Source organism: Miscanthus floridulus, chromosome 11, assembly GCF_019320115.1.
Source record: "Miscanthus floridulus cultivar M001 chromosome 11, ASM1932011v1, whole genome shotgun sequence".
Taxonomy (NCBI): Eukaryota; Viridiplantae; Streptophyta; class Magnoliopsida; order Poales; family Poaceae; genus Miscanthus; species Miscanthus floridulus.
Window position 1 is genome coordinate 62,088,856 of NC_089590.1, and position 70,088 is coordinate 62,158,943.

Consider the following 70,088-nt stretch of genomic DNA (forward strand, 5'->3'; position numbering starts at 1 on the left):
GCTACCGATGACCTCAGCATAGCATCTACAAGAACCTACACTAGTAAGACTCCTAGGACAGGTATATTTATGCATGTGGTTTACATAAAATTTCTATAATGTAAATGCACAACAAACATTCATATATATATATATATATACGGTGAATTATAAAATAGAGGTTATGTATCGGGGCTTGCCTTGGACAGGCACGGTGTCAGCTGAGTCAGTCAGTGGCGGCTCTGATCTCCCCCTTGTACTCCTCGATGATCTCCTCGAACTCGTGATCGTCGATGGTCACAATCTCCGCCAACTCGTTCTCTACATGCATGCGATGATGATGCAACACTTAGCATTTAGGCAACAACAACTCTTAAACTAAGAATACACATACTAGGCTACTAAGCTAGCTCTAATGACTAAAATACTAAACTAACTATCATTTTCATCAAACAAGGTGTTGGGTTCAACTAACAACATTTAGCTTAGCAAACCAATGATATATCTTTATGTATATTGAAACAAAGAGCATTTAACTACCCTAATGCTTAGTCTATTCTAGAGCTACAAGAATTACAGTGAGCACATAATAATACAATGAAGCTACTATAAAAAATTTAGGACTAAAGCTATCACCAATTTACCACAAAAATTCCTACAATAATTAACTTAATATTATTAAGCATCCTCAAATGATTTAATAGCACCTAATGTCAACACATATAAGTATGAACTAAATACAGCAATAGATAGACCATAATTTTAGGAACCTAACCAAATTTATTTCACAATTTTTGGACACCTACATGCTTTTATATGATTTACCAAAGATTAGCTAAAAAATTAAATTAGAAAACCATTGCTAATTCCTTATGAAAAAGAAAACTAAATCTCCCGTGCGGCCCGCGCGCATGCAGCGGCCCGCTGGCACGGCCCGCGCGCGTTGGCGATTTTGCAAAAGAGACATCGAACTCCTCCCAATTTACAACTAACTACTAACACTATTTTCTTCTCTATCAGACCTTCTCACTTAACCACCTGGTTTCCTAGGAATTCCCCCGCGCACACTCCCGGCTAACCCGTGCCCGTGCGGCGCGGCGAGCGGTGGCATGGGGTGGCCACGCCGGCCACCAAAGACCCGCATTGGCTCGTCGATTAGGGCGACACTCAACTATGGTCCAACCACCTGCACCGAGCAGCAACGCGGGGCGGCGGGACGCACTGGAGCGAGCTACGGCGGCGCACTACCATCCATGATGCTGACGCGACTGCTCCGATGAACCAGGGCACCTAAGGACCGAACCGGCTAGCGAGTGAGCATCAGTATACTACCATAGACCTAGCTAAGGTGACGGTTGGAGAAGAGGGTGATGGAGAAGGGCTAGCCACATGTGGTCGAGCCATGTGGCGACGCACCGCGGCGACACGGTCGCGTCAGCGATGACAGGAAGGCGGTAGCGGTTCGGCTAAGGCACGCTGGGTGAAGAGGGAGTCAAGGCGATGCTAGTAGTGCAAGTGAATTGGTTCGGGATGGGCGGTAGGAGGGCTGCCCTCGAACATGGCCGAGCGTGGCCTTAATGGCACGGTGGCAGGAAAAACTCCAAATTGGAACCTGGCCTTGCACGGTTCAAGGCTGGGTGGGGTCGGGCAGTGAGAGGACGCGATGTTGAAACCATGGATGCACTGAATTGAATGGAGGTGATCGTTCGCTGGGTAATTTGATGGCGCGGCTCGACGACGACAGCAGAGGGAGAAAGAGAGAGAGAGAGAGAGAGAGAGATGAGGCGTGGCAGGTGGACTTAGCTCGGCCTTGCCTTGGTGGGATGTGGTCAGCATGATCGTGGAGGCCCATGCATAGGCGCTGAGGACAAGCACGCGTGTCCACAAGCAGCATGGCACGCGCGACCACAGCGCCATAAATGGCAAGGCGAATGCAAGCTCGACCACGTGCGCACGGCATCTAACTGGGCTAGCTGTGGGGTAAGGGTACAGCGGGCAGGCGCGGACACAAAGGCGAAGCGATGGCAACGACAGCGGCTGGATCACGGCATGAGGCGTGTCGGTAGTGCGTGGATGCGACGATGAGGTGATGGTGCCGGTAGTGGCTTCATCGCGGTGCGGCGTGGGGCGGGGCAGGCGGCAGCAATAGTGGCTCCGCGCGGCGGGGCCAATGGCAGCTAGGCCATAGCCAGGCTAGAGGCAACCATGGCTGGCCACGGGCGGCAGCGCGTGCACGCATGACTAGGCGGCGACGCCGAGTGCCCGAGCTGGGTGACCGCGTCCACCCGGTGAGTTAGGCCGAGAACGTGTCGTGCACGTATTTTAAAGCACCAATAACAACTAAACGGTTGCTTCTGGACCTAAACCTTCTTCACCATGCTCAAGATGGCATATGAGGCTACCGACCTGAGCTAAAACATGACACCACCTTCTATCACCAAATATTACATTGTCTTGCTGCTTATATATACTTAAATTCTTCTAAGTCCTTAAGCTGAATTTAATTCCAAGTTCTATTTTTAGGCTATTAGAAATGTTGGCTAGCAATATTATTTTTCCACAACAAGTATTTCATTGTTATCTACAAAGTTCATATTCCAAATTCTATTTAAGTGTCACATATATGTTCTATAGTATTTTTGTTCAATAAAAATAGGTTTTAAACCCTACTTGATATACATGAGTTGTGTAATACCTTCTCATTTAACATTTTTATTGATCATTTTAGGTTGCAATACTTCATCTATTCATTCCATCACATGCATTATCACGTAAACATGATGCTCATGACATGATTTAGTAATTTATTTAGAGCGTAACACCAAGGGTGTTACATCCGGTCGTCCCGAGAAGTGTGCAGTGAGGAGCCCAATGGCTCTATTCATGGGGGCTCTCTAGTTAAGCTCCAAGGCCGGCTCAAGCTCACTCTCTTAGCTATTTGTATTGACATAGCAACCTTGTGAGCTTAGTCAGAGTCCTCCCACTCATCTCCATCATTAATTTATCATCTTTGTGAGATTGGGAGAGAATCCAAGTGCATTGCTTGAGCGATTGCATCTAGAGACACTTGGTGTTCGTGTTTCGCTGCGGGATTCACTCGTTACTCTTGGTGGTTGCCGCCACCTAGATGGCTTGGTGCAACGAGGATCGTCGAGCGGAGGAAGGTGCTTATCTCCGGCTCCGATCATGGTGATTGTGAGGGGTTCTTGACCTTTCTCCGGCGGAGAGCCAAAAGGTATTATAGTGGATTGCTCGTGGCTTGTGTGATCCTTATCTTGTGTTGGTTGTGTGGCACCCTATTGAGGGTTTGGCGTGTGATGCCAGTTAGCGCGTGAACCTCCAAGTGAGTGAATCGTCACAACGAGGACAAGCTTGCCGACAAGTAAGTGAACTTCGGTAAAAAATCTTGTGTCATCATTGTCTTAGGATTTCTTGATTGATTGTGATTGATTGGCTCCATCATATTGTGATTGGCCCTATCCTCAACACGACGGTATAACTATCACATCCCCTCTCTTGTATTACATTCTTAGTGTAGCTAAGCTCTTTAGTGTAATTAGTTTTGAGAGCTAGCTTGTGTCGGGTCTAGTGGTTAGTGAAGATCTTTAGTTAGCCTTTGAGAGCTCACTAACTTAGTATAGTGACTTAGCAAATTGTGTGCTTAGTGATCATAGCCACTAGAATTATGGCAGGTGGCTTGCTTTTTTAGTAGGCTAACGCAACACTCGTATCACCGTTTAATTATCTAACATATTTGCTAAGTGTTGTTGTAGTAATTTTTAATATGATATTTACCCCATCTGTTCATTAGGACCTTTCAATATTAGACTAGTCTCAGTGGAAAGATCACGGTGGTTACACCTTAGGCTAGGAGTTTTATATAAGTTTCAGCTATACTTAATAGACTGTAATATATGATAATTTCTTAAGAAGAAAAACTAGATTTAATAGATGTCACGTAGATATTTTGTTAATGATATGATAATGTTTTAAAGATGACAGAAGAGTGAGTTTGATATACAAAACTCTCTTAGCTCGATTATCTCTATAAGGAGTAAAATTAAATGTTTATAAATTTATATAATGAAACTTTCTTAATAAATATTTACAAATCTATAGAATGAAACTTTCTATTAAAAATAAGTCATGAAATTAAGTTTATAAATTTAAAAATGAAACTTTCTTAATAAATATTTATAACTCTATTGAGGAATGTTTCATTCATATTTCGTTCGTTTCTATATTAAATAGAAGTCTTGAAAACAACACTATGCAATTCCTCACGTCTTATATACTAGAACTAATCACAAAATTAAAAAGAAAGAAAAAGGTGTTAAGAAGACCCTGAGAATTTTAAAAGGATGCAGAGCAGACCTCATGTGACAGTAATATAATATAATATATGATAAAAACAAAATGGAGACAAGTATCTTAAGATGAGCTGGAGCTTATTTTTTATAAAAATTAAAAATTGAAAAAAACATGGCCCATGCAGGTCTCGAACCTGCGACCTTCGCGTTATTAGCACGACGCTCTAACCAACTGAGCTAATAGGCCAATTTGATGTGCTTACGAGTATTTATTTGTAATATATAAAGTCCGGCAGAACCCAAACTGCGCCACCAGACAACCACCACGAAGCACACATCCATACACAGCTCGCGATCCAAAAACGAGTCATCAGCATCTGGGGAACCGGAAGGTGAACATAAACCGCGCACAAAGCAAGGTTGAGGCAGCTAAGAGAGCGATGCGGTCGTCCGGCGACAAAACAATGTCGAAGCAGCAAAGAGAGCGAGGTCCCGGTCCGGCGAACTCTGCATTAATTATTGATTGATGTGAGGCGTACACGGCTGCTTTGTTTTCTGACACCCCTCTCCATTGTCTTACATCCAGGGACGCCACACGTACAGACGGACCTGAGACTTCAGCTACTAGACAGACAGGTTCACTCCGCTTCCATTTCATTCACGCACCAGCCATCATCTTCGTCTAGGACATCTTGGCGTGCTGCGCGCGCTGCCTCTCGACGTACTCGAAGAGGCTGCCGTCGTACACGCGCCGCATGGCCTCCCGCGACAGGTACCCTTCGTCGTCCCGCGCCAGCACGTACAGGATCGTCCACTCCAGTTTCGCCGCAACCCTGTGACAGAGAGAGGAGATCGCATATGCATAGTAAGCCAGGGCCAGGCAGCCTGGATGGATCAGCGGAGGAGATTTGCAATCTGCATGCACTGGGGATGGACGTTGTTTTGTCGGTCAGTGTGCTCACCAGCCGAAGAGATCGAAGGCGTCGCGGAACCCCTCGGTCATCGACCACAGCTCCCTGTAGGTGAGCCTGTCCGGGGACGTGCGCGCGTACTTGCTGAACATGTTCTCGAAGTTCACCGGCATGAACCTGAACCAGAGGACGAATTCAGAATTTGGATCGGAACTCTAGATTGCGCTAGGACAGAGAGACATAATCAGCAGATCACTACCTGCCCTCGTTGTCATAGGTCCCAGAGTCACTGCCATGCTTGCTCTTGTGGATGTTGTGGACGTAGGTCGGGAACAGAGGGGACGGCAGCCACCCCTGCAACCACAAATACAGAGATGGAAAAACGTAACGTGTTCTTATTAACAGAACAAGCATTTTACGGCCCTAAAACCATCGATTGCATGCCTGAACCAAATTAAAGACGGCATGGATCGGAGCTGTACTCACAGGCAGTGTGGCATAGCTCATGGCCCCGTTCACGACAACAGCGATGAAGAACGACATGATCATGTTGAACCCAAGCGCACGGCATCCTGCATTGTTTGCATGCAGTGTATCTCGTCTCAGTGCAGAGATCCAATACATGAAATCCGCACAAGCCAGCAGTACCTACTGCATGCTACTGGAACTAACTAGAGCAGCCGGACGGAGGAGGAGATTGATGCAGCAATATAATTCGTAGGCATATATGCATACCGGAGTAAGTCTCCCAAGGGTAGATGATGCCGTTGTCGTCGCGGTCGAAGAAGGCGACGTGCTGCTGCAACACGCTCATGTGGTGGTGCCTGTGCTCGTCGCCCGTGGTGCCGTCGGGGTGGTAGATGTCCGGCGCCGCCAGAGCTCGCGCCAGATCTGCTCATCAGCAACACGCGTCAGTGGCAAATCGTGCGTACTTTGATAAGCCTCAGCGACGAAGCAAAAGTGCGCAAGACTCACATGGCTTGGGGACGTGCTCCTCGAGGTCGCCGCGGACGGGGCGCATGACGGTCACCGGCGCCTGCAGCGCAACGATGGTCTGGGAGTCCTTCGCCTCCACGGACGACAAGCCGTGATGATGCATGGCCCCGCCGGCCTTGTTGCCCGCGTCGCCCTTCCCTACGTCCCCAGCCTTGGCGCCGGCGGCGGCGTCGCCCTTCGCCACGTCGGCGCCGACCTTGGCGCCGGCGGCGTCGGCCTTCCCATCCGTCGTCGTCTTCGCCGCGCCGCGATCACCGTTGCGCGCCTGCTTGGCCGTCGTCGCTCCCTGCATCTCCGCTCCGCTACCGCGCGCCGTTCGAGTCTGTTGCCTGGCTAGCCTAACAGGATTGGAGAGATCTGTGGAGTTCGTCAAATTAAAGTGAGAAATCAAAGGCTAGCCGAGCTAGTTTCTGGTGTAGGCCGTGGCGCTGGCACGCACGGTCGACAGTGGACACATATATAAAGCGGCTCGGCGGTCGCGCGGGACGTGGCGCGGCAGCGGACGCGACGTGGGAGCGTGCATGGCTGCCGTCCCTGCTAGGCCGTAACGTGTCGCGGGACGCAGCAGGTAAATGTTTTCTTTGGCTTCCAGATGCTTGTTTTGGTGCCGAGGCACGACGTCGGAGGCACTCAGACCTTTGACTAAATATATTTAATAAAATATTAATATTTATAGTGCATAATTACTATTACTGGCAAAATTATTCGTACGAGGTTGCAACGGGACGTACGTCTTGCATGGTCATAGATAATTTATTGCTTAGAGATTTAACTATTACATCATCCATTTCAATTAGTCGTGTAATTTTACTCTATATCATAGTTGGACTCGTGCTACTCTTGTGTTTTGTTTTATAATAGCGACCTTGTGACCATAGCAGGCCTACATAGCTAGTGATATTATCTTGAAGCAAATAAACAAATTCTTGTAGACGTCTTTAAAATTAATAGCTATTGCTTATAATTAAATAAATTACCACATTTTTTTAAAAAAATAAATAAATAATTGTACGAAAGTAGGGCAGTGAATTTGAATAGTTTAGCACAAATATATAGTTTTTTTTTTGCTTCAACTGATGAAGCGGCTTCACTTATAGAGTTAGAAATTATTTTAGATAAGGGTTTAATAAAATAGCTTCTCTTGATTGTTGAACATGGTTAAAATGACTATAATATCCTCATTTTTATTTTTTTTCCTCTCTTTATTTCCTCGATTATTTTATCGTTTGCCTTTTCTCTTTCATCCTTATCTCCTTCACCGTACGCATCTCCTTCTTATCCCCTTCATAGCCCGAACGCAGTAGTTTCCGTCTCCCTTCCGCAGCCCGCAGTCGTCAGGACTTCCTCCACCCATGGTCGATCGAGCTCCGCCGGTTCCTCCCTCCTCCCTAGCCACGCTAGGCTACCAACCCCGCGCGGCCTTGCTCCTCAGCTTGTGCCCCAAGCCGGTGAGCCACGAGTGTGCCAGCGCTGGGGCACCATCGGCCATAGGGAGTCGGGGACGCCGGCTTCGGTAGCCTCGGGGGCGAGCGCGCCAGCCCCAAGGATGCCAGCCTGGGGGGCTGAGCGTGCCGGATGCGGGGACACCATCCAGGGGCGAGCACGTCGGCTGTGAGGCCATCGTTCCGTGCGGGAAGCGCCACCTCTCCCCGCCCGACGTTGCTGCCCTGCTTCAGCGTCTCTGAAAGCTCTAGTTTGGTTTTGGTGAATTGATGAAACCCTAAGTGCTAACCTAGTTTATCAAGTGATCATGAGATAGGTAGCATATTCCAAGTAGTGAAGCAAATGAAGATCATGACATGATGATGGCGATGCCATGGCGATGATCAAGTGCTTGGACTTGAGAAGAAGAAAGAGAAAAACAAAAGGCTCAAGACAAAGGTATAAGTGGTAGGAGCCATTTTTGTTTTGGTGATCGAGACACTTAATAAGTGTGATCACATTTAGAATTGATAGCCGTACTATTAAGAGGGGCGAAACTCGTATCGAAATACGGTTATCAAAGTGCCACTAGATGCTCTAACTCATTGCATATGCATTTAGGATCTAGTGGAGTGCTAATACCCTTGAAAATGTGTGAAAATATGCTAACACACATGTGCACAAGGTGATACACTTGGTGGTTGGCACATTTGAGCAAGGGTAAGAAACTTCACCGACGCCTTAAACAGAAAAGACAGGGTTTCGCAGGGTGTAACGGACGTGTCCGGTGGCTAAACCCAGGTGAACGTGGTCACTGTAAGTGACCGGACACTGGTATCGGAAGGACCGGAGCGTCCGGTCAGTGGCAGCAGTGAGTGTGCGGTTTCGGTCTCATGACTGGACGCTGGCGCGAAAAATGACCGGACGCTCAGGGCCTGAGTCCGGTCAGTATGATGTATGATGACATTGAGTGACCGAACGCCGGGTGAGTCCGGTCGTGCATGACCGGACGTGTCCGGTTGTGATTTTTCGCTTCTGGTACCTTACTGGAAACGACCGGACGCTAGTGTTGGTGCGTCCGGTCACTACTTAAATGTACTGATGACCGTTGAGATCAAGCGATCAGCGTTTGAAGTCGATGACACATGGCAAGCATCGGGCGACTGGACGCTGGGATCCTGCGTCCGGTCGATATGACCGAAGCGTCGGGTCACCCCAAGCAGTGCCCAGTGAAGGGGTACAACGGCTCTATTTTGTGGGGGCTTCTATTTAAGCCCCATGGCCGGCTCAAGCTCACCCGCTTGGCCATTTGTATTGACATAACAACCTTGTGAGCTTAGCCAAAGCCCTCCCACTCATCTCCATCATAGATTCAATATCTTTGTGAGATTGGGAGAGAATCTAAGTGCATTGCTTAAGTGTTTGCATCTAGAGGCACTTGATGTTCGTGTTTCGCTGCGGGATTCGCTTGTTACTCTTGGTGATTGTCGCCACCCAGACGGCTTGGAACAACGAGGATCGTCGAGCGGAGGTTGGTGATTGTCTCCGGCTCCGATCGTGGTGATTGTGAGGGGTTCTTGACCTTTCTCCATCGAGGAGCCAAAATGTACTCTAGTAAATTGCTCGTGGCTTGTGTGATCATCATCTTGTATTGGTTGTGCGGCACCCTGTTGAGGGTTTGACGTGTGATGTTAATTAGCGCGTGAACTTCCAAGTGAGTGAATCGCCACAACAAGGACTAGCTTGTCGGCAAGCAAGTGAACCTCGATAAAAATCATTGTGTTATCATTTGATTCCAAGGTGATTGGTCTTCATTGGTATTCATTCTTATGATTGATTGGTTCACTCCTTTACTCGGCGGTATAACCATCTTGCTCACTCTCTTTATATTACCGTAAACTAGTTATCAAGCTCTTTAGTGTAGCTATTTATGAGAGCTTGTTAGTTTGGTTAGTGTGGCTCTTTAGTTAGCCTTTGAGAGCACACTAACTTAGTATAAGTGACATAGTCATTGTGTGGTTAGAAACTATAGAAGCTAGAATTGTGGTAGGTGGCTTGCATTTTTAGTAGGCTAGCGCAACACTTGCTTCGCCTTATAATTGTCTAACCGGTTTGCTAAGTGTTATTGTAGAATTTTTAATAGGCTATTTACCCCCCTTAGCCATTAGGACCTTTCAGTCTCCCCACACCTCTCGACCTCAGGAACAACCACATCTAGCACACTAACGACCTCAAGCCGCTCGCCGATCTTGTTCGCCTTGTTTCGTTCGATCGACCTTACACTGCTTGCTGATCTTGTTCCAATTTATGTTCATGATCTTATATATCTTATATGTTTGTTATATCTTATATGTTTGTTGGTTTTCTACTTCTATTCGATTCTTTTTTCTATGTCCGTTGGCGTTCTACTTCTATTCGATTTTTTTTCTATGTCCGTTCATACTCGTCGGTCCGTTCACCTTGTTGAATAGCGGTCGTAGGAGGCCAAGGCTGTCTTGGAGTTGGAGGAGGATTACCGGACAAAAAAAAAACAGAATCCGAATAGAGATTAGAGTTGGACGAAAAAAACTGTGGTAGAAATTTTGTCTCTTTATTATTAGGTATAGATTAGAAATATAAATGTTGCAGATTCAAAAAATATATATAAATATTACACATATTTTATACAAATATAGTCAAAGTTGAGAAAGATTGACCAATACAATTCCTATAGCGACTCTTTTTAGGGATGGAAGGGGTACTTGCTTTGGTGCTAGCCTAACAGGTTAGTTAGCCCCGTCATCGCACTGAAGTGGATTGTTGTCTCTCTCCAGACTCCAGGTACTACTTACTTTGGACACAAATGACATCTACCTTTTTTTTAGAGTAAAGCTAAGGTCTTCTCTAAGAATGTTTCTGTTCAATCTAAGGATATCATCTGGTTTTCTTCATCAACCCTGGCAAGGTTAAGATTAGGACTAAGAATTTGGGGTTACCTGAATCAGATAGGTTTAGAAAGATTGCCAGGGGAGAAGACCGGCCTGACAGCAGTGACGGCTGGAGGGCGGGGGCGGAGGAAGGCGGTTAGACGGGGCATGATGGTGATAGCCCAGCGGCCTCCACCGGGTTAATTAGCGTGACGACGACGGTTAGATGTGGTGGGTGGTGGCGGGAGAGCTCGGACGAAGATAAATAAAATGTTGAGGAGGCACATCTAATGGAATTTAGAGCCATGCCATGGTGGGCGTGGGGGTAGCCACAACTGGGTGTGGAGGCAATGCCAACAAGGGCAAGTGCGAGCGGAGAATGAAAGATAATGTGGAGAGAAATGTTTAATCCGGACCCTTTATTTTATATCTAAGGGCTAAAACAATTGAGGTTGTTGTTAAACTACTTAGTCATTGGCTAGACGGACTCTTTTTTAAGGGACGAGGAATTAAATTAAAACTACACAATATATCTTCGAATTATATGTGAAAAAATACAATTAGAATTACACATGCCGACGAGCCTCTATTCTCCAAGCAGTAAGGAGGTGTTTGCGCTGTGTTGCAAGCACTTGTTTCAAGTGTTTCAAACATTTTAGAGTTATGTTGCAAGTGTTTCATACGGATGTTGTAAAAGTAGATCGGACTGTTGCAATGGTTGTACACGTGTGTTGTAAGCTCATGTTCTCAATGTTTCATCTATTTTTTACGTAGGTTGCAAGTGTGTTTATCTGGATGTTGCCTATGTTTTCACACATATGATGCAAGTATTTTATCTGGATGTTGCGTATGTTTACAATGGTTTCAAGTGTTTTTCAATTGTTTTTGCAAGTGTTTCAGACGCATGTTTCAAATGTTTCATTTTATTTGTTTTCAGACGTATATTGCAATTTATTGTATCTGGATGTTTCAAAACTAGATCGAGTGTTGCATCTCTCTTCTCGCCCTTTTGTTTGTCTCGCCTCGGTGTCAGGCGCAGGAAGGCGGAGGCGGTCCCCACTAGCGGGGGCGGGTCCCACATGCTTGGGGGCGGGCGCAGTAGGCGAGACGTGAGCGGGCACGCGAGGGGGGGGGGCAGCAGCGCGGGCGTCTGAATGTGAGGCTAGCGTCCGGACGTCCGGACGTCCGGGCGCTAGCCACACCCATGTTTTATTCAAGTCTTTTTCATCATCGGCATCTTAGTAAAGTCCTGTTAAACATCGAAACCAGAGTACAGTTTTCGGCGGATACAATTTTACTTGGAGTGACATCTGGATTAGTGCTCCTATGTCTTTGAATCATTTCTTTAATCAAGTTAAGTTCTTACTCTACTTTACTTAAATTTTCACTCACATTGAGTGTTCTATTTCTAACATGAATTTGGATTAGTAATCGATACTGTAAGTATGCTTCCAACTCTCCACAGCAAACTCCACCAGGAGACCAACGGCTGTTGTGACAACAAAATGCGGCACTCCGTCCAACGCCATTTTTAAGTGAGCATAACTCCCAACAAAGTTTCCCTCAAAAAAAAAAAAATCCCAACAAAGTGCAGCCACTGTCAAGAAAATCGAATATGAACCCCTGCAGAAATCGATGATTAAACAAAACATTTAGCTCCATTTAAGAAAGAGACGTTGGATAGTTTCATTGGGACCATAACAATCAACTCCAGAGAAACGGAAAGGGCAGAGCTGAAGTGCGCGGGCCCAGTGAATTGTTGAGAACTGGGCTCTGAATTCAGCGACACTGGCCCACTGAATACATTGGCCCTAATTTTCAAAAAAAAAAAAAATGCTCTTGCTCATGCCGGGCTACGGCTTTGACGAGACTGCAGAGCTGGAATGCGTGCGTCAGTTCTCAGGTCAGATGGTATCTATCTCCCAGGTCCCTGAGATACCCCCTCCTCTTCGTTTTCTTTTGTTTCCCTCCACTTTCTTTGACGAGATCTCTCTTCTTTGACCTGCAGGCTACAGCTCCGGCGTTTTCTTTATCCATCCATGCCCTCTTGCAGTCTTGTCTCTCCGCGTCGTCGCCCGCTAATCCATTGCTGTCGTACTCGCGGTCGCTTCATCGATGTCACAATCCGATCCTTGTTTGCTTGCGTTTGTTTTAGGCGAAACCAAGAGGGTACCGGCGTAGAAAATACAGCTGCTGCTCCGTGTGTGTCCCTCCCTATTTGCATCAATTCACTCGTACCCTGAATCGGTGAATCCAAGGAAAAAGTTGCGGCTTTCTCACCAATCCTTTTGCTTGCTGTGCAAAGGTCAGATTCTCTTAACAGATTTTGCCCATGAAGTTTCAGCTAGGTTTCTCTTGTACAATCTTTTGTCCATGATCGTTTTATGACTGTCCGTTTCCTTTCTTTTTTGTGCATGCGATCTAAAGACCCCTTGTCTCTCTCTCTCTTTTTTCATCCCACCCCGTTCTCATATAGGAGTATGCACAAGCACAATTCGAGCTCTGCTAGCTTGCCGTGTTCATTATTTACAGCATGGTTGTCATAGCCTTCTGATCAGCCTATGCAGTCCTAGCAAATTAGCCGATCTTTTTTTCCCCTTTTTCTGAATATATGGTACCGACAGTTATTGATTATCGTAGTCATCTACTATCCTCAATTTTGGTTGATGGATTTATAACAGCCACACAGGAATCAAAAGCTTTTTTCTTCACAAAATTCCTATGAAAGAATTATCTCTACAAATGTTTCTTCCCCTGTAACTTGAAGTTCTGAACATGTGAATTGCTCTTGCGTTACAGGTCCTCGTATCTCATCTCATGATATGAAGTTGCAGTCTTTGCCTGTTGTTACTGGAGCGCCTTGTTCAGCATCTATGGCACCATCTTCCAGTACCCTCTCCACGGTTATTACGCATGGACGTTTTACTTATTTGACACCATCAACCACGCATTCTCCCCTTTCTGGAATCCTGCCCTCCGACATGGTATCCTATTCTGGACTACCAGAACAACCTTCAGGTGGTAGTTTCTCTGGACTCTCTCCTGAAGCAAGCAATTGTGCAGACCCACTTGGTGATGGTGTACAGAATAACATTGGCATTTGTAATGTTGAGAGTCAGCAAATTGCTGGTTTTGTCAGAACCGTCAACGAATCTGACGATAGAGATGAATGGTTAACAAGCTTTGTGAATGCAGATTTGGATGATATTATTACCACTGATATAACTTCGAACTGTCACCAAATGGTAATTTACCTCAAAATCAGTAATGCTATATGTTTTCCTTGATCATGGAAACTAAAGCTTGCATTAGACATAGCCACATGGGATTTGCATGGTTATATGAGGCAACAAACCATATATTTCTAGACCTCTCCATGTTATGTTCATTTGGGATGCCTGAAGTTAGAGTTGATAGGTTTCTTTTTTCACAGGCTGAATCTGCACCTGTCCCCTCATATCCAAACTCTAAGTCATGGCAACATGATGAGCACATGGTACATCAATCGGTCTCAGTTCCTTCTGAACCTCAACAATTGTATCCAACTGTTCCTCCTGTGGCAACTACAAATGCTCATTGCCCCAAAAAGGCCAAGGCACGCATGCGATGGACTATGGAAATGCATGATCGCTTCGTAGATGCTGTCAATCAGCTTGGTGGCAGTGAAAGTAAAATTTCAACATTGTGATCACTATCATCGTCTAAAGTACTATTGGCTTTGTATTGTAATTATTATTGTCTTATTATTTTTGACCGAATGCAGGTGCTAAACCTAAAGCAATTCTTGATATCATGAATGTTGAAAGTCTGACTCGTGATCAGGTCAAAAGCCACTTGCAGGTATACTTTCCATTTTCCTTTTCCAGTAAAACTTTTGGTGACACAGACTTCGGTTTTATGGTTTGCTAATTAAACGTAACACTCCAAACAGAAGTACAAAATGGCTCAAGTTAAGCATCACCCATCTGAAGGTTAGCAATGGTGGCTGGAAGTTGGAACCATTACTTCCACTTGTTTGAATACACCTTTCATTGTTTCACCTCATTATTAGCACCGCATATTGGTTTTTGTATATGGTGCAAAATTCTTTTGTTTTCAAAGAAATGCATTTCCCGTATTCAAGTCACTTAATTTATCAAATTGTTGATTGCATTACAGTTCCAGGTACATCAGTGGAGACGACCACGTGTAACGAAGCAATACCTTCAGACATACAGAAGTGAGTCATTACGCATTAGTATTCCCATTTCCATGTGCAGACCTGTTTTAGCTTTACTGTTTCTTGCGCAAATAGGTTTTTAAATGTCAATGACGAAAACTAAAATTTTGCAAACTATCATTTGGCATGCTACTATGCCTCTACTCTTACCAATGGAATGACTGAACTCCACTGATTGTTCTGAACTTCTTCTGGCTGGTGTTTTCAGTAGCTGGATAGTCTCGTTCTTTCAGTATGCATAAACTTTTCATAATGTGTTCGAGATGAAAACACTTACTGTAATGTTACTTGCTTTACCCTGGAAGATTTCACTGCTCTCTATGTGACAATTTATAATTACATGGATAGTTAGTTCCATAAATAAAGAAAAACATGTATATGCAATTGACTACATTTCAATCTAAACTCTCATGTCTCTAGAAGACCAAATAATGTTCGAAACTTTGCCTCTGTATGATAATTCAAAGTTTATTTGGCAGACACATCCAAGAATATGCATTACAGGTGCAGGTAGAATTTCAGAAGAAGCTTCATGATATGGTAGAGAGGACACTACTGGAGGTACACTGCTTACCTTGAGTTTGCTTTGAATGTTAATCTCCCGTTACATTTTGGTATCTACATAATACAACTTGACCCTACTGGCTCCATAACAAAACGTGATGTTTTTTACTCTGAAAAGCAGCATGATCTTTTTTTTTTTGAAAGGAGATTTACTCTGCTTTTAAGAAAGCAATAAGAGTTTTACATACTGGTGTACCCAGTTTGCAAGAACGAAAAGAAAGATACAGACTGCCTCCTTGCAGGGAGATAACAGAACCTGAACACAAAAAGCAGCATGATCTCATAATCAACGCATAAAATTTGATCCTGCGCTTGCTGTGCCATAGATTCATAGAAGCCTACTCGAGAACCATGTGCTGAGTCTCCACGAGCTTGAACAGCGGCAGACGGACCGTCGCACGTTGCATCCTCTTCCCGGCCCAGCAGCGGCATGGTCAGCTGCTGCTCTGTCGGCGGGGGGTTCCAGAGGGGTGCGCGGCGAGCCAAGCAACACTGCAGCTCCGGATGATGAGGGCGGGCTGGCTAATCAGGCAACAGAGGCTGGCTCGCCTGGCAATGAGGCAGGAGCATGACTGTATGACCGACCGTCTGCTGATCAAGGCTTCAATGCCTGTTTCTAGATGGTGTTGCCTTTTTTTCGCGTGTAAATTACAGTAGGATGAGTGAAAACAGTGAGGACAGAAACGGCAAAGCTACGTGCCATCAGTTGGTAGTATATCTCCAGAACCCTGTGATAAAATCTGTGTGTGATGCTCTGCAGAATCACCTTTTGCAGTGCTGGAACTCCACTCCACATGTAAACTCTAGTCTACAAACTGTACCTTGAATGGCAATGTTGATGTTACTGTGTTCTGATGCTGAATACTCTGACTAGTCAATTGAGACAAAAAAAGGTCATAGTTTCAACTTGGAGCAAAATTCACCGTCGGTCCCTAGACTTGGTCGGCGGTGTCATCTAGGTCCTGAACTTCTAAAGTAATATCTGTGAGTCCCTAAACTTTGCGAGACGGTATCATTCAGGTCCCTGAATTTTCAATATGATCACCGCAGGTCCCTAAACTTAGCCGGCGATGTCATTCCGGTCCCTAAACTTTCAAAGTGATCACCGCAGGTCCCTAAACTTGGCAGGCGGTATTATCCCTATCCAAATGTGGTCTAACCTACTCTATAAGTTGGCGTAGCACGCTGACTGTACATTAGACGTGGATCCAACATGTGTCAATTAATCGATCATTATTTATATTATATTTATCATGTGCAAAAAATAAATTAAAGTATTAAAATAATTTACAACAACAAATATATTAGGTTTAAACTAAAATAGGAAAATACTAAAATTAATTTAATATTTATGTATAATTAATAGTATTAAAATAATATTAAAATTTCTATAGTATTAAAAGTTTTCTTTATTAAAAGTTACTTCTAATTTTAGTATTATTTTAAAAATTTTAATAGTAGTATTATAGAAGTAATTTTTCTCTATTATTAATACTATAATACTATACTACTTTTAATAGTTGTATTATAGTATTAGAACCTTTAATAATAGTATTATAGTATTAAAAGTTTTAATAATAATTGTTATAGTATTAATAAAAGAGAAAAGTTGCTTTTATAATACTTCTATTAAAAATTTTAAAATAATACTAAAATTAGAAGTAACTTTTATTAGAGAAAACTTTTAATACTATAGGTAACTTTTAATTTTATAACATTTGGACACGGATGACATCGCTTGTCAAGTTTAGGGGCATGCGGCGATCACCTTGAAAGTTTAGGGATCGGGATGACACCGCAAGCTAAGTTTAAGGACCTGCGGTGACCACCTCAGTGTTTTTCTCTCACAACAAATCAACATAAGCATCAGCATAAGTCAAATTTCAACGAAACGAACAAGGCCGGAATTTTGCTGTTTCAACTTGTGTAAAGTAGGATGCCAATCAGGGAAAGGCTACCAAGAGAGGTCAGTGAAAGTTGCAATGAAGCCTAAGGGGGTGTTTGGTTTCACGTACTAAAGTTTAGTCCCTGTCACATCGGACGTTAAATATTAATTAAGAGAACTAAATATGTGTTAATTATAAAACTAATTACACAGACGGGGACTAATTTATGAGATGAATCTATTAAGTCTAATTAATTCATCATTAGTATATATTTACTGTAGCTCTACCTTGCCAACTCATAAACTAATTAGGCTTAATAGATCCGTCTCGTAAATTAGTCTCAATCTGTGCAGTTAGTTTTATAATTAATCTATATTTAATACTCCAAATTAATTTCTAAACATTCAATATAACATGGACTAAAATTTAGTCTGTGGAACCGAACGCCAGTACGTGGAACCAAACGCCCCCTGCCCCTATATTTAATACTCCAAATTAATTTCTAAACATTCAATATAACATGGACTAAAATTTAGTCTGTGGAACCGAACGCCAGTACGTGGAACCAAACGCCCCCTGCCCCCTGGCTGATTGGTTTCACTCCTATGCTACACGCACGCCGCAAGCTACACTTGTCTGTTTCAAGCAGAGTAGCAGACGATGACAGGACAACTGCATAGCATAGGAGTATGACCTACTCCGGTCTTCACTCTTCAGCTATGAACTTGACAGCAATTTGGGAGTTGGGACAACCAATTTTTTGGGCAATAAATCCAGGGAGGGGTATCAATACAGTTTTTGGTTAGTGTCCCGAGACCATACTTCACACAAAACTGTACATATCTTTTCAAGTTCATCTCCTGTTAGCTTATTCGAGCAAAGGAAACACAGGATGTCTGTGCCCTAAATGCATAAGCTGCAATTATCAGGATGTGAAATTTGCATCTCCTGTTCATTTGCCAATGGTTTGTGGTTCAGTGCTTTTGTACCTAGAAGTTTTAGGGTCTGTTGGGAACAGATGAATGAAAACACATATGAATGAGAGAAAACAAAGGAATATGAAAAGAATGGAGGTGTAAAACAGAGAATTGGAGAATACAGGAATTTTGTAGAAATGAGTGTTTGGAACATAGGAATGCTAATAGCATAGGAATCTATTGGTTTGTGGTAAACTCAATTGTTTAGACTAAACATGGGCTAAATACTCTTTTACAAAGCTGATATATATGAGTCAGTAAAATTTACGTGTCTTGGATGAGCCCGTATGGATGCGCATGCAGGTACGAACTAGTAAACTTTACTTCAACAGTAGTGACTAATGATTGTTCATTACTCGAGCTTCAGAAAAGAAAAAACATAGAACACACCTTGAATTAGCACGTGAGTGTGCGCGCCAGAGTCACAGGAAAAATTCCCATGAGCTCAGACCTCAATTTTCCATTCGTCCAAAAACGCAGATTTTATCACCTTTCCTTTGGAACGGTTTCTATCCCTTCCTTTGTTCCAAACGCAAGCCTATAGAAACTTGGTTCCTTTGTTCTTCCTGTGTTTTTTCTGTGATCCAAACAGGGTCTTATTTTATCTTAATTAATGTAGTGAAGTGCATAATGTATCTTCATCACCAAATCTCCTTACAACTAAAAAAACAAAGAGATATTTTTTTTGTGCGACATTTGTTTTGGTTCGTCCGTCTACCCACACCTGCGTTCCCGCACCCATCGCTCCCTCGGTCTGCCTTCCCCCGCCGACAGCGCCATTATAGCCAGGCACCCCCGCCTTCAGTCCTCTCTCCCGGGACAAAACGTCGGACCCCCGCGCCGCCCCAGCCTCCCTCCGCACCGCACCGTCCGTCCAGCATCCCCCTCTACCGGAGCCCAGGGAGCGGAGGCGGGCCGACGGGCGGCCATGGACGTCGACTGCATCTCGCTGCCCGACGCCACCGCTGCAGCTGCCCGGCCCTGGATCCGCGGTGCGCCCCCGCCTTCGGTCCTCTCTCCAGGGACAAAGCGCCGGACCCCCGAGCCGCCCCAGCCTCCCTTCGCACCGCACTGTCCGTCCAACGTCCCCCTATACTGGAGCCCAGGGAGCGGAGGCAGGCCAGCGGGTGGCCATGGACGTCGACTGCGTCTCGCTGCCTGCCACCGCCGCCTGGCCCTGGCCCAAGACCGCCACCAATGGCGGCGTCCACGAGCTGCTCGAGTGCCCCGTCTGCACCAACTCCATGTTCCCGGCGATCCACCAGGTCGCCCCCGCGCTCCCCTCTCCTTATTCTTCGTTTCCTTCATTAATTGATCCATTTGCCCTGGCTGCCTGCTCTGCTTGAATGGATCGATTGTCTTCTTTGATTTCGAATGGGGAATTCCCCTTCGCCTGTAGTAGTAGCATAATGCGTGGGGATTTGACTTTACGAGATGGTAATTTCGACGACCATCGTCCTCCATTCCTCCAGCACAAAATTTATTGAATTAACTTAACAATCATCTGTATTTGTGCTACCGTCATTTAGCATTTTTTTAGCACTCCCAACATGCTAGCTACGTCTCAGCCTAAATACACACGGACATGAACAAGAAAACTCAACTTTCTGATGACAATTCGTTGGGTTAACCATTTAGTTTGCACAAAAATAGAGTTCAAGAGAATTTATTTAGCAGGTCACGACTCACGGCTGCTAAATTGTCCTGGGATTTTTGCCCCCTGAGTCCTAACTCCTAACCTTCAGAAGTTTGGTGCCCTACAACCTTGTTTTGATTTGATTTGTGGTTGTAACTTGTCACCTCTGTGCAAGTTGCAACCTTTCGTTATCGTGTTCTATTTCTAGCTCCAATTTTCTTTGTTGAGCAGATTTGTCAATGAATTGATTGTCTGGGCGGAGGATGCATAATTGATGGTGGCCCAATCAACCTCCCTTCTATAGTTATGTGAATGCCACAGTAGTACAAGTAGAGCAATTCTAGCATCAGGGTTGGCAGTGCCACTAACTCATATTACACTTTGCACAGCATGGAGCGCACTGAAGCAAAGTTTTGTCATGCATATGAAATATTAGCGAAGTAAACAAAATATGCTAATAAGAATATGTTGGCTGTGAGTGGAGACATGATTGAAGAAGATAAGTTATACAATTTATGGTTGTATGCTTTCAAGGGAATTTTATTGTGAATATGTCACCTTCCTTGTTAATGTATACGGCACTTGGTTCTAATAGCCTGCAATTGACACTCTAAGAGACTATGTAAAGTGAAAAAAGAGAGAGATTATTTAATGTTTAAAGCTTTCTATTTTCAGATGTTGTTCTCATATACTTATTGCATTTGGCATTCGGATATTGATCTCACATACTTGATTGCATTTGCAGTGCCAAAACGGGCATACGTTGTGTTCCACATGCAAGGCTAGAGTGCACAACCGTTGCCCTACCTGTAGACAAGAGCTTGGAGATATCAGATGTTTAGCACCGGAGAAAGTAGCGGAGTCGCTTGAGCTTCCCTGCAAGTACTACTCTTTGGGGTGCCCAGAAATCTTCCATACTACAGCAAGATAAAACACGAATCGCAATGCAGCTTAAGACCATACAATTGCCCCTATGCTAGTTCTGAATGTGCCGTAGCTGGTGACATCCCTTATCTTGTTTCCCATTTGAGGGATGATCACAAAGTTGATATACATAGCGGCTACACATTCAACCACAGATATGTCAAATTGAACCCACGAGAAGTTGAAAACGCCACTTGGATGCTAATAGTAGGTACCTATAGTAGGCTTGTTCTCTCATGGTAAATAAAAATTCTCGTCGTAGGATTAGCACAGAATAAAATAATAAACTGTGAATTTGATTTGGTAAATATTCTGAGCAGGTGTTTCACTGCTTCGGGCAGTACTTGTGCCTACACTTTGAGGCGATCCAGCTTGGGATGGCACCTGTATACATGGCCTTCCTCCATTTCATGGGGGAGGAGAATGAGGTGAATAACTATAGCTACAGCCTCGAGGTCGGCGCCAACTGGAGGAAGATGGTCTGGGAGGGCACCCCTAGGAGCGTCCACGACAGCCACCGGAAGGTGCGGGACAGCCACGACGTCCTCATCATCTAGGGGAACATGGCACTGTTCTTCTCTGCTGGCGACTAGAAGGAGCTGAAGCTCATGATCACTGGCCGGATCTGGAAAGAGCAGCAGACCCCAGACGGCGCCTGTATTCCCAATCTGTGTAGCTAAGTGATTGCAATCTTCAAAGGAAATAGTGCTGGTTTTTTGTTGGATATGGTGCTCTGTATTTCTGATCGTGATCGGGGGGCAAATCTCTCTTGTTGTGTCTTGGCTAAAAAGGATATTAGGAGGATAGGAAAGCCATCAAGACTGCATTCTTCATAGGAAAGTGTCTGTAAGGTGACTCATTGTGAACCAAGTTCTACCACCAAAACTCCATAAGAGGGTTCAAACCAACTTCACCAACGTCTCATCCATGGAATGGTAAGCAATTAATTTTCATTTAATTATCGGTAATCATGTCATGTTTAATTTGGTTTGACAACATCTAATCTAGGTAAGTATATTTCCTCTGCAATGTTGTTCTAGGGACCTTTGTTCCTTACGCACATCTAATACAGAAAGCCAGGGCTCATGAAGTCATGAGCGCCACGCCTGCACCAAGCAGTGGCCTCCAAGCAGCCCTCATATACCACGTGAACGATAGGTTTTTTGTTTAACTAGCTTTTGTTTCTTGATATTGCAATCAATTAGGTAATTACTTTTCTCTTGATTACTAGCAAGACCATTATCAAGCCAAAACATAACTCACTCCTTGGAAAATGACTAGCAAGCACCCCTACGTGATTTTTTATTGCTAGAAGTTGGAAATTTGGCCAGATGCAGGAACCAAATGAGCATGGCCATCAGCAATCTTCTTCACTATACACTGTAATTAGTATTAGTTAGTTATGAGGTCAGTAAGTCATATTAGCTTATGGCCCTTCCATCTTTGTGAAAGTGCTCCGTTTAATCCGTCCCTGTTTTTAATCTTAGTTCTTTTCTGCAGGTAAGGAAGATTAAAGAGTAGAGCAGAGAGGGCTAGCTCTTAGATGTATCATGGAATCCTTGTGCATTGCAATGTACATCACTGAATTGAGTAACAAGATGCAGAGGTGAGAAACCCTCTCAGGAAATCCTATAATTCATCTTAGTCATATGAGCATCGCAATAAAGTGTGGATGACTCTGTTAAACTGTCTACATATCATATAACATATAACCAATTCAGATTCAATGAAAGACAATGAGTTCAATGTCTATTGTTTCACATATCTTCGTTTGCCTCTTTGTTACACTTTATAGTTTGTTATGTTGGGTATTCTGTCTAGGCCTGGTATTTTCTTCAAGAACACCGTATGATATTATATCTGCTGTTATTGTTGCTCAAGACAAGACACGCCCCACAGCTATTTGGTTTCAACTTTGAAGCGCAACAGCTGTTTGGTTTCAGTCACATTGGTGGCAGAGATGGCGACTGGGGAGGCGTGTCGAGAGTGCTGGTGCTGCCCCAACGATTGAAACATGATAGAAAACTGGTTTTTGAGGCCTCCTCTTAGGGAAAGGCTCCAATGATTAGATCATTCTCAAAAGGTCTAGCGAACAGTCAGCTTAGGTGTTGAATCACGGAGCACTTTGTTATGTTTCAGTATTTTATAATTGTAATCACGAAGCACCTTGCAATAAAAAATTAATTTAAAAAAGAAAATTTTGATTGTGTTAGTCTTGTTCAATCTTAAGAGTTCACTAAAAACATTGCATGGGAAACATATAGACATGAACCATCATCTTGATTGTGTTAGTTTTGTTGTTCCCGTTGCAACACGCGGGCATGAAACCAAAACCAATCGTACTCAATCACAGGCACCGTCATCGTGTGAAAAAATCCCTCTGGTCATCGGTCCGCCGAACCCTGCCATCCCTCCTCTCCACGATCGCTTGGATTTGAGTCTCGAATTGCTCGTAGTTTTCCTTCTGGTCTCGCGCCTTGCTGCGCTGTCCCTCCCTCTGATTTTTCTTTTCAAAAACAAATCTCTAAAAACCAAAAATAATCATATTACGTATTGATTGTGGCGATTATCTCCTTTTCTATCCTGCGTGATTCCTTCTTTTCCTGTAGCGAACTCTACAAAAGCGGGTAGATGAGGAAGCATTCAGAAACCCGCAAAGATAGTATGGAGATGCAATAGAACTTATTTATAGATTTATTGATGCACGAAAAAACAGATATAGGAGATTTCTTCATGCCGATATAAAACATTATCTTAGCCGCATAATGAAAAGGTCTATACAGTAGAGTTTGTGAGCATGTGACGCCGCGCTCTACGTGACTATGTTAATTTCATGAACTTTGTTTTTTGGATATTAAATATCATTTTAACGTCGGTATTTAATTTCATAGTATCGTTATCTTATCATGCGATCTGTGTGTTTTTAGTACAAAAGTTTAGTTGTCCCGTAGCAATGCACGTGCACGCTACCTAGTGGTAAAAAGTAAAAAGTAAAAAACAATTTTGAATGTTGTAGAACAAAGATTAAATGCTCTAGAACAAGATTAAATATAACAAGCCACTCCAGTGCTAAAATCAAGATTAAATGCTCTAGAACAAAGAAAATCAGCTATCAAATGTCAAATTTTCATAACTGAATGACAATGACTAATGCCTCCTTTTTACTTCTTCGAAATCTAGAGGGGGATCAGCAGACGACCTATTATAAACTACCACTACGAATTATTGCTACTCGAATCTAGATAACAGAGCCTATGCGAATTTCATGGCGTGGTGAGGCCAATCTCACTGTTTTTTGCCGGCTCGATGCCACCATGGTACCTCTTCCAGGGCTTGTAGTCGTTCCTTTCCAGCATGCGCTCCACTTCCTCGAACTGCAGGCCCTTAGTCTCCGGCACGGTGAGGAAGACGATGATGAGAGCCAGGAAGGAGACACAGCAGAAGAGGAAGAAGGTGGCCGATGTCCCGAGTGCCTTGGTCAGGGACAGGAACGTCTGCGTCACGATGAGATTGGAGACCCAGTTGGCAACGGCCGCGATGCCGCCGCAGATGCCCCTGAACCGCAGCGGGTAGATCTCCGAGTTGACGATCCACGGCACCGTGCCCATGCCGGGCGAGTAGGAGACGATGTACGCGCCCAGGCCGATCAGCGCCAGCCACCCGAAGTTGTTCGGGCACCCCTCTGTGTAGAATTCCCGGTGGTCCGCGCGGCACGCATGCCGAGACTCGTCGTTCAGCGCCAAGCACGCCCCCGGAAGAAGCTGCAACTCCGACGAGATCGTAAGCGATTCCGTTAAGATGAACGTGCAGCAGCAACCCTGCAGACGAGAACGAGAAATGGTGCACTTGCCTTGTCTCCCTGGTGAGCACAGAAGCCGCACGTGGACGCAGCCTTGAGGCAGTTCATGCAGCTCCAGCGGACGTTCGGGTTGAACTCGGGACACGTCTGGGTCTGGTTCGCCAGCAGTCGGGTCTCCACGTCGCTGACTGGTGGGGCGTGGTGCGCGGCGCCCAGGAACGTGCCGCCGAGCACGGCGAGCCACACGACGATGCCAACCAGGCTGATCAGCATCAGGCGCCTCCGGCCTGCCCTGTCCACGAAGAACATGCTGACGATCGAGCCGATGGCGTTCAGGCCAGAGGTGATGAGGGATAGTGCCATGGCTGTGTTGTTGGACGCATAGCCGGCCAGCTGCACGATCGTCGGGCTGTAGTACATGACGGTATTGATGCCCACGAACTGCTGCGCGACTTGGACAATGACGCCGGCCAATAGCCCACGGCGAACGACCTTGCTGCCCAGCGCCTTCCTCAGCTTGCCAATGAGGCCATGCTCGATGGAGCCCTCGAGGAGCACCTCTTCTTCCACAGACCGGCGCATTGCGTCAATCTCTTGCTCGACCTCATTCGCAGGGTAAATCTTCTGCAAGATTGCTGCAGCTTCCTCTTTCCTGCCCTGTTCGTTTCACAAAGAAAGTGCAAATTGTCAGTATGTTCCTTCCCTTTCGCAGCATAATCCTTTCCTCGTGTTGGCATGCAACAAAGATTCACTAGATTATTATGTAACTATCTGTAAGGTGCAGACAAAAGGGTGGTATTTGAATCCTAAGTAATTCTTGCATAAGAACTACTTTTTGTACAAAAATACTAATATCAACCTTCCTGTAGAGCCATCTTGGTGATTCTGGAAGCATCAGCATCAGTACGAACTGGACCAGGGCAGGAACCCCTGCAATGCCAAGCATCCACCGCCAGGTCCCCGGCACCTGACACAGGTATCGGAGGTAACGTCAATTATTTCTTGCAAAACAATGTTTTCCCACTTTTTTCAAAAAAAAAAAAGTTTCTCAAACTTGTAGAAGATGACAAGAGTTGGTCTAGTTGAGTGATGAGTACCCTAGTGAAGGCTAGATTAATGAGGTATGCCAAGAACTGGCCACCAGTGATGAGAAGCCCATTGGTGCTCACTAGAGCACCTCTGATCCTAGCAGGGGAGGCTTCAGAGATGTACAGAGGAGCTGTCATGGAAGCCATCCCAACACCAAGACCAACAAATACCCTACCAACAATGATAATATTAGGTGTTGGGGAAAAGGCCATGATTACGGCGCCTGCAAAGAACAAGGCATCGGCAATTATGATGGAAGGCCTCCTTCCAAACTTGTCATTCATCCAGCCACCAAATGCAGCTCCAACTATAGCTCCAGCAACAGCCATACTGACTATTGTCTCCTGTTATTTGGAATAAACCGTGAGTCCGTGACATCACATATCAGCGTAGCTAGAATGTTAATGTCTGAAGAAAAGGTCAGATGAACTGAAGTTAAACTTGAACCACAGTGCATGAAAAGGGAAACATTGACACATACCCTTAACACAGTGCTCTTTTTCACTGCAGCAAAATCATCTCTAATGTAGAGAAGGGCTCCAGATATGACACCTGGCAAATAAAATGTCAACAGGGTAATAAATCAAACACCTAAACTCCACTCCTGGAGTAGTATGTAAATGAGATGGACATGGAAGATGGGAAGTAAGGATGTCAAAACGTTTTATAAGAACAAGCACAGCATGCAAGGTGTACCACAGGATTAATATCATCATGAGTTCATGACAGTTGCAACTTGCAAATAAAGAATAAAATTTTCTGGACTTTTTTCTTCAAAATTTCAAGGTGTTGGATAAAAGTTAAAAGCAGTTCCTCTTGATTTCTTCACTAATGTCAAGAAAGAGATATCGAGCAATTGGTTATTCATAGTTGAAAACTTGAAACTAGAACATTTTGTCCTTCAATATATATGCATGTTGTTTGTCAGGTTTATTGTATTTCAATACAGTACTAAAATCTGAATTGTGAGAAAATAAATCACAGGAGTCGATTGAAACATCTATAAATCAGCTTTGGTTACCAGTTACCACCAAATAAATAAATGTCTTGAAAAAATGTCCAGCATCGATGTTATAACTTGTCATGTTCAGATACCTGTATCATATCCAAAAAGAAGACCACCGATGCCAGCAGACAGCACAAGCTGAAGGATGTAAGGCTGTGTCCAGGACAGCCGCAGGCACTCCTTGAATTCCGCCTTATCTGCTACGGTCACACCGCCCTCCATTGATATCCAACTTGGTGTGTAGGTGCTCGGGAACGCACTTCACTGTATCGGTGAAAAAGGAATTCACTAGAGTTGACACCAACAACGCAGGCTCTAGTAAATTGTGCTGGAAGTGCAGATTACGACAGTTCAGTAAATCAAACATCAGGATTCTTTTTTTATGGACATAATAACATGCGAAATTCTGAGCATCACGCTCAATCAGAATAGGGCGAAACAGAATGTGGAAACAGTGGCTGAAAATCTCTATCGAGATGAAAAAAGGGGAATCTTATAAAGATGCTTTTACATAAAAAGCCAAATGTATTTTGGCCCCGTTCGCTTCGCTGAAAATATAAGTCGAAATACTGTTCCGGCTGATTTGTTGTGAGAGAAAAACATTGTTTCAGCTGAAAAAACAAGCTGAAAATAACAGATTGCAAGAGAAGCGAACAGGGTCAGCATGTTACATGTAGCCAATAGCCATAATCCTATCTTTTGGATGGCAAAAGCAGCATCCTGCATTGCAGAGAACTAGCATCTTGTAGCCATAAACCATAATCCCTGAAATAGTTCAGACTTCAGAGTCGCGTGAACTTACCCAACCGTGGCGAAAGGTATAAACGAAATCTCAGGCAATAAGATTCAGACAGACGTGTAAGAAAATAAGACAAAAATCAGACGAAAATCTCGTATAACGATACGATCTTCGTTCGCAAAACAACAGACCGATTCTTATGGAAAGTTAGGATCTGCGGAAGGAACCGACACACACTGACCCCAGAACAACCTCCCATACCCGTACTTCCCGTGAAACCCCTCCACGCTTTTGATGAGGAGAGAACGAGTAAAAGGAAACCCGCAGAATCCCCAACCTCTCCGCACGGAGGACCGCGGCAGAGGATGCGAACGAGAACGGAATGCGTGCAGCGGCGCAAGCCAGAGGCCTCACCGAGAGAGAGAGAGAGAGACGAAGGAAGAGGCCTCAACGAGAGAGAGAGAGACGAAGGAAGCGATCAAAACCCCTTCTCCGCCAGCGCCGCACAGAAGAGAGCCGAGACTCCCTCCCCCCGAGAGGCCGAGAGAACCAAGACAAGACGAGAACGATGAGGCAAGTGGAAGCGTGGCCGTGGACGTTCGATTTATTGCGGACGCCGCGCGGCGCGACGCCTCCTCGCACGCGCGGTGTTCAGTGCGGCCCGGGGGCGGGCGGGCTTGGCTTGGCCGTCTCGTGCTCTCCTCGGCGGATGATGCGACCCCGGCCGTCCGAGACGATGGACGCGTGCGATCCGCGGAGCGGGTCCCATATTCTGGCTTGTGCCGGGCGCCCGTTCAGCGCTTGGGTGTTCGCTGCTGCTGAACTGCGCCTGCGCGCGATCCTTTTGACCCGCCCGGATCTCTGGCCGTGCGGTGCGGCGGGTCGGGCAGGAACTGGGCTGCTGCTGCTGCCTGATGGGAAGAGCACACCCGCGTGGTCTTCGCACGCGCTGCCGCGGGTGTTGAGTGAGTGGTGCGGGGATCGCAGGTGTTGGAGCACGCAACAACTTCCCGGATCGGCTGCCCAAATTAGGATACGGGAGCCGACCAGCCCAAATTAGGATACGGGAGCCGACCTAAGGCCCTGGCCCTGTTTAGTTGAGCTGTGGCTGTGAGAAAAAGCTGTTGTAAGCTGTGAGCTATGGAAAAGCTGCTGTGGGCTGTGAGCTGTAGAAAAGCTGAAAGCTGTTTGGTTAAACAAGTATAAAATATACATTTTATCTTTATCTCTCTTGAAACAACTATGGAAGAGCTTTTTATTCCACCAATTTCGAAAAGCAGAAAGCCAAAAGCCAAAAGCCAAAAGCAGGGTCAAACCAGCTTTTAAAAATGAACTACGGAAAAACAACTGCTTCTGAAAAAACACCCTCCAAAAACAACCCATTTGGTTGGGCTTTTGGCTTTTAGGGCCAAAAGGCAAAGCCAAAAGCCCAGTGTGAGCAGCATCAGAAAATCGGAACCGCAAAAGTTGCGAGGCTAATCCACACATATCCAAAACTGAGCAGTAAATGTTTGGCATTTCGAAGTACATCCTACGGGAACTGTATCATCAATGGCGTGTGTTCGCTATACTTCTCAAGTATTTCAGCGCAATACATTGTTTGCTTTAGGAATGAAAAAAAAAACTATTTTCAAGCGCAATACATTGTTTGCTTTAGGAATGAAAAAAAAAACTATTTTCGAGAGCAATACATTGTTTGCGTTTGGAATGGAAAAAAACAGTTTTCATTAAAAATCTACGACAGGTTGCACCAGTCGGGAATCGAACCCGGGTATGTACCGTGGCAGGGTACTACTCTACCACTAGACCACTGCTGCTGGCATGCTTTCTATGTCTCTGTCTTCATTTTTAATTGTAATTTATGACTGCTGCGTGCGCAACCAATGCTTAACGTTCCCACTTCCCAACGGGCAAACGCAAACCTGATGAGTTTGTCTGCCATATATTAACACCCGACCAACCTGATGGGTAAACTAATTTGTCTGCCATATATTAAAGTATCACTCCACACAACGTAATTAGCTTTGGGACGAATCCATGATGCAGACACGTTCGTTACGTGGTGCAAGAACGTAAAATAATGCCTGCACATTTATAGAGGCCAGGTCCATGACATGGGGGCGAGCCTAACCTTCGCCTTTTTTTCATAGAAGAAATATATGCAACGACATATATGATTAATAAGATGCTGGTTAACCATTTCATGCCCATTGGTGGTTCATGACAACAAAAAACGCAAGAAAAGCGTGCATACAAAATGATGCCCGAAAGCACTGATCACAGCAATAAATTATTTTTATCTTGGACAAAACATTCTCTGCAGGGAAGCATCCAGTATGAGAAATTGCAGCCTCTCAGTCGCTACCGCTACCAATCAGAACTCCGACTGGAAACTTCAATTAATCCCAAACTTGCAGACTGGGCACAGCTTCTTTCTTCTAAGCCACTCGTCAATACACTGCAACGTGCAAACAGTTTGACATCAGAAACACGATAAAATTCAGCGAAAGTGATTGAAACATAACAATCAGGAGGGATACCTCTTTATGGAACTTGTGAAAGCATGGCATATGCCGGATAGTATCTCCCACAGAAGGATTTTCAAGGCAGACAGAACATGGATCTTCAATGCTATTGGACTGTCGGAAACAGGAAATCACGGGAAAGTAGTTAGGATTTTTCAGTCAAGGAGGAAAGGAAAAAAAACTTATACCAGTTTGGAAGGTACCTGAACTACTGACCGGCGGCTAATTATTGATCTGGCTTTCTGAAGCACCAGCGTGCTGGTGGTTTATTTTCATCCAGTGCAAGCAGTGCGTCATAGTCATTTCTGCAACAAGCCAACAAGTGCTCTTTTAGGACGTTCAAAATTTCATAGTCCTTTTTTAGAGGTGGGGGTGTCCAAGAGAATTGCTATAGTAGCATAAATGCAGATAAAATAAACCACCCAGTACAAGATTTTAAACAGATGAATAGGCGGAAGATAAAATCATTTTTTTAATATCTTTCCTTGAGAAAAAGATGATATATGCACACGAAGAATGACATATAGATGATAGATACATAAAACTTTCATTTCAAGCAATATAATGAATTGAACATGTAGACTGTGTTGAATTCTCAAGTCAATCAAGCAACTTGAAGGCGAGTGGAACTCTAACAGATGAATAGTAGAATGATCACTTACAAGTCAATGTTTGGTTGAATGTGCAAAGTACCAGGATATCTTGCTAAAGCAGCTCCCTGAAAGTAGCAAAATAGAAGCTGTTAATAATCTTCTATCTAAGGTAGCAAAAAAAATGCTAACTCAATGAAGACTATCATCACAACTGAGTACAGAGAGCAGCTGAGAACACCCCTGTGGTAAAGTTAGGAGTCCAAAGCATCTACCAGAAAACTACAAACAGAAGCCAAGGCATGATAGTGCTTGTCCATAGACAAACATATAACTGATCCAGTATTTAACCAATCAAATTCCAATGTATATTAATAATGTAGTAATACGGCCTTTCAAAAAATAATCTAGTAATACAACTGGAAGCCTAAAAAAGTTGTATAATGTTGCCATATGATTTGAATGCATTGAAGCTGAATAACATGTTGGTTGGTCTAAAGAAACCCAGAAAAAGTTCTTTTACTGATATTCAATTATTCATAGTAAAAACAAAAAAGGGCAAGGGAGAATTAATACCAATCCCAGTGTTGGAGCAGTATTCTGCAGACGGGAAATCATATCGTTTGCTGTCGCCAATCAAGCCCTAAGAGCATTTTGATAAGAACTCAAACGAGAAGCCCGGGCATCTCTCTATAATAAAAAAAGGATTAAACATGTCAATTTCAATAGAGACAGCACAGCAAAGGAATTTTTTCATAAAGAATACTTTCTTTCTGCAAGATTTGGTTAGCGTATTTCTTGTTTTTAATATTAAAAAATATTAACTTCTATTCAGATCTTGTATTGCAAGAAAAGCTATAAGAGCTACTGGTCAGTAGCTCACACATATGCAAAACATAAAATGAGTTCAGTGCTCTCACAGTATTGTTTTGGAACCTCCTTACAGGCCTAGATGTCTGATGTGTATCTTCTTCATGTTGAAGTGACATTGCTACGATTGCATTAATCTGTTTTATGGAAAACTGAGAATCTGACTGTTTTCTAATCATCAAGATGTTGAATGGAGTACTTAAGAGAGAGATGATGAGAAATTACCTCTTCTGTTGGGGCAAAACGAGGAGATTCATTGTAAAGCTGCTCCTGGAGTTGGCGAGCCAATAACTCATCCGACTCCAATTGTGCTTCTATGTTCGGATCAACAGAGGTTCCATTAGTGAATCCACTCGAACTAGGTCTAGCTTCAGGGGATATGTCATCTATGGTTATTACAGGAATATTATGCTGATGACTGGTATGATTTCTGCCAGCTGATATTTTTGACGATTGAAGAGAACCTCTAGGTTCGTCAACAGCACTAGAGCTTTCACCAGTATGAGAAGAAGTTGAGGTTTCTTTTGTCCATCCTTTACGAATCATTATTGTTTTATTCCCTAACCTATCAGGAACCATCAGGGTTGCTCCACTAACTGAGCTATGATTGCCTCCAGCAGATCCATGGTTTTGATTAGATCGCATGGAAGATCCAGATTCTCGTCTGGAACTAGTTGCGTTACCCATAGACGAAATGGGTAATTTACTTGTGTGGTTGTGTGTTGTTCTCCAACCTTGCTCCACGTTTATATCAGAACTGTTTTTGTTTACATAAGTTCCAGCAGTACTAAGATCAACCCTGCAACAACAGAGGTAGAAGTAAGACATAACACATGTTGCTTCTCCAACAGTATAGTGACCAGAAAAAACAAAGTATTCATTTCATATGAAATATAAGGTATCTAGCTAAACAAAGTCGAGTGGGCAAAAAAAATGCCTTCTAAAGCAATCAGTTGGGTTTCAACGTAATCCATGTCCATCAAGCTAACTGTACTGTAATTATATCAGTTCATTCAACTACCATTTCTTACATAAACCATATTGCCATGTTTTAATCTTTTAGAAGAGAAGACCATACTCAAATGAATTAGTATAGCATGAAATGAATTAGTTATTCCAGTCATAAAAGAGATGAAGTAAGACAGCTTTTATGAGAACAGATAGAACATACCCCCTCAAATTAGCTTCTCCAATTTGATCACTATCCAAGATATCACTGCTAATTCCTTTTCCTTTGTTGTTGCGGCCTGATAAATTAGCTTCAGAACAATTGCTGCTGTTTGCATGATATTTGGACAGTGGAACTGAAGTCCTGCCAGTTGTGTCTGTTCTCAGTTTTTTTGTGGCCCTTGTGTCCATATTGTGTCCAGGGATCAATTTATTGTTCACTTTAGATCTCTGCCTTGTCATTATTGGTGAATTATCAGTGAGGTCAATCACATTGCTTCTGTCAAATGCATCAAGCTGAGGATGTGGATGGTGCAAATGTTCACTTGAAGAGCACATTTCCCGTTTTTCATCAACTTTTACATTTCTCTTGGCTATGTTAGAGGGAGAAATACATCCATTGCGGACCAGCCTTTTTTGGCCAACATGCCTTCGAGGAACAACACACAGAGGGCTTGTAGGTCCTGCAATGACCTTGTTAGTGATCACTTCCCTTTTGATCTCCCCAGAACTTGATCCTGGACAAACATCAGCACCTGTTACACCTTTCAGCTTATCAGTAGTGCTAGTGCATGTTCTGTTTCCTGGTATTCCCACTGGGATAGTAGGAAGACCTGCTCCTATGCCTAGAAAGTTTGCATTCTGATGACCTGCATCTTGCTGAACAACCTCTCCATCTTTAGCTTGGAAGGTAGGTTTCCTTCCTCCAGTCACACAACAACTTATGTTGTTCGAAATGATTCTGCTCTGATCCAAGCCATGTTTTTCAGCCCTCTTTTCATTGTCAACAGATATCCCTGTCCTGACAGATTTCTTTAGGGCACGTTCGTTTTGCAGGGAATGGAGTGCCGGAACCGATCCGGGCCAGAACGTAGCTGTATTTTATACGGCCAACCATCACCGGGAAGCTTTCCGGCAGGAAATCAGACTAAACGAACGGGCCCTTAGGGAAATTTTTGCATTAGTCTTTTGACAGTTCCAGAATCTGTGCTGTTTCAGCTTGTTTGAAAATATGATCAGTATCTGAAGCTGCAGGTCCTGCAATGACCTTGTTAGTGATCACTTCCCCTTTGATCTCCCCAGAACTTGATCCTGGACAAACATCAGCACCTGTTACACCTTTCGGCATATCAGTAGTGCTAGTGCATGTTCTGTTTCCTGGTTTTCCCACAGGGATAGTAGGAAGACCTGATCCTATGCCTAGAAAGTTTGCATTCTGATGACTTGCATCTTGCTGAACAACCTCTCCATCTTTAGCTTGGAAGGTAGGTTTCCTTCCCCCAGTCACACTACGTTGTTTGAAATGCTTCTGCTCTGATCCAAGCCATGTTTTTCAGCCGTCTTTTCATTGTCAACAGATATCCCTGTCCTGACAGATTTCTTTAGGGAAATTTTTGCATTATAGTCTTTTGACAGTTCCAGAATCTGTGCTGCTTCAGCTTGTTTGAAAATATGATCAGTATCTGAAGCTGCACGCAATACACTACAAGCATTATTTTGACTTGAACCATGCAGGGAATTGTTCTTGAATCTAATTCTAAGTTTGCGCACTGGTGATGGATTAGCAGTTGCCATTGTATCATCCCTCCCAACAATAGAGCTGGAAACATGGTATTTTGACTGCTGTTGGTCAGGAGTGTCAGGAACCTCAAGAATCGCATCAAAATTCATGTCAGCCATATTCACTCTAGTTATTTAAGTTGCAGAAACTTGCCCCTTCACCTGTGCATGGAAACTTAAGATTCAACATTTTTTCCAATGGTCACTTTACAAAACAAGCATTAACACTATAATGAGAACATTACCTATATAAACAAGAAAGTAAAACCAATAAGCAATAAGAACATGCAAAAGCTTGATTGGGATTTGGGAAGCATGACCGTTACACATCAAAAGAACTTGAAAACTGGCATGGCTCTAACAATGGGGACACGGGACTTTGACGATGATAGCATGGTAGTGACACCGGGGATAGTGAGGCAGCTCATGGCAATATAGTCATGAATAGAATAGCAGGTGAAAGCAGAGAAAAAAAAGGAAGGTTGGGACTTGGAAGAATGTAGACTAGGGGATGGTGTGATTAGAAGTATGGGTGTAGGACAAGATCGCAACAGTTGGACTGGATACAGCTAGTCAGATACCAAAAACAACAGAAGCGGGACATTCAACTGAACTAGGTGAATGCTTTCTTTAAAAATAATGCTTTTCAGAAAAAGTTAATCCTAACCAGATAGGATTGAGGACTAATTCAAGACAAAAACAGTTAGCATTGAGCATATCAAGCATGTAGCAGCTTGCCTAATTTTGAAGTGCAATATACTATCTAGTTGTTACAAATGCCTTATGTACTTTACTTAAAACAATTCAAAACAACATAACCTATCTTTCAAATTTTCCCAAATCAGCCACTATGTTGTATCGGTAACATCAAGCAATGCAATTGATTTACTCAGAACACATTTCAAACACATCCCCGAATTACAGGTAAATACCTGCATGGTGCTATAACATCAAATTATTAATCTCATCAACTCTTAAGCTGAGGTTTACTCTCAGTGACAACTCCAGGGCTGGCCAGAAGGCCCTATTACCCCTACTGGTCCACAATAACTTGCCACTACCTGGCCACCAGCATACCTGCGGCGTACAAAAGTACGATTGTCATATGTAAAATTTGGCGGCTTTGCCTCACCAGCTTATCCCCTCTAGAGAGAGCTCAACGAGACGGTGCTACCAGGCCGGTGCAGACCGGCCTTCAGCGCACTAGGGTTGAGATTTGTCTACGCCACGAGTAGAAGGCGGCGCGACAGAGTGGAGAAGAACAACGGCGGCCCGATCGCCCCGTATCGGATGGAGATGGAAAGGAGCGCAAAAGCCGCGGAGGAGGGCCGCGGCGTGGAGGTAGAGGAAACGCTGTGACGGGGACGCGATTGGGAGAGGACGCGAAATGCGGCCACACAACCCAAAACTCATGGAAATCACAGTTGGGAACCCATCGGCGTGTCTAGAACCAGCGAAGAACCCTAGCACGCAATAATGTGACGACATCGACGGAGATTACCTTGATTTTTTTTCTCCCAATCTGATGGCGAAACGCTGCAAACGCACGATCCCCAAATCCTGCGAATCTGGAGCGATCCGGGGAGGGGCCCTGAATCAGGAAGACGGCGGCCGCAATAGCCGCCTGCTCCCCAACGCCCTTCCTCCTCCCCCACAACCCCCCCCCCCCCCCCCCCCCCCCCTCGAAACAGAGCCCAAATATTCATCGCCGCTCCTCTCTCTGCCTTTCTGCTGCCGCCTCGGCCCTCGGCAATCAGGTAATGGGGTGGGAAGGTCTGCAGCTGCACGTGACAGGGAGGACGTCTGGCGTACGTAGACACTCCCAACCAGGCCCTGTTGTCATCGCTTTTGGCCCGTGGGCCTGTGGAACAGCAGCTTCTCGGAGGCGACTCTAGTGCATTTGGGAATTTTCCTTTCAAGTTTTTTTTTTCCACCAGACCTCGCAACTGGGAATTTTCCCTGCAACTGCCAGTTCTTTTTACCGAGACCTAATAAACGCACGTATAGACAAACACAAACTCACCAAGTTACCAAACGCACCGTACTCCTACGAGCATCTCCGATAAAATAACCCTACCCATATGGACACTTGCAAAGAACTGAGTTAACGAATGAAGTCACCGTATACACACCCTACCCTTGAGTATCTTCGAAATTAGACCGACCTTGCTATATAAAAAAAATAGGGTCGTTAAATCCTAAAATAAAATCCAAAAAATATATGAGCACTCATGTCCAATCGAGGACTTGAATCCGAGTGGACGGATTCCACCACAATAAAACACATCCAGCTGAGCTATACTGAGTTCGCTTCCCTGCAAATTCATTTGTAACAGTACCTCTTGGAGAAAAAAAAAGTTTTTTTTGGAATAATAACACATCAGCACGGACTTGTTAACTTTCTAAGAAAATCCAATGAAACGGCCTGTCGCGATGACATTTGGAGAATTTAGAATATGAGTTCAACCCCCATGAAAAAAATCTGAACTGACTCCTTTGTTTCTCTTCTGTTGTCTATCAGAATCCATCCAACTGGTGGCCATGCAGGTTTTTTTATATTCCAAAGGATTCAAGTTGCACACTTGAATTCTATAATCAAGAATGTTCCAAAGTGACTTTTAACATTGTCACGAGGTTTCTACAACTCTAAGAATTTGTTTGGATCCATTAGCATTAGCCGGGAACGTTTGAATCCACCTACTAATAGATGATCGGATAGTGAGTTAAAAGTGTGTATATATAAACTATTAGCGCCTACTATCAACTCCAAACTAGATAATAGAACTAATAGTTCCAGGACCGGTGCTTAGCCCTGAGGGGAAGGCAAGAGGGGCGGTTGTCCCAGGGCCCCAAATCCCAAGGGGCCCCACCACATATATGTGTTCCATAGGTGTATGGCTTGGTCAACGCCCAACAACAAACCGAGAAGGCCTGAAACAGTTGGCGTCCACGACCTACTTGCTTGACGTGATCCACTCGACGATTCCTCGTTTTCTTGAGGCCCACTCTCCCCGAGCAATGGAAGCCAGACAAAACTATAGCGACTCCTCTAACTAATCGACATAATACATATACTTTTTGTCATTATGGGTGTGTTTGGTTAGGTGGCCAACCCCTGGCCTGGTTTCCTAGAGCCAAGATGGGCTTGTTTGGTTGGCTATGGGTGGGTTGTGGCCTGGCTTTGGGAGACCATCCGTACACCCCTGGCCTGGCTATGAAAGAATGTAGGTGGAGGTCGTTTTTCTAGGGCCCAGGCTTCACCTCACCTCCCGTGATCGTACGATGTCGTGCTTCACCTCCCGCGATCGTACGACGCCACACCTCCTTCACATCCTCTGTGGCGTACATCGCCGCAAATCCTCCTCGTCCGTGCGTCGGCCATCTCCTTCCTGTACGGTGGCCATCTCCTCCCTGTGCATTGGCCATCTCCTCCTTGTATGGCGGCGAGCCGCTGGCACCGGCGTGGGCACCGTCTCGCACCCCCATCTGCTCCCGCCTCCCGCTGCGCAGAGGTGCTTCTCCTGTCTTCTCCTGTATGCAGAGGTGATGCGTCGCCGACCATGGCGAGGGGCGGAGGAGAATCACTTTCTCCTGTACGTAGAGGTGTTGCATCGTCGGCCCTAGTGCTGCTGCCATGCGTGCCCTGGTGTAGGAGATGGGTGTCAATGGCGTCCGCCAGGTGCTCGACCAGGTGCTCGTCGATGTGCTTGCCAAGGTGCTCGCCAGCAAGGTCTCGCTAGTGCCTCCTCCTAAGCACCCACCACTTGTCCGATGAAATCCCTCAAAGGGGGTAAACTAACCAAGTGGAAGAAGGGTGACTTTATGTAAGTGCATCTAGCCCTTTAGTGGGTTTTAGCGAATTGAATAACAACACCATTAAAAGGTCTAACAAGTTTGCTAAATGTTGAACAGGAAATTGAGTTTATTGCGTACACTTGTAGATTGTGGAATGAGAAGTGTATATAGGTTCAACAAGAAGACAAACTTGATGATATTCCACATGATGTTCAAATCAAGGCCAAAATTGTGTATTGTTGTGTTGGAAGATCACGGAAACAATATAGTTCAAGAGAAAGACAACAATGCAAATGAAGTTGATGAAATGGCTTCTATGTTAAGGAATATCATAGTATCATGAGAAAGCAAGCATATTTAACAAATGTTAAAAGAGACATGAGTTAATTATTTTAGATTGGTCTCAATAATGGCTTGCTTTGCATGAACAAGAAGAGTTTGATAGTGGATTAGCTTTGATCAAGGATTGAAGAATAAGTCAAGAATGCATAAGTGAAGAAATACCAAGCAAATGTTTAAATGACAAAGGACACAACTCGTATTGGATATAAGTCGGTCTCTATGTTGGTTTGCTTATATGGATAAAGATTTGGAAAATCACTTTGCATTGCTTTGATCAAGCTAGAAGTATGAAGATAGATATTGAAGTGAGTGTTAGGAGTGTTAAGCCAAGATGAAAAGGATGTAAGGAATCATGAATTGGATTGACCATATTGATGTTGATTCATATATGTCTTTATATGAATCAAACTAAAGCTTGATTGATCTCAATATTTATATATAGAAGATATTCAAGCAAGGATCATACTATTGAAGAAATGGTTTTTTAATGGATGCTTAATATGATGTGACTTGAGTATGGCTTGATAAGGTGAAGATAGCAAAGAAAGGGCTTCGAGGGACTAAGCAAAGGTGAAGGGCAAGCGATGGCTTGAGGACCGAGGTACCATGGCTAAGGTGAAGAAGAGAGTACTTGTATTGAGTCGAGGAACTAATCAAGCTATGAGGAGTTATATTGTATTGAGGATCAAATCATTAGTGAAAGTGACTTGAATCCATTGAGGTGAACTCATATGTATGGAAATAGTTCAAGTCACATGCTCAAGGTGTGTTTGCTCGAATAGATGAGATAAAGATGATTACAACCCCTTATGAAGTGATACTAAGAAGAAATGACATATGAAGACATTGAAGACTCAAGTAGTTAAAATGGTTATATTCTCTTGATCTTGAGTATAGGTATATCGTACTATCAAGGGGGGTGCAATACGAATCATAGACAAGTCTCAAGTGCTCAAACTAACCAAACCCAAGTGCTAACATGAGAGAAACACATTAGCACAACACTTGCACTTATTAATCTTGGGGCTTGTTCTCTACTGGGTTGGATAGCCCTCGAAACAAGATTTCTAGAAAGACCAAGATCATTGAAAACAGAGTTTGGAGTAAAAAGTTATGGCGTTTTCTGTGAGGTGACATGTGTTGTTTCTGGGAGCTGCGGCAGTGCCGCACCTGTACAGGTCATAACAACTAATTTCTAAACTACAACGACTAGCTTGTGTGGGGTGGATATAAATACCCATCCCACGCCTCCTAGTGTTGCCGCTAATGCTCCAACCATTCCAAACCCTTCCCAAGCCATTTGTGAGCTCTCTCTAACCCCTCTATTTGTGAGAGTGAGTGATTAGTGATTGATTAAGTGTTAGAGAGCAATTAAGAACAAACCAATCCTTGAGCACTTGTCGGGCTTCGTCAATCTTCGTTGCACATTTGTTACTTTTGGAGGTGAAGCATCCTAGACGACTAGGTGTCGCTCGGCGAGCTCCTATACTTGTGGTGAGCCGCGGGATAGTTTGTTAATCACCCCATTGATCTAATGGAAACCCCTCATCTCAAGAGTTCACTCTCTTGACTTGAGAATGAGGATACGGGTTGCAAATCCTAAGCCTTAGTGGCTTCCTCAATAATATGGATATAGGCAAGCCTTGGTGGCGAGTTGAACCATGGGATAAATATTGTGTCTTGTCTCCTTTATGTTTTGAATTGCATTATCCGTGTTTCACTCGATCTACTTGGTTGTGCATGTTTATGAGTACAGGTACCTAATGGGCTTGCCACTAGACATCTCCATGCACATCTCCAAGTTTGGGTTCTAGGCGTAGCTATTGTTGAAGCTCTCTGCACAGGCGTGACAGTACCGCATTCTCAGCGAGGCAGTGCTGCAGTATGACAGTGCCGCGAGACAAAGCAGCAGTGCCGCACACTCTACTAATCCACTGCAAGTTTTATTTGTTGTTAATTTTTAGAAGCCTCTATTCACCCCCCCTCTAGGCGACTCAAGGTCCTTTCACTTTATACAAAGCAAACCAGGCCACCAAACACATCAATTACTAGCCAGTGAAAGCCCTAATTTGGTTTTGGATAATTGATAAAACTTAGGGACTAATCCTTATACTAAGTGTGTAGACATGAAAGGATGGTCCCATGCCAAGTGGTGGAGCAAGAGGATGATCATGGTGGATGATGATGACTAAAAGATGATCAAGTGCTTTACATTTGGAAAAGAAGAAAGAGAAAAACAAAAACCATCTTGGGAGCGCGCAACAGAGCGAAGTAAGGATCAGACACCGAGGTGCATTAGGTCGACGTTGATCGGATGCGTTAGGTTAGTCAATTTGTGCTCTAGAACCTCTTTGTTCCTGATCAGACTCCACATGGCTGGTGTTCGCGCGAATTCGTTCAGCGCGTCCGGTCATGACTTAACCCTCAAGTGTGTTGTCTAGTAGCCATTGGAGATGAGCAGGACACATGGTGATGGATTAGCGACCGGACACTGGTGCGAGCACATCCAATCAACCTGACCAGTGCGTCCTGTCAGCATGCAGAAAGCTCCCCTTTGTCCCTAATGGCTCTATTCGTTTGGGGAGCTCTATAAAAGGGGTTTGGCCTGCTTGGGGCTCACTCTCTTGGCACTTTGACATACTTGACATCCTTGTGAGCCTAGACAAACACATCCCACTCATCTCCATCATTGATTCATCATCATAGTGAGATTGGGAGTGATTCCAAGTGCATTTGCTTGAGTGATTGCATCTAGTGGCACTTAGGGATCGTTGTGGCTGTGGATTTCTTATTTTTCTTGGTGGTTGCCGCCACCTAGATGGCTTGAAGCAGCAGAGGAGCTTTGGCATGTGTTGTTGATTATTCATGGTTAGCTCCGGTGATTGTGAGGGGTCTTGCACCTTCCCCGGCGAAGAGCCACAAGGTAGCTCTAGTAAATTGCTTGTGTTATTGAGTTACCTCACTTGTGGGTAGATTCTTACGGTGTCCAATTGTTGGACAAGGTTCATGCAACACCTCTTAGCTACCAAACCACCAAGTGTTGGTTGACGCAATGGGGACTAGCGTGCCAGCAAGCACATGAACCTCGGAAGAAAAATCTTGTCTCTTGTGTGATTGGATTTCTCCCGGTGATTGGTTGTCATCATATTGTGATTGGTTCATTCCTCAACATGGTGGTGTGACCACCCTACTCACTCCATTACTTTCTTGCAAACTAGTTGTAGCAAGCTCTTTAGTGTAGCTAGTTTTGAGAGCTTGCTTTGTAGCTTAGTTTCATCTAGTGGATCTCTTTAGTGTAGCCTTGTTCAGAGCTCTTAGTGAGTAGTGACTTAGATTTTGTGTGTACCTAGTGATTATAGCAACTAGAATTGTTGGAATAGGTGGCTTGCAACCCTTGTAGAGGTAGAGCAAAATTGCATTACACCGTTTGTCATACTAATCAATTGCTCTAGTGATCTTGTAGATTTTTAAATAGGCTATTCACCCCCTCTAGCCATATTAGGACCTTTCAAGTGGTATTAGAGCCATGATCACCATTTGATTGAAGGCTTAACAACCTTGGTGTCAAAAGATGGCTCAAGTTGTGTTTAACCATGTGGGGGCAAACCATCGTTCTTTGATGGCACATGCTATGATTATTAAAAGAGAAATATGAAGATGTATCTTGGTTCAATCAATGACCAAGTGTGGAATGTGACCAAGAGTGACTATGTAATTCTTGATCCAAGCAATCTCACCAACAATGATAATGCCAACAAGCAATGTAATACAATGGCTCTCAACACCATCTACAATGCCATTGATTCTAAGGTGTTTGAGCAAATCAAGGATTGTAAGAAAGCTAGTGAGGTGTGAAAGAGATTAGAGGAGACCTATGAGGGCATACCAGCGATGAAGAGTGCCAAGTTGTATATTCTCAAGGATAGGTTGACAAACTTCGAGATGAAGGATGATGAGAGTATTCTGGAGATGTTCCATCGATTGCAAGTGATTGTCAATGATTTGAAGGCTTTGGGTGAGAAGATCAACGATGATGATGTCTCTCATCGGTTCTTGATGTGCTTACCTCCAAGATTTGAGATATTGAGAATGCTCATCATAAGAGGAGGATTGAAGGAGCTTACCCCTAACCAAGTACTAGGTGATGTCATCACACAAGAGACATACCGTATGAAAAGGGAGGGGGTTGACAAGGATGAGAAGAAGGAAGATGAAGACAAGAAGAAAAATATTGTAGCATTTAAGGCTAGCTCATAATCCAAGAATAAGGGCAAGTCAAAGAAAGAATCAAGTGATGATAAAGATGCTAGTGACATTGATGATGAAGCTATGGCTCTCCTTGTACGCAAGATGAGAAAATTCATGAAGAAGAAGGGCTATGGTGCAAGAAAGAGAAGAGATCACAACAAGGAGTATGTGAGAAGATACTACAAGTATAAGAGCTTGGATCATGTTGTAGCGGATTGTCCCTGCAATTGTGATAATGATGAGGATGAGAAGAAGAAGCATAAGAAGGAGAAGAAGGAAAAGAAGGAGAAGAAAGAGAAGAAAATGACCTTCCAAAAGAAGAAGAGTGGAGGCTATATGGTGACATGGGATAGTGATGGCTCTTCGGATAGTGATGATTCTAGTGATGATGACAATAAATCTATCAAGAAGGCACTAGCAAGCATCGCCATCAACAACAAGCCTTCCATCTTTGACACTCCATCGACATGCCTCATGGCAAAGCCTACCAAGGTAAAATATAATGAGTGATGATGATTGTGAAAGTGATGATTGTAGGAGTAATGATGATGAGGAGTACACCAAGGAGGAGCTCTTGGATATATGTGAGAAAGTGTACACTTGCTTTGAGATGAAGAGAAATGAGTGCAAAGAATTACGTAAGAAGATTAAATCTCTTGAGCAATCCTTTGATGAGCTCAATACTTCTCATGAGAGTCTAAAGGAAGACCATGAGAAGCTTGTCAAAACTTAGTCTAAGCTTGAAAAGGTTCACTCCTCTCTCCTCGAGTAAGTCAAGAAGGAGCAAGTGATTGTGTCATGTGATGTGGGACTAACATATGATATTCTTGATGAATCATTTTATAAGCCCATTATTGTTGTTCCCACTAACCCTTCTTGTAACACTACTACTTTCACTTCACCTTTGAGTAATGGTTTCACTTGTGATGCCTCACTAATGGTGGAAAATGAGACCCTCAAGGAGGTAAATAAGCTCACTCATGCCTTAGGCAATGCCTATAGAATTAGGCTATACCCTAAAGAAAGGCAAGGCGGCCTTTGTCACTCCCAAAGCTAGCTTTGCGAAGGGCAATGGCTGGTTTTGCAATAGATGCAAGTAAGTTGGGCATATAGAACAATATTGCAAGATTAACAAGAACAAGCAACCTAATGTATCCTCAATTAGATTTGATTCTTGTTACATGCTTATTAAGGGTGCCAATGGTGTAAAGACTAAGTTCATTGGTACACCAATTGTGGGCTCAAAGAAGAAAGCTATTTGGGTACCAAAGGTCTTAGTAACTAACCTTTAAGGACCCAAGCAAGTTTAGGTACCTAAAAAGAATTGATCTTCTTTTGTAGGTCAATTATAAAGCCAGAGGAAGGCATTGGGTGCTTGATAGTGGGTGCACACAACACATGACCGGTGATTTAAGAATATTTCAATTCAATCAATGCAAATGAGAGCAATAGAATTGATAGTATTATATTTAGTGATAATGGCAAGGGCAAGGCCAAAAGTCTTGGTAAGATTGCAATATCCAATGACTTGAGCATTTCCAATGTGCTACTAGTAGAGAGCTTGAACTTCAACCTATTGTCAATAGCTTAATTGTATGATCTTGGTTTCAAGTGCATATTTGATACGGATGATGTAGAGATCATAAGTGTAGATGGCTCTAACTTGATATTCAAAGGATTTAGATATGAGAATCTATACTTAGTTAATTTCAATGCTAGAGAAGCTCAATTGTCAACATATTTGCTCACTAAGTCTAGTATAGGTTGGTTATGGCATAGAAGGCTTGGTCATATTGGAATGAAATAATTGAACAAGTTGATTAAACATGATCTAGTTAGAGGCTTGAAAGATGTCACATTTGGGAAGGATAAGTTATGTAGTGCATGTTAAGCCAGAAAGCAAGTTGGCAACACTCATCCTAAGAAGAGCATCATGAGTACATCCAAGGTATTTGAGTTGTTGCACATGGATTTGTTTGGACCAACCACATAAACTAGCATTGGTGGAAATAAATATGGATGTATGATTATGGATGATTTTACTAGATACACATGGGTGTTCTTTCTTGTTGACAAGAGTGATGTGTTTGCAACCTTCAAGACATTCATCAAGAGAGTTCACAATAAGTTTGAAATGACCATCAAGAAAGTGAGAAGTGACAATGGAAGTGAATTGAAGAACACAAGAGTTGAGCTTTGTGATGAATTTAGAATTAGGCATCAATTCTTGGTCAAGTACACTCCTCAATCAAATGGTCTAGTTGAGAGGAAGAATAGAACTTTGATTGATATGGCAAGATCAATGTTGAGTGAGTACAATGTGAGTCATTCATTTTGGGCTGAAGCAATCAACATGACTTGCTATTGTAGCAACTGACTCTATTGTCACCCCATGATGGAGAATACACCATATGAGCTATTAAATGGAAGAAAGCCCAACATTGCATACTTTTGGGTTTTTGGTTGCAAATGCTACATATTGAAGAAAGGCACTAGATTGAACAAGTTTGAGAAGAAATGTGATGAAGCTTTCTTGCTTGGTTACTCAACTACTAGCAAGGCTTATAGAGTTTGGAATTTGGCTAGTGGTACTCTTGAGGAGGTTCATGATGTGGAATTTGATGAAACAAATGGTTTCCAAGAGGAAGATGAGAATCTAGATGATATGAGAGGCACTCAATTGGTCAATGCAATAAAGAATATGGACATGGGTGATATAAGGCCTAGAGAGATGATTGATGTTGAAGATGACAAGAATCAAGTGCTCTCTAACTCAAATATGCAAGCTAGTGGCTCTCATGATCAAAATCAAGCTAGTACAAGTGATGACAAAGTGCAAGATCAACAACAAGTGGCTAGTTTATTATCTCAACCAAATGATCAATCAAGTACAAGCAATGAAGTTCAAGTACTCCAACCTACCATTGTTGCAAGAGATCATCCTTTGGATTATATCATTGATGATATCTCAAGAGGCGTACAAACAAGATCAAGATTAGCATCGTTTTGTGAACACTTCTTATTTATGTTATCCATTGAACCGAATAAGATAGATGAAGCTTTGTTGGATGTTAATTGGGTAAATGCTATGCATGAAGAGCTAAATAGCTTCACAAGAAACCAAGTATGGGAGTTAGTTGAGAGGCCTAAAGATCATAATGTAATTGGAACAAAGTGGGTCTTTCGGAAGAAGCAAGATCAAGATGGGATAGTTGTAAGGAACAAAGCAAGATTAGTGGCTCAAAGTTATATTCAAGTTAAAGGTCTTGACTTTGGAGAAATATATGCCCTAGTTGCAAGATTGAAAGCAATTAGGATCTTGTTAGGCTATGCTTATGCCCATAACATCAAGTTGTACCAAATGGATATGAAAAGTATATTTCTCAATGGGTACATCAATGAGATTGTGTGTGTTGAGCAACCACCTAGGTTTGAAGATGAGAAGAAGCCCGATTGTGGGGGTATGGCCCCTAGTATCCATAAGATAAGACATGGGCTGCACCATTAGAGGTGGCCCAGCCCAAAAGATCAAGACATGCACGACACTGGTCGACGTGCACTGCAAAATATTGTATAGTACCAAATAGGATACTTTCCTTATAATCCTACCCCTCTAGAGTATATAAGGAGAGGCAGGGGTCCCCTAGTCGACAGCTACTACATCTCAATACAATACATCAAAGACACATGACGTAGGGTATTATGTCGATCAGATGGCCTGAACCTATCTAAATCACTGTCTCTGCGCCTTGTGTCACCATCCGGTTCCTGATTATGCGCACCTCCACTGATTTATCTACTACCGTAGGTATACCCCTCAATAGACTGTCGACCAGATTTCGTCGATAGTGGTGCCCACCATGGGGCATGTGCGTGCTGATCCCTGGTGAACCAAATGGCATACCTCAAGATCAACACCGCTCATGGCATCCTGACTTCCCGCTGTGGTGTCCTTCAGCAGCCCTACAAGCTCGACATCATGAGACTATGAATCATGGTGGCGTGTTATCAACCAATCTTGTAGAAAAGCTAGAAGATCCATCTACGTGTCGCGTAACATGTCACCATGATCCATCTATGAGAGGTGACTACCAGCCTCGATGACAGTTGGCAACACGCTCCCTCCACGTCCTAGAAACAGTCGAGCCGACTGATCAGACTCATTGGTGCGAAGCTCTTATTTTTTCCTTGACGATCCAGATACGTCTCTAACTCCGAGCCAGTGCCAGCGGTAGTTCACCGGCAACCTTCAACACGCTCGGACTCATCATGAGTTACTATGCCCATCCGAACAGCAGCAGCCACGCGTATGAATTACATCACAGACATGCAAGTCGGATATGTACTATAATATTTTGAGTGATATTCTCATCCGTTAAAACCAAAGGCCACATCCGATCTGCAAGGCCATGCGAGCTAGCTTTCAGAGTCATGTATCAAGCAAACAAGGATGGATTTGCATGAAGGAGTACGAATGCATCTACACCACCATGCAAGCTAATTGTAGCTTCCACGTGCAACCGACAAACGTGCAAGGGGATCGACTAGCATATACTTGCATCCTTGCCTTCGCAATCGCGTGCATGGGCTACTGCTTGGTGCCGATCAACACACGCAATGCCGTGGTCATCGAAGCAATTCAAGATCAATTCTTCTATGCACCAAGCTACTAAAGTGAGCCGCCCGAGCCACCAACCGAGCCATCGACTACTAATATAAGGATGACGTCGCCCGGACTACTTACTCCGACCACCTGTTGCGTCGCAATGATGATCATCGTGAAGAACGGCACCGTGACAACCACAACCACTGCCATGACAACAATTCAGAAAGCTCGAGGGCTAGGCAATTCCTTCAACATATGCCACCGACCAGTCATTCTGTCTAAAGCTAAGTCATGCTTTAATATTTTTCTAAATATTCTCCAATCTTCATATATCCACATAATATTTCTCCGAGCTGTTTTCTCTATGTTTGCTCTCCAAACGATTTTCTTTCATGTATACCATCTTAAAGATGACATACAGCTAAACTTAAGGCAAATCCCCGAATAGTCATGTTGATGCTCGGATGTCCCCAGAGACGGCTCTGTCTTTGGCCCCTCCCTACACGTGCATGAGCGTCTGCCCTCTGCGTTATGGGTAGTCGGCATTGGCTCCTTAGCGACGCTTTATGCTTCCTACATGCACACAAGCTCCACGCTCCACATTATGGTTAACAGGCTAGCTAGGGCTAGAGACTTAGCTACACACTAATTGGTTGGACGGTTTGTATTAAATATAAATACATCTTCAGAATAACACTAAGTGTTCACACCAACTGATCGCTGAGCTACATAAGCTATTTCATCACCATTGCTGATTCTTCTCTGGAGTTCATATATTTTTATATCATATACTACCCGTTCTACATATTTGTATTGCAGGATCATCATCCAGGTAATTGGACCACCTGGTGCTTGGACTTCTCCACCGATCAACTGGTCGAACCGCTAGCTACGTTGGGGGCTTATTAGCTAAGACGGGGACTTCTCGGTGTTTGGACATCGCCAGCTATGCTGGGGACTCCTCGGTGCTCAGACATCGCCAGCTACGACAGGGACTCCTCGGTGTTTGGACATCATCAGCTACACCGGGGACACCTCGGTGATCGGACATCACCAGCTATGCCGAGGACTCCTCGGTGCTCGGACATTGCCAGCTACGTCGGGGACTCCTCGGTGTTCGGACATCGCCAGCTACGTCGGGGACTCCTCGGTGTTCGAACATCGCCAGGTACACCGGGGACTCCATGGTGCTCGGATATCACTAGCTACGCATGGGGACTCCTCGGTGCTCGGACATCGCTAGCTACGTCACTCGGTGTTCGGACATCGCCAGGTACGTCGGGGACTCCTCGGTGCTCGAACATCGCCAGCTATGCCGAGGACTCCTCGGTGTTCGGACATCACCAGCTATGTCGGAGACTCCTCAATGCTAAGACATCGCCAGCTATGCCAGGGACTCCTTGGTGCTTGGATTCTACATGCATGCGTCGCCAACTACTCTAGGGACACCTCGGTGCTCGGATTCTATGTGCACGCATCGCCAGCTATGTCGGGGACTCCTCGGTGCTCGGATTCTTCCTGCAAGCATCATCAGCTACACCGCGGACTCCCTTGGTGGTCGGATCTTGCTACGTCTCATCGGTGTGCTATCAAGTTGCTCCATGCTGTTCAGATCAGGGTGCTAATCTTGGGCAGCACATCTAGGGTCTTGATACGCGCATGTCAGATGACGTCGGCAAGCTTTCAGGCTTCTTTTCTGTGACCCTGCTATAAGATTCATTATTCATCTTTCAGCAGGCTCGAGGACTAAGTGGCTACACTTCACCTGGCGGTGAATGTAGTGCTCATTTCTTAATTTACCCACCTTATTGACGGAGTCTAAGTGAATACACTTCTCCTAAGTGGAAGAATTTTCAAATTTTATCTTGAGCCCCTTACATCCTTCTGGCAAGTCTTACTTGGCTAAGTCTGAGGTCTTCTAACCAGTTAAACTGGTCGGCATTGACTTTCACCGCCCAGGTCACCAACTAAACTGGTCGGCTTTAATTTTCACCGCCTAGGTCACTAGTTAAACTGGCCGGTTTTGACTTACACTGCTCGGATCACCAGTTAAACTGGTCGGCTTCACATCAAACTGCTCGAACTTGTTCAAGATAGTGTTGCTCAAAGGATACAAGGCACTCAGGGACTAGCTGTAGGGGTATGGCCCCTAGTATCCACAATATAAGACATGGGCCACACCATCAGAGGTGGTCTAGCCCATAAGATCAAAGCATGCACGGCACTGGTCGACGTGCACCGTAAGATATTGTATAGTACCAAATAGGATACTTTCCTTGTAACACTACCCTTACAGAGTATATAAGGACAGGCAGGGGTCCCCTAGTCGACAGCTACTACATGTCAATATAATACACCAAAGACATAGGATGTAGGGTATTACATCAATCAGACAGCCCAAACATGTCTAAATCGCTGTCTCTGCGCCTTGTGTCACCATCCGGTTCCTGATTACGTGCACCTCCACTAATCAATCTACCTTCGTAGGATACCCCTCAGAGGACTATCGAGCATCTATTGTCGACACCAACCATGTCTACATGTTAAAGAAGGCTTTGTATGGATTGAAACAAGCACCAAGAGCATGGTATGAGAGATTGAGGGACTTCCTACTCTCTAAGGGATTTATTATGGGCAAGGTTGACACCACTCTCTTCACCAAAAAGATTAATACGGACTTGTTTGTGTTGTAAATCTATATTGATGATATCATATTTGGATCAACCAATCAAGATTTTTGTGAGGAGTTTAGAAAGATGATGGCAAGTGAGTTTGAGATGTCCATGATTAGAGAGCTTAGTTACTTCCTTAGTCTTTAAATTAAGCAAATGAAGAATGGCACATTTGTGAGTCAAGGCAAGTACATCTATGATATGCTCAAGAAGTTTGGAATGGATGATGCTAAAGCTATTAGTACACCAATAGGGACAAATGGAAACTTGGATAATGATGCTAGTGGCAATATGGATGATCAAAAGATGTATCGGTCTATGATTGGAAGTCTACTCTATGTGACCGCATCAAGGCCGGATATGATATTTAGTGTATGCATGTGTGCTAGATTTCAAGCCTCACCAAGAGAGAGTCATTTGAAGGCAACCAAGAGAATATTGAGGTACTTGAAGCATACACAAAATGTTAGATTGTGGTATCCCAAAGGAGCAAGATTTGAGTTGATTGGATATTCGGACTCTGATTACGTGGGATGCAAAGTTGAGAGAAAGAGCACATTTGGCACATGTCAATTATTGGGAAGATTATTTGTATCTTGGTCATCAAAGAAGCAAAATAGTGTAGCACTTTCAACCGTAGAAGCGGAGTATATTTCGGTTGATAGTTGTTGTGCTCAATTACTTTGGATGAAGTCTACTTTGAATAATTTTGGAATCAAGTTCAAACAAGTGTCATTGCTTTGTGATAATGAGAGTGCCGTGAAGCTCACCAACAACCCGGTTTAACATTCAAGAACAAAGCATATAGATGTCCGCCATTACTTCATAAAAGATCACCAACAAAAAGGAGACATTTGCATTGAGAGTGTGGGCACCGATGATCAACTTACCGATATCTTCACCAAATCACTTGATGGAAAGAGGTTTTGCAAGCTAAGGAATGAATTGAACATACTTGACTTCTCAAATATGTGTTGATGCACCCCCATTATATGACATGCCTCTTCTTCGAGCAAAGCAAGGTAAAGTTAATTGACATGTCATTCATCCATTGTTAAGGACTTGTTTAGTGCATCTAGTTATTCCTATCATGTCTTAGGCTCATTCATGAAAATCAAATGAATTTGATGCTTGTATGGTAACACTATTGCTTGTATGCTTGAAATAATCTAGTGGTAGCATATGACATGTTTGTGGACTTGTGAACCTAGTGCTTAATCTAGAAAATGAGTTATAAGTGTTTAACTTAACATGGTACAAGATAACCCTTATTTAGAGGTGTGAAGAAGCTTGTCCTTGGATCAAACCGAGCTAAATAGCTTTTGCAAGTGATCTAGATTGAACCAAATTAGAAAAATGATCCTCACTTAACATGGTTTTACCCCAACCTGTCTAAAATTTGAGCTCACCTTTTTATGCTAATTGTTGACAAAGGGGGAGACAATTCACAAAGATAGGAATAGATAGGGGGAGCAAACAAATGAAATGACATTGTAAGGGAATCAATTAAAATTTAAAGCACACAAGTAGGAGGAGCAAGCTCTTGAACTTGTATGTTGCATTTGTATGTGCATTACATATGTTTGCTTACATAGCATAAGTTTTTGAATTCCCTATCCATGCTTGTGTGGTGTATGTTAGATTATAGAAAATGGTTGATGCAATAAAAACTAGCATGAATATGATGGCTAGATATTCCTTGATCTTTTACAAGTGATACTAGAACCTTGCTTCTAATGTTGATCTCACGAGGTATCTAGTTTGTCTTTGCTTTTCAAGTGGTATCTAGCAAACCATGGTGCTGAGGATGGTGTTCAAATGGCAACTCCGATTGGTATCACGCTTCAAAAGTCCATTCTTTACACCTTAGCATCATTTGGTAGCTATTACTCTCCCAAACTTTCAATCCATGCATATGTGCAAGCTTTCAAATCCAAACTCTTAGCATATATGTAGGAGGAGCTAATACTACTAATTTAGGTTGATGAAACTTGTCCATAACTTTTACACATGGTAATATGCTCAGGCAAGCAACATGAATCCAAACAGATTTTATTGAACATCTTTGTAAATAGGTTGTCATCAATTACCAAAAAGGAGAGATTGAAAGCCCTAGTTTAGTTTTGGATAATTGATAAAACCTAGGGACTAATTCTTGTACTAAGTTAAAAGGTCCTAATGGCTAGAGGGGGGTGAATAGCCTATTAAAAATTTCTACAACAACACTTAACAAACTAGTTAGATAATTATGAGGCGAAACAAGTGTTGCGCTAGCCTACTAAAATAGCAAGCCACCTACCACAATTCTAGTTTATATAGTTTATATCCACACAAAAGCTATGACACTACACTAAGTTAATGTGCTCTCAAAGGCTAACTAAAGAGCCACACTAACCAAACTAATAAGCTCTCACAACTAGCTACACTAAAGAGCTTGACAACTAGTTTGCGGTAAAGTAAAGAGTGAGCAAAATAGTTATACTGCCCTGTCGAGGCGTGAACCAATCAATCACAAGGATGAATACCAATAAAAACCAATCACCTCTAAATCAAATGATAAACACAATGATTTTTTACCGAGGTTCACTTGCTTACCGTTAAGCTACTCCTCGTTGTGGCGATTCACTCACTTGGAGATTCACGAGCTAATTGGCATCACACGCCAAACCCTCAATATGGTGCTACACAACCAACACAAGATGAGGATCACACAAGCCACGAACAATCCACTAGAGTACCTTTTGACTCTCCGCCGGGGAAAGGTCAAGAACCCCTCACAATCACCATGATCGGAGCTGGAGACAATCACCACCCTCCGCTCGATGATCCTCGCTGCTCCAAGCCATCTAGGTGGTGGCAACCACCAAGAGTAACAAGCGAATCCCATGGCGAAACACAAACACCAAGTGCCTCTAGATGCAAACATTCAAGCAATGCACTTGGATTCTCTCCTAATCTCACAAAGATGTTGAATCTATGATGGAGATGAGTGAGAGGGCTTTGGCCAAGCTCACAAGGTTGATATGTCAATGCAAATGGCCAAGAGAGTGAGCTTGAGCCGGCTATAGGACTTAAATAGAAGCCCCCATGAAATAGAACCGTTGTACCCCTTCACTGGGCACACCATGGGGTGACCGGACGCTCCGGTCATATCGACCGGACGCTGGACCTCAGCGTCCAGTCATGTAATGCATGCCACGTGTCCCCTCTCTTCAAATACTGATCACCCAATCTCAACGGTCAAGTGATGACCGGACACGCTACTGCAAAGTGACCAGACGCTGGACCTCAGCGTTCGGTCGTTTCCAGTAAGCATCTAGAAACGATTTTTCACGATCGGACGTGTCCGATCATGCTCGACCGGACTCACCTAGCGTCCGGTCACTAGGCGTTTCCCCTGTGCATGACCATGTTAGTGTGACCATACATAGCCAGCCAGCGTCTGGTTGTTTCAGCGCTAGCGTCCGGTCGACGATCGACGCTGCGCTTCTTCTGCTGCTACTGACCGGACACGCCGGTCCTTTAGAGACCAGCGTCCGGTCACTTATAGTGACCACGTTCACCTAAGTTTAGGGCACCGGTGGCACCGTCAGACTGACCGTACTCTATGGGTGGACACTCCACCGGTAAAGTTTCTAACCCTTACTCAAATATGCCAACCACCAAGTGTATCACCTTGTGCACATGTGTTAGCATATTTTCACAAACATTTTTAAGGGTGTTAGCACTCCACTAGATCCTAAATGCATATGCAATGAGTTAGAGCATCTAGTGGCACTTTGATAACCGCATTTTGATACGAGTTTCACCCCTCTTAACAGTACGGCTATCGAACCTAAATGTGATCACACTCTCTAAGTGTCTTGATCACCAAAACAAAATAGCTCCTACCATTTATACCTTTGCCTTGAGCCTTTTGTTTTTTCTCTTTCTTCTTTTCAAGTCCAAGCACTTGATCATCATCATGGCATTACCATCATCATGTCATGATCTTCATTTGCTTCACCACTTGGAGTGTGCTACCTATATCATGATCACTTGATAAACTAGGTTAGCACTTAGGGCTTCATCAATTCACCAAAACCAAACTAGAGCTTTCATAAGTGTGTAGAGATGAAAGGATGGTCCCATGCCAAGTGATGGAGCAAGAGGATGATCATGGTGGATGATGATGACCAAAAGATGATCAAGTGCTTCACATTTGGAAAAGAAGAAAGAGAAAAACAAAAACCAAGGAGATCAAGGCAAAGGTATAAAATATGTTTTTGTTTTGTCACTTAAGACACCATAGAGGGTATAAGTGCACTTAGGATCGATAGCCGTACTATAAAGAGGGGAAATCTTTGGCTAAGCGGTTATTGAGTGCTACTAGGTGACATGATTCTTGCATATGCATTTAGGAACCTAGTGTGCTAACTTTGACCCTTATAAAATGCTTTGAAAAATACTAACTCATGTGCACACAAGTTCTACACTCTGTGGTTAGCAACTTAGAAGCAAGGGCGAAGTGGTTGCTGACTTAGAAAATAAAAAGGAGGCAAAGGTGTGCGACCGGACGCTGGCGCCGGGGTGACCAGACTCACCCCGGGCACGTCCGGTCAATTATAGCGGTGGCGCGCTGATTGGCCGAGAGGGCCAAGGAAGGACTGGACGCTGGACATGACTCCAGCGTCGTGTCCGGTCACCTTTTTGGAGGAGGCGAGTTGGCGTGATCGGACGCGCAGGGGCCGCGTCAGGTCGTTGATGACGTACGCTGGCGTCAGTATCTCGGGAGTGCGCAGCAGAGCGGAGTAAGGATTGGACGTCAGGGCGCATCAGGTCAACGTTGATCAGACACGTCTGGTTAGTCAATTTGCGCTCTAGAACCTCTTTGTTCTTGATCGGACTCCGCGTGGCTGGCGTCCGGTCAATTCGTTCAACGCGTCCAGTCATGACTTAACCCCCGAGTGCATTGTCTAGTAGTCATTGGAGATGAGCGGCACACATTCAAAACAAGGACATATGGCAATGGATTAGTGACCGAACGCTGGCGCAGCGCGTTCGGTCAACCTAACTGGCGCGTCTAGTCAACACGTAGAAAGCTCTCCTTCATCCCTAACGGCTCTATTCATTTGGGGAGCTCTATAAAAGGGGTTTGGCTGGCTTGGGGCTCACTCTCTTAGCACTTTAACATACTTGAGATCCTTATGAGCCTAGGCAAACACCTCTCACTTATCTTTATTATTGATTCATTATCATAGTGATATTGGGAGTGATTCCAAGTGCATTTGCTTGACTGATTGCATCTAGTGGCACCTGGGGATCATTGTGGCTGTGGATTTCTTGTTTCTCTTGATGGTTGCCACCACCTAGATGGCTTGAAGCAGCGAAGGAGCTTTGGCACGTGTTGTTGATTGTTCGTGGCCGGCTCCGGTGATTGTGAGGGGTCTTACACCTTCCCCGGCAAAAAGCCACAAGGTAGCTCTAGTAAATTGCTCATGTCATTGAGTTATCTCACTTATAGGTAGGTTCTTGGTGGTGTTCAATTGTTGGACGAGGTTCGTGCAACACCTCTTAGCCGCCGAACCATCAAGTGTTGGTCGACACAATGGAGACTAGCGTGCCGACAAGCACATGAACCTCGGGAGAAAAATCTTGTGTCTCTTATGTGATTGGATTTCTCCTGATGATTGGTTATCGTCATATTGTGATTGGTTCATTCCTCGATGCAGCGGTATAATCATCGTACTCACTCCATTACTTTCTTGCAAACTAGTTGTAGCAAGCTCTTTAGTGTAGGTAGTTTTGAGAGCTTACTTTGTAGCTTAGTTTTATATAGTGGAGCTCTATAGTGTAGCCTTGTTGAGAGCTTTTAGCGAGTAGTGACTTAGCTCTTGTGTGTGTCTAGTGATTGCTGGGTTAGGTGGCTTGCAACCCTTGTACAGCTAGAGCAAAATTGCATTACGCCGTTTATCATACTAATCAATTGCTTTAGTGATCTTATAGATTTTTAAATAGGCTATTCAGCCCCTCTAGCCATATTAGGACCTTTCAGCCAGGCTTAGATAACGTAGACAACTAAACAACTAGGAATTGGTTTGGTGAAAGGAGGCTAAAGCTGCCCAGGCTTGGAATCTAGCCAGACTAGAAATAGTCAAAGAAACCAAACACATCATATGTTTCTTTCTTCTACCTTAGGACAATAGTTCATATTGAACCTTAATCTTCATTAGAGATAGGTAAAATTTGTCGTTTTACGCTAGAAAAGGTGGGCTCTCCTCCATAAAAGTGGGGATCCCATTTGCTAGTTTATCATGGAAACCAATCACTCGTTGTATGAGATTGATATTGATACCATCATTAATGACTTCACATCGATGAGCCTCCAAAGAAAATTTTAAAGTAATTTAATATGTATGAATTGTTTCTTATGAATATTGTTGTTGTATATGTAGTTAAGTGTTTATCAATAGCATTTCGTATATATACGTGCATTTAGTTTTTTTTATATAAAGGGTTCTGAATTTTGGTTTCATCTCAGGCCCTAAAAAAACTCGGGACCGGCCCTAAATAGTTAGTAGCTCTTCAACTAATAATTAACAGATTTATTAACATATCTGTTTAGATCCATTAGTATTAACTTTAGCCGCTAAGTTTTAGTTCCAATATATCCAAACATATACCTTCGTAACGCGCTGACTACACTGGTGTCTCGTCTCTGCATTTTTTTCGTTGAGAACCACACTGCTCTCTGCATGTGCGATGTGGGCCACCGGTGAAAGATTTTTTTCGTGGGCCATTTATTTCTTTTGGGCCAACGTGAGGCATCTATGGTATAAGCAAGATTACTTACATTTTCATTTGCATTAAACTTAAAAGGCTATAGCTTAAATAGTTTTTTACGATAAATTAGCTTAAATAGTTTTTTTACGATAAATCCTTCAAAACATGATTCCACTTAGGCCCTGTTTAGATCCATGGAATTGAATTCATTTTGACACGTATTAATTAAGCTAATATGGTTATATATGGATTATATTTGTATATTATTGTTGGCTAAATGAGAGAGATACTTATGTGTTGCATTTCTACCGTAGGGGAACGAATTAAAGAGCGTGTTATAAGTTGCAAAGTAGAAACATAGCATGGTGATCTATATAATCAATTTTCATCTCGCACCCTATAAATTTAAGATAGGCTTGTATGTGAACTTTAAAAAGTGATGGAATATCAAATTTCAAGCCAAATAGCATAATCTATTAAGTAGATTAGACTATTCCACCAAATGAAATGATCCAAACAGCCTCTTAGGTAATTTAGATAAAATTTCGTTAAAAATTATCATGAAGATACATTATCTTTGTTTTTGTCAAGCAATACAATGTTTAGATTTAGCAAACCATGTCCGGCCTTCATAAAAAATATTCTAGAGTTAGGAGAATGAAATCCCAAGCTGAGGTAAGTATTCATAAATGATAGTAGAAAAAAGGACAATATCTTATGGCAAGAAGAAGGATCGTGTTGTTTTAATGTGTAGCATCTTTCTCGTTAGAAACATTGTTCCTTGGATTGATCATGTTTATCCATGGATGTTCAGAGGGTATATTATTTTTTAGTTTTCTCATAATATCCATGAGATGTTTCATGTTGTATTCCCTCCATCTCAAAAAGAATTTACATCTCATTTTTAGAAGAATTAGATGTTTTTTCAAATTTTACTAGATTTATAGAAAATAGTATCAATATTTATATCTTCAAATATATTTATTATGAAAGTATATTTCGCAGTTTATCTAATGGTACACATAAATATTAATATTTTTATATATTTAATCAAGTTAAAATTTTTGACTTCTCATAAAACAAAATGTGCATTCCTTTTTAGTATGCATGGCATATTTTGAATTGTTGGCATAGTAACCCTGGGATGTTTCACGATGTATTGTCGATTGCAACCTTAAAATTATGTATGGTATATTTTGAAATGTTTTTATAGTATCATGATGTATTATGGATTGTTCGATTTGTATCCATGGATTGTTCCATCATACATTTTCACTTACCCATGATATGTTCCATTGTGTATTTTGAATTATTTTTCCTTTTCTTCTTTGTTTTCAGCTATATATTTTATATCCTTTCATTTTATTGTGATATTCTAGTGATGTTCACTTGAGATATTGTTTTACTTTTTATTTTTTTATTTTATTTATTTTTTGCTATATTTTATAGCTTTTTTATCCATGATCTTGTGGTGATATTATATTTAACCATTTTTTGATAGCATTGTTCTCTTACTGTTTACAAGGTGTATTATGCTTTTTCTCATGTATTCATGTCCTATGCATAGTGTATTTTATAATGTTTCTATAATAACTATGAGATGTTACACAGTGTATTTTAGGTTGTTTACATCGTATCAATAAGATGTTTTACAATATATTTTTGATTGTTTACATAATACTCATGAGATTTTGTATTGTGTATTTTAGGTTGTTTGTGCAAACCAATGGGATACTTGATGTAGTATTAATGAGATGTTCTCTTTATTCTATTACTGAACATGACTATTATGGATTCACCAAACCTAGAATTTTATTTACCTAAACCTAAAATACTATTCTCCAAAATCCACAACATTTTTCTTGTGAAGGCAGAACTCTATTTCATGAGCCTAGGACAAAATTGTTATGCTCATAAAAAACACGAGAAAATATTTTTTTTAACAAAACTTATCCAAATATATTGAAGTGGGGTCTTATTTTGAAGGATTTGTTATAAGAAACATATTGGTATAATCAAATTTTAATTTAAATACTTGGTTTGTAAATAATAGCTCTGGAATTTCACAATACTAGCACACAAGCTGATGTAAGGAATTTTGTTTGATCTTGCATGCATACATGCTTCTCCAAAACCATAGTTCTTCCCTGTTTTGATTTGTTCGAAACAAAGAAGCAGAAACGGTGGGTTAGAGTAGTTGTTAAGTTTTGAAATTTAGGAAGAGGAAGGTCTTCTTCTCCCACACACAATGAGGGAAGGGGGGGTTGAGTTTTCTTGTTGTTTTGTGTGTGCCGACAGAATGCTCTCTGGATGTGCAACGGTGACTAAGAATTTCAGAAAAAAAAAATTAACTCTTTTAGAAATGAGATGTACGTTCTTTTCTGAGATCGAGGAAGTAAGCAGAGGAGGTGCAACTATAAACAACAAACCTGTAGCTCCATTCAGCGGCGGATCCAGAAAATATTTTAGATGGGGCTGAACAACACTGCTGCTTGATCTTAAGTCTCAGCCCCCCTACACTATAGAACTTTGCCTAAAAATTTATGGGGGCTACACAGGGGTTCCACTACTCCGGTATAGATAGGGGGGGCTTAAGCCCCCTGCCCCACCGTTGTGTGCGCCCCTGGCTCCATTTAGGCTAATTGGACAAGATTACCAAGAACAACACGGAGACATAGCAGGAACATAAAAAGACAACCAAGATGTAAATGTTGCTTTTTATTGTTGCCACACATGTTACAATCATTTGCATCTAGAGACTAGTAGGAGCTCTGACCGGCCTGGCTACCATGAACAGGAGCGGGCACTGGAGCGTGATGGCGAGGATGATGTAGTTTCGGAGCCTGAGCCGATTGGTGGTCGGCATGTACCGGTGCTGGGGCACGATACCCTTGATGACCTGGCGTCGGTGCTGGTGCGTGATGGCTATGATGACCGTGATGACCTGGCGCCGATGCTGGTGCATGGTGACCATGATGACCTGGCGCCGGTGCTGGTGCGTGGTGGACACGATGACCATGATGACTTGGCACCGGTGCATGGTCAGCACCATCGTGGCCATGACCATGAGAACCCGATGTCTGCGCAGGTGCCGGGGCGTGATGAGGGCTCGGAGCGGCTGCATGGTGACGAGGGGCAGGAGCATAGGCCTGTGCGTGATGGCCGTACTGTGCCGTAGACGCTACCATAAGTAGCATTACCATTACCACAACCATAGCCTGTTTATTTCGGCTGAAACGATCGTGGATTATTACTGCTGGCTGGTTTGGTGTGAGAGAAAAATACCGTTCTAGCTTAGAATCCACGATCGTTTACAACCAAGCCCTTTGATTAGCTCAATCAATGCATTCATTCTTGTTAGATAATAATAACAACGAATTAATGCATTCTTTTTTAGATATATATCATTAACAATGAATCAATGCATTCTTAGGACATGCATGTCAATCCAAGGCATCACGTAATTACTTTCTAGATATGAGATATATGGATTTATGATATAATGTTCTTTTTTAAAATTGGTACACCCTAGAAGTTGCATCTATTGCATGTCTGTAGCACAGTTAACTACATTGTCAACACAAAATACTATTCCCTCCATTTCAAATTATAGATCATTTTGGTTTTTAAGATATATATGGTTTTTACTATGCACCTAGATATATACTATGTCTAGATACATAATAAAATTTATATACCTAGAAAATCAAAATGATTTATAAATTTTAATGGAGGGAATAGTTTTTACATGATCCATAGTTAAAGCAAGTACTTGACCATTCCTTTGCTCTAAAACTAGCAAAGGTTACCCTCTTAATGAAATACATGCTAAGCATGTTGGCGAAAAAAGGTTGCAAATGCAAATAGCATGCCTAGGTTTGCAATATTATTAAATTATTTATAGTTTTTTCTCATCAGAATTTGAAGTATGTGTATTAAAACTATGTGTTTCGTAAGAGTATTAATGAATTAGTGAACTTCAATTATAAATGGCATAAATTAAGAAAACATATACTATGCTCCAAACTTGATGAGTCTATGAATTGTGATGACAAAGGCAAAGATAAGTTTATGGAAACTTATAGGAATTTTGGGGTCTTCTTTTGGATTTTCTTGTACTGAACGGATGAAAGACAATCATTTATGGGCATAGTGATGCATTTTTCAGTGAATAGAAAATAGGATTTTTTTTTTGGCAGACTTGCTTGTACCATAAGTTGTGTCAGGATCTATTATGACTTCTACAAGATGGGTTGGTTTGGTTTCAGTTTGGTCCTATGATTGGTTTGGATTCAGTCCCGTCATATGATTTGGCTTCAGTCCTCTGTCTCAAGCCATTAGCAGGTTTACCACGCGTGTTGTTTTAATGTAAGATTTGTATTTAAAGATAGATTAAGTATAACTAATGTACACGATTATTTGGATTCTATTCAAGAATCTGAAATTTGATTTTTTTTTTGTGAATTTTAAATGATGGCAAAACTTATGATGCTACAACAATGTTAATATTATAAATTGATCGCAAAACTTCTCAGCCACAAATTGCCGCCATTTGCCACACTTGTCTAAGGTTAAGTTATCAAAATATTTGCCACAGCTTAGTAATTCTACAAAAATCTTGCCGCACTTTTTTGAATCATTGACATTTGGAGCCAATTTAATGGAAGGGAATTTTGCCGCACTTTGTGATGATGGCCAAAATTGTCTAACTTTAAGCGTGATACATGGTGACAAGTTGCGCTTAGCAAACAAACGGCCAGGACATACGCAAACAAACCCCAACTTTTCAGCGCCAGCAGCATGGACAGTTAACGTACATATCGACCACAATGTAATGCAGTCGAATTGGCACATGAAAACTACTAGACTAAACAAATAGGCACTATCCACTATCGTATATTGCAAGGGCATACTGAATGAAGATACAATCCATACAAGACTGAATAAACAGCAACAGTTCATTCATGCAGAAGTTTTCTTCAGAGCTCTATCCAGTATGACATTAAAGGGAGTCGAGTGCCAGTTCACCCTTTTGTCCTGCAACAATCCACCGAAGGACAGGTACATCACAAAAGTGTTCCAGCAATCCAAGGAATGTATTGACTTGGCTTGCTTAGCGTACCTCTCTGTACTTGCTTGTTGAATTGGGAATCCCATTAGTTCCTGAATTGGATCTAGAAGAACAGTACTCATTGTTCTGCTCTGTGAAATGCCAGTAACTTCCGACTGTACCCAAGATTGGAGCCCCCTCACGGTTAGTTCTTGGAGATCTTTGTGGAGATGATGCAGCCAATGATTGCTTCAGTTCATCAACAGTCAGAGCACCCAGGATAGGCCTTTCCTCTCGGTTTACTGACGAGTTGGAACAAGGAGATTTGCTTTGCACCTTGTCCACTGTTGAGTTCTCAGAAGAAACCAACCAGGTAGAGAGGCTAGCGTCCAGAGAAATTTCCTTGTTGCTTGACATGCTAGGGTTCATCCTTGTGTGGCTTGCAGAATTACAGTAATGGCTTGGACCAACATCTGGCACTAAGCTTACATTCTCCTTATCCAACATTTTATCATGCACTGGTTGGGCCTTGAGACTCTTAACTTCCTTCCACTGTGACAGATTCTGAACCGGGTTTAGCACAGGATGAACATACTGACATCTATCACGGAGTTTCTTTGTCGTAATTAGAGGGCTTTCTGCCTCTACAGAGGTACCACTGCTCTTGGGTGCAGGACTGACAACTTCTTGGTCATTTTGCTGATCATTAGACATTGACAGTGAGAATAGGGATTCATGAGACTCCTGCTTGTTTTCTTCAGTCCTAATTTCCTCCTCATCAACCAAATCAATCTTGCAGTCCAGAAAATCCTCCTCATCTTCATCACTATCATCACCATAGACATCATCCTCAGCATACTCATCTCCAACATCATCATCACTGTCAAAACAATTCTGGTAACGATGATTCTCTGGGAGAACCACAATATTCTGCACATAGTTTTCATCTTCTTCGGGTGGTTCCTCCTCTTGGTCAGGTGGTACTGCATTTTCATATGTTGTGACATTCATGTCGAATGTTACTTTCTTCTTGCCACTGCTCTGACTGCCATGCTCATTCACCTCCCTACACAACATGAAAGATGGTTTATTAACAGTCACGATCATGTAAACTGCGTCACTAATGATATACTAAAAAGAATACACTAGTTCCTTCAAATACCTGAGATCTGAATCCAGAGCTGAAACTACTACTGCCGCAACAGGAGAACACTCCGCTGAGTCCTGTGGAGAAACAACTGCTGGCACAATAGGAGAACATTTCACTGGGGAGAGTGATGGTGCGGCTTGCTTCTCTAACACCTTTTGCTCACTCAAATCCCTGCAAACAAATCGAAGTAAGAACTAAGAACCACATCAGTACAAGCAAATTACTGCAAAATATGGAAAGCAAACATAAGGCATTGGCATATTCATGGGCATCCATGGGCTGATGGGTAGACAGCACGAGGCTAGCAGATTGCAACCATGAATTGATGAATAGCACGAACTTTAGTTCTTCTCTACGGAATTACAGCATAAATCTGTAGGCAAGCAAATTGGTTGCCAAGCAGTGGCACCCATACGGCCTTACAGTGAGAGGCTTGCATCTATGAAATGAATTGATGAATAGCACCGGCTCTAGTTACTCCCTCCATCATTTTAGCAAGCACACCAGCCGCAGCTCCGTTCCTCCCGGACATTAAACACATTGTTCACTCGCACGAGCACGTAAACACTAGAGGCACGCGCAAATAGTCATCGAAGCATTGGAGTTCAGACGCACCTGAGCTCCTCGACAGGACTCGCGTCGGTGACCGCCTCATCCGCGGCCGCCACAGCCGACGGCGTCGTTGAAGCCTTCACCTCCTTGGATAGCAGCGACGCGTCGTTCGCCGCCACATCCGCAGCCTCGGCGACTGTCTCGTCCGGGACCTCCACGGCCTCCGCCAGCGTCGAGGGATTCGCCCCGCGCAACGGCAGCGACACCTCCTTCACCACCACATCCGCCGTCTCGCGGGCCACCGCAACCTGCGCGACAAAACCCCAAAGCCCAATCAGAGTCAGAAACCCGCCGGCACCACGGGCCTGGCGCAGGAACAGGAAAGGATGCCCGAGTCCGTGAGAGCCCTCACATGAATCGACCGCGGCGGAGACCTCGCGGGAGACTGCCTCCGCGACTTCCGGCGGCGCCGGCGCCGGTCGGCGTCGCCGCCGAAGCAGGCGAGGAAGCAACCCATGGATCCGGCCCCGGACTCTGGAGATGCGTGCGGGAGGAGGGGGATTTGATTTCGTGGAATTTGAAGGGGATGTTTTGGCGTCGCTGCTTGGCTTTGGATTCGTGGGGAATCTGACCGTTGCCGTGGAGGCCAGCCAGGGTGGAGGGCGCGCCGGGGGTGGTGGCCAGTGGCCTGGTGGGGTTCTCTTCTTCGTTGGAGGGTCTCGATCTGATGTTTGAATTAGTGAGCGTGATGTGGGGCCAATTCTGGTGTTCAGCGCGGCCAGTGCCCAGTAGTAATAGAGTGATTTTTTTATTAAAAGAGAGAAGAAAGGTCTAGGCCAGTGCCCATTTCAAATTTTAGACTGAAAATCCCGAGGTTTCTTGGGTTAATGCGAATTTTAAGCTTGAAATTTGGGCATGGCGGACAACCAGGCCGCCGACTCGTCGGTCGTGGCCGTGGGGCACTCGCAGTCCCCGGCCCCACAGCCCGGCGCCCTGGCCCCAAGGGTGCACTAAGGTCTGTTTGACAGGGCTCTGGCTCCTCTAAGGTCCCATTTGGCAGGGCTTCACTTTATTAGTGAAGCCATTTTTTTTTGCTTCAGCTCCACGAACAATTCTACCGGTGGAGCTGAAGCGGTTTTGGTAAATCGTTTAGCAAAATGGCTTCCCTGTGAGAGCATGTTTTTAGGGATCTGGAGGAGGAGTTGGGAGAAGCCAATTTTTTTGGCTCCATCCCACCCCAAATCACTGTGAGAGCATGTTTTTAGGGGCTTCACAAGTGAAGCTATTTTACTTTACCCCGTTTGATAGAAAACGGCTCCAAACGGCTCCTGAAGCCGGTGGAGAAGCCCTGTCAAACGGGGCCTAAAAATGGCTCCGGCTCCGGCTCCGGCTCCGGCTCCTCTGGAGGAGCTGAAGCCGTTCTGGAAGACGTTTGGCAAAATGGCTCCTTCGCACTAGACGACGTGAACCCACAGCAAGGAGCCGTGCGAAGCTCGTTTTGGAGGCTTCTCCTGCGCAGGCAAAAATGGCTCCGGCTCTTGACCGGCTCCCCATGCGGAGCCCTTTCCAAAACAGGTGTTTGACATAGCTCCTGCAGGAGCCGGAGCTGAAGCCCCTGCAGAAGTCCTGCTAAAAAGGCTCTAAGAGCATCTTCAAGAGTTCCCTAAACCTTCTCATAATCCTTTAGAAAGAAGTGAAAAAATCTCTCTCCAACAACTCCTAATACAACCTCCTAATATTTTAGAAGTTGAAAAAAACCCCTCTCGTCCACGTAAAGTTACGCGCCACGCCGGTCGCGCGTATCCTCGCGTGAGATGTATTTCCTCCGCCTTCACGGGACCACGGCGCTGGAGCACTGGCGCACCAGCAAGACGACGCGTCCTGCGTCCACGGCCAGCAAGAACACGCCCACGCCCTCCTCATCACCCGCGCCCAGCAGGAGCCAATGCGACTCCCAGACGTGGAGGCGGAGCTCCACGGCGGTACCGTATCGGTGTTGTATACGGGCCACAAGTGCCTATAGGCGAGTAACCGGCCACAACAAGGACATCAGAGGAGGCAGGATTGATTTATCGATTGTCGGATTGATGCAGACAGCCAGGTTCCGTCCTTTGTGGCCGCCTGCTGCTTCTTGTGGCTCTCAGTGGCTGTCGGCCGCCTGCTACTGCTTCCGGGTGGCCAGCTGGGAGAGCTAGGCAGCAGCGACCACCACCGAGGGCTTGCTCGCCTAGCTCTACGAGGCCACGTGGATGGCTACCGCCGGTAGGGGAAGGTTGGGGATGGCAGAAGGTGCAGGGAGGCGCCCGCGACCGAGAAGAAACTTACGATTTCGTGGGGTAAAAAAGAGAGTAAAGTGCACTAATCGTCTCTAAACTTGAACCACTGTGTCGTCCCGGTCTCTAAACTCGCAAATCGACCATTTAGATCCTCAAACTTGTTCATCTGTGTCATCTCGGTCCCTAAACTTGTTCGACTATGTCATCCTGGTCCCTAAACATGCAAATCACCCGTTTAGGTCCTCAAACTTGTTCAGTTGTGTCATCCCGGTCCCTAAACTTAGTTTTGAGTCTCATCTGGATCAAAACATGATGATCTAAAAACTTTATATCAAAAAATAATTCATAACTTTTTCATATCAACTCAAATGAAGACAAACTTTATATCAAAATTGTAGCCCTCGACGCGATCTACGACTTTGTAGTTGAAAAGTTTTTTAATTAAAATTATTTAGGGTCCCAAAATATTATTGTATGTTTATAGATTTTGAAATTTAAAATTTAAAATTATCAAACAATCTTGGATATTGATACGGTCTATATGAAAGTTATAATTCTCAATACGATCTACAACTTTGTAGTTGAAAAGTTTTTTGTTTGAAGTCATTTAGTATCCTAAAATTTAATTTCAAATTTCAAATTTCAAAATCTATAAACATACAATAATATTTTGGGACCCTAAACAGTTTTAATTCAAAAACTTTTCGACTACAAAGTCGTAGATCACGTCGAGTGCTACAAATTTGATATAAAGTTTGTCTTCATTCAAGTTCATATGAAAAAGTTATGAATTATTTTTTGATATAAAATTTTTAGATCACTCTGTTTTGATCCAGATGAGACTCAAAATCAAGTTTAGAGACCGAGATGACATAACTGAACAAGTTTGAGGACCTAAACAGATGATTTATAAGTTTAGGGACCGGAATAACACAGCCGAACAAGTTTAGGGACCGAGATGACACAGATGAACAAGTTTGAGGATCTAAACGGTCGATTTGCGAGTTTAGAGACCGCGATGACACAACGGTACAAGTTTAGGAACCGCTGGTGCACTTTACTCAAAAAAAACTACCAGCAACTAAGCTATGTGTAGAACCATAATTTTGATGTTTTAAGAGTGATTTATTACAAACACTTGAAGATGTTCTTATTTATTTCTCCTAATACTATTTTAGGAGTCGTAAAATATCATGGTTTTAGAAGAAAAAATAAGGTACTGTTAGAGATGCTCACCACTGTTTCGCACCTGAATCCCCACCCCCGAAGCCCCGACGCCCGACCCCACAACCGGTCGCTGGTTGCCGCTCCGATCGGCTCGATGCCGCCGGCCGGTTCACGCGCCCGGACGCCCGACGCTACCACCACGCCTTCCACAGTGCCATCCGTCGGCCGACCAGCCACCGCCGCCTCTTCGATTCTGCTCGTCGCCGGCTCGCCGCCACTCTCCCCTCTGTGTTGACCCGTCGTAGAGCAGAAATCGGCGAATCACCACCGGCTGACTACCTGGAGTTGAGGCCGAGGCGACCTGGTGCGGGGGCTCTCCGTGCAGTCATTGCCTGCTTCCGACATTGTTGCCCAGGTAAGCTTCCCATTCTGCTGGTTGCTAAGGATGAATTGATTGTTCGAGTTGGGGATGCATGATGCATAGAAACCGACATCTTATTTCTACTGTTTAGAAATTTGTGTTTGCTGCGTGGAGCACATTGGATACACCTTTGGCGTGTCACTGGAGTAGCATGAAATGGTTGTGGAAGTAGGGATGAAGTAACATTGCAAGCTTTGGCAGCCCGTACGTAGTATGGTGTATGATAAATTGGTTGCATTTGAGGACCATTGATACATGATTTACACTTCAGTACCGAACCTCGATACTGCATAACAGTTGATAATACATATATCGCATTCATACGATCCAGAGTTACTTGGCTCTTGGTAGAGTTTGGAGTTCAGTCCCTTATTTTATTCTTTCCCTTTAGGAGATTACCAGACTGTTCGCTTGTTGGTTTCAGCCAGGCCTTATCAGCCATGGCACAATATTTTCCTCTCATAATAAACCAACACCAGCCGGGCTTATCAGCCCAGAAACCAACCAGCGAATTCAAGGACTGTTTGACAAGGCTAGCAAACCAATAAGCACTTGTGATGCTTCTTCTTCTTCATACCGAAAAACTTGCTTTGCATCATAGTTGAATAACCTGCATCGTCTACTGGTGTCTGCCATGATTCAGAAGAATCAATATTTTGTCAGAGGAGCAAATCCGTGCTTAATGGCCGCCGACCAAGTCTTATCGTCACCACACTCATGCATATCCCAGCCTTCCAGAGCATGCAGTATTCCAGCAACGCGCCAGGCACTCGTGACCCTTCTGGGCAGCCAATTCTGTGAATACAACCAGTTGTGTCATGCATACTGATGTAGATTGCATTATCTATTTGAGTCATGCATATTGATGTAGATTCCAGCAATGCATACTGATGTAGTAGATTGCACTATCCCAACCTTCAATGCTTTGAAAAATGAGAAGTTCCCTATGTAGATATGTGATCCCATTTTTCAAAGCTTACAAGAATTTACATGAACAGGTAACAGAAGCCACTATTATTACCTCACAGGTGTGAACATTCTTCATTGTCTCTGGGATCTTCATTGCGGGAGTACTCAAGTAAGTGCAATCCTTGCGGATCTTCTTAAGTGGAAACTGTGATGTAGGAATGAACGTCGTTCCTTTTGGTGCCCTCTGTTGCTGTTTGTCATCTATGTTATCTCCTATCCAGATCTGTAAAATGGAACTTCAGTCAATAGTATATTCTGCTTGCTGGAGGGTTGTTCCTTTAGTTATATTATATGTCCTAGTTATAAATATTTTCCTACTAGTTTTCTTGTCATCTGGTAGTAGATGGTATTTCCAAAACTTTGTATCACTAAAGCGCAAAAAGGTTTAGTCCATAGATGCGAAGTGGCAGAATGTGTTAACAGCCAGATTTGTGTAATTAGGTCTATAGTACAGTATGCACTATCCTGTCATGCACTCATGCTTTTGCTAGTGAGACCCCCTTATGATGTACTCAGTCACTCTACGGGCTATGGCTCCTGAGGATTTTCTTTTCATCCCTTTGTTATACACCTCTTACCTGAGGTATGTCTTTATTGGAGAATTTTAGGTAGATAGTTCTACCCTTTGGAAGACGTGACTGGAGCATGTCATGTTCCTTCTTTTGATTCATGATTACCTGAGCAGAAATATGTTGATGAAATGTTTTGAAGATTTTAAGAAGACCATATTACACTTAGCACGACCTATTAGACAAATAGAGTGGCAGAATGACAGATGTACCTGGATGCCTATCTCACATAAGCCGATAGCTGTTCCCTGGGCTACCTTGGAAGTAATTCTTGAAAGAAACACTTTCTTCGTACCAAAAGGGATGCTCTTGAGCACCACTGCAGTTGCTAAGCCACTTCCATCAACAAGTCGCACTCTTAGTTTTGGATATTTTTGTATAAATAGTTCGCCGCTTCTATTAAGTGTCTTTGCCTAGAAAACCAAATATAGTGTTAGATTCATTTTTTACTGGTCATTTTAAAACTTTGGATGAAAGATTGTTCACTTTGAACTTCTTAGGAGAAACTAGTGTGTAGTGTGCACCAATTTGCGCAATACTCTGGCTTAAAATTCTATTTGAATCCAAAAAACAGGAAATGTGTTCCTACTTGTGTTTGGCTTATATGCTTTTTTGCATTTTCCTTATTTGCAGTACATGACCTATAAATGTGTAAGGCAAGTACGATTATCACCTGATTTAGTAGTCCTAGACTGAGCACCTTGACCCCCCTTTCATCAGCATCTAATATTGCCTTTTTGATCAAGTTGTTAATGGATTCTCTTTCCCAAGTCATGCCATACTGCAAGAAAGGAAATTGTCAGTAAGGTACTAAGGTGTTAGATCATAAAGCGCCCCCCCAAAAAACTCAAGTACTTGGAAGTTGTATCTTGGTATTGCCCATGTCTGCATCTTGAACTTCTTCATTTGGAGTCTCTCAATGACAAATGCAGACAATCCATAAACCCATGCCAATACCATTGACAGACACGCCACAGGCCATATCATCCAGCTATACCATATTGGGTTGTCAGATGGTTTGGAAGCAATGGAGGCAATCCCAATCCTTAGATGATAAGTCGATTGCAAGGTGGTCATATGTGTCAGGTGAACCAGATCTGGTGTTTCATCTGTGACTTTCAGTGATTTCTCATAAAGCTCATCGCTTGACTTGTCCATGGTGTTGTACATGTAGTCGTAGAATGGCATGAACAGTGAGTAGTTTGTGCGGAACTGGGTGTGATGTAGAGAGTGAAACCTGTAGGACAAAACAATGGTTGAGGCTTGAGAGGTATCATTGCCCCCCTCCACCCTCCCCCAAAAAAATCCTGTTCACATGGGAATTCAAGGGATCTCAAATCTCATCACCTGGTACTGGTTGACAAGATTTGTATTTTCATGTTAAGATGTTATACTTACGATGGGGTGTACATGAGATACTTCAGAGGAGGGAAG

General features: G+C 43.5%; 5 protein-coding genes, 1 long non-coding RNA gene, 1 other non-coding gene and 2 pseudogenes across 7 annotated transcripts in view; 3 read left to right on the top strand and 6 right to left on the bottom strand.

The window, feature by feature from the left end:
• Nucleotides 1-4,462: 4,462 nt before the first annotated feature.
• TRNAI-AAU (transfer RNA isoleucine (anticodon AAU)) lies at nucleotides 4,463-4,536 on the bottom strand. Its single transcript has one exon. It is a non-coding gene; the product is annotated as a tRNA-Ile (tRNA).
• Nucleotides 4,537-4,794: 258 nt separating this feature from the next.
• LOC136494091 (peroxygenase-like) lies at nucleotides 4,795-6,609 on the bottom strand. The gene is made up of 6 exons (XM_066490235.1): nucleotides 6,176-6,609; nucleotides 5,936-6,091; nucleotides 5,687-5,772; nucleotides 5,460-5,554; nucleotides 5,252-5,377; nucleotides 4,795-5,122 (listed from the first exon to the last, which is right to left on the bottom strand). Exons 1-6 carry the CDS (start codon nucleotides 6,486-6,488, stop codon nucleotides 4,972-4,974), a joined length of 927 nt encoding a protein of 308 aa, XP_066346332.1. The 5' UTR covers nucleotides 6,489-6,609; the 3' UTR covers nucleotides 4,795-4,971.
• Nucleotides 6,610-12,751: 6,142 nt separating this feature from the next.
• Nucleotides 12,752-16,088, top strand: LOC136490635 (protein PHOSPHATE STARVATION RESPONSE 2-like). The gene is made up of 8 exons (XM_066486847.1): nucleotides 12,752-12,829; nucleotides 13,324-13,769; nucleotides 13,958-14,192; nucleotides 14,288-14,364; nucleotides 14,456-14,495; nucleotides 14,683-14,743; nucleotides 15,223-15,304; nucleotides 15,634-16,088. Exons 2-8 carry the CDS (start codon nucleotides 13,347-13,349, stop codon nucleotides 15,877-15,879), a joined length of 1,164 nt encoding a protein of 387 aa, XP_066342944.1. The 5' UTR covers nucleotides 12,752-12,829; nucleotides 13,324-13,346; the 3' UTR covers nucleotides 15,880-16,088.
• Nucleotides 16,089-19,098: 3,010 nt separating this feature from the next.
• Nucleotides 19,099-21,410, top strand: LOC136493651 (E3 ubiquitin-protein ligase SINAT3-like; annotated as a pseudogene).
• A 2,430-nt stretch (nucleotides 21,411-23,840) lies between these two features.
• On the bottom strand, nucleotides 23,841-27,250 carry LOC136490942 (probable inositol transporter 2). The gene is made up of 6 exons (XM_066487143.1): nucleotides 26,714-27,250; nucleotides 26,100-26,170; nucleotides 25,627-25,962; nucleotides 25,389-25,496; nucleotides 24,581-25,186; nucleotides 23,841-24,491 (listed from the first exon to the last, which is right to left on the bottom strand). Exons 1-6 carry the CDS (start codon nucleotides 26,844-26,846, stop codon nucleotides 23,994-23,996), a joined length of 1,752 nt encoding a protein of 583 aa, XP_066343240.1. The 5' UTR covers nucleotides 26,847-27,250; the 3' UTR covers nucleotides 23,841-23,993.
• A 2,230-nt stretch (nucleotides 27,251-29,480) lies between these two features.
• Nucleotides 29,481-35,711, bottom strand: LOC136490944 (uncharacterized; annotated as a pseudogene).
• A 25,561-nt stretch (nucleotides 35,712-61,272) lies between these two features.
• On the bottom strand, nucleotides 61,273-63,928 carry LOC136494389 (uncharacterized). The gene is made up of 5 exons (XM_066490558.1): nucleotides 63,665-63,928; nucleotides 63,316-63,560; nucleotides 62,713-62,871; nucleotides 61,623-62,616; nucleotides 61,273-61,537 (listed from the first exon to the last, which is right to left on the bottom strand). The coding sequence occupies exons 1-5, from the start codon at nucleotides 63,767-63,769 to the stop codon at nucleotides 61,463-61,465; spliced, it is 1,578 nt and encodes a 525-aa protein (XP_066346655.1). The 5' UTR covers nucleotides 63,770-63,928; the 3' UTR covers nucleotides 61,273-61,462.
• A 2,855-nt stretch (nucleotides 63,929-66,783) lies between these two features.
• Nucleotides 66,784-70,088, top strand: part of LOC136490947 (uncharacterized) — a 6,855-nt gene continuing 3,550 nt past the window's right edge. The window contains exons 1-2 of the long non-coding RNA XR_010767922.1: nucleotides 66,784-67,110; nucleotides 68,115-68,194. This is a non-coding gene — a long non-coding RNA (uncharacterized lncRNA). The remainder of the gene's footprint in view (nucleotides 67,111-68,114; nucleotides 68,195-70,088) is intronic.
• Nucleotides 67,633-70,088, bottom strand: part of LOC136490945 (very-long-chain aldehyde decarbonylase GL1-7-like) — a 3,530-nt gene continuing 1,074 nt past the window's right edge. The window contains exons 2-8 of the mRNA XM_066487144.1: nucleotides 70,053-70,088; nucleotides 69,510-69,891; nucleotides 69,328-69,435; nucleotides 68,867-69,067; nucleotides 68,664-68,762; nucleotides 68,138-68,308; nucleotides 67,633-67,911 (exon numbers count right to left, since the gene is read on the bottom strand). The exon at nucleotides 70,053-70,088 is cut by the window's right edge and continues 184 nt beyond it. Coding sequence (XP_066343241.1) covers nucleotides 67,765-67,911; nucleotides 68,138-68,308; nucleotides 68,664-68,762; nucleotides 68,867-69,067; nucleotides 69,328-69,435; nucleotides 69,510-69,891; nucleotides 70,053-70,088 — 1,144 coding nt within the window. The 3' untranslated portion in view covers nucleotides 67,633-67,764. The remainder of the gene's footprint in view (nucleotides 67,912-68,137; nucleotides 68,309-68,663; nucleotides 68,763-68,866; nucleotides 69,068-69,327; nucleotides 69,436-69,509; nucleotides 69,892-70,052) is intronic.

Excerpts from the sequence above, each read along its gene's own strand:
- LOC136490635 (XM_066486847.1), top strand. The coding sequence starts at position 13,347 with ATGAAGTTGCAGTCTTTGCCTGTTGTTACTGGAGCGCCTTGTTCAGCA. Across the intron at positions 13,770-13,957 it reads CTTCGAACTGTCACCAAATG|GCTGAATCTGCACCTGTCCC; the intron begins GTAATTTACCTC and ends CTTTTTTCACAG. Across the intron at positions 14,365-14,455 it reads AGGTCAAAAGCCACTTGCAG|AAGTACAAAATGGCTCAAGT; the intron begins GTATACTTTCCA and ends CACTCCAAACAG.
- LOC136494091 (XM_066490235.1), bottom strand. The coding sequence starts at position 6,488 with ATGCAGGGAGCGACGACGGCCAAGCAGGCGCGCAACGGTGATCGCGGC. Across the intron at positions 5,378-5,459 it reads ACCTATGACAACGAGGGCAG|GTTCATGCCGGTGAACTTCG; the intron begins GTAGTGATCTGC and ends CCTCTGGTTCAG. Across the intron at positions 5,123-5,251 it reads GCCTTCGATCTCTTCGGCTG|GGTTGCGGCGAAACTGGAGT; the intron begins GTGAGCACACTG and ends TCTCTGTCACAG.
- LOC136494389 (XM_066490558.1), bottom strand. The coding sequence starts at position 63,769 with ATGGGTTGCTTCCTCGCCTGCTTCGGCGGCGACGCCGACCGGCGCCGG. Across the intron at positions 62,872-63,315 it reads AGTCCTGTCGAGGAGCTCAG|GGATTTGAGTGAGCAAAAGG; the intron begins GTGCGTCTGAAC and ends ATTTGTTTGCAG. Across the intron at positions 62,617-62,712 it reads GCTCTGGATTCAGATCTCAG|GGAGGTGAATGAGCATGGCA; the intron begins GTATTTGAAGGA and ends CATGTTGTGTAG.
- LOC136490942 (XM_066487143.1), bottom strand. The coding sequence starts at position 26,846 with ATGGAGGGCGGTGTGACCGTAGCAGATAAGGCGGAATTCAAGGAGTGC. Across the intron at positions 25,963-26,099 it reads AAAAGAGCACTGTGTTAAGG|GAGACAATAGTCAGTATGGC; the intron begins GTATGTGTCAAT and ends TCCAAATAACAG. Across the intron at positions 25,187-25,388 it reads CAAGATGGCTCTACAGGAAG|GGCAGGAAAGAGGAAGCTGC; the intron begins GTTGATATTAGT and ends TGAAACGAACAG.